The 72,089-nt window shown below is 44.0% G+C and overlaps 3 pseudogenes; 2 read left to right on the top strand and 1 right to left on the bottom strand.

Moving 5' to 3' along the window:
• Positions 1-10,586: 10,586 nt before the first annotated feature.
• Positions 10,587-12,205, top strand: LOC128071074 (zinc finger protein 280B-like; annotated as a pseudogene).
• Positions 12,206-22,396: 10,191 nt separating this feature from the next.
• LOC128070918 (testis-specific Y-encoded protein 1-like) lies at positions 22,397-24,617 on the bottom strand (annotated as a pseudogene).
• Positions 24,618-44,828: 20,211 nt separating this feature from the next.
• LOC128070917 (etoposide-induced protein 2.4 homolog) lies at positions 44,829-46,002 on the top strand (annotated as a pseudogene).
• The last annotated feature ends 26,087 nt before the right edge of the window (positions 46,003-72,089 follow it).

The following is a 72,089-nucleotide window of genomic DNA, read 5'->3' as shown; positions in this document are numbered from 1 at the left end:
TATTGGCAGGCAGGTACTTTACCACTAGCACCAACTGGGAAACCTATTAAATCTTTACTTTAATTAATTTAAAATTAAAAGATATGGCTAGAAGAACCAGATCTTCCTTACAAACAGAGTTTCAATTAACTTGTATACTCAGGAATTTGTGTATCTCTTAGATATTTTCCTCAAGATGAGACTCCATGCCTCTCCCTAAATGCAGGCTGCGTTTAGTGGCTTGTTTCCAAGAACGGAATATGTCAGTAGGAAGGAGACAACTTTATAGCAGACGAACTAGTGGTAAGTCCTATTGATCGTATGAATCCTTGATGGGAAATGATGAGAAAGATATTTTGCCTTGGAGGTATAGTTCTAAAATTATATAAACGCCAGGGCAATCAGGAGAAACATACCAAACCCATATAGAGAGACATTCTGCAAAATACCTGTCCCTGAAGGACTCCTGAAAACTGTCAAAAGTCATGAAAAACAAGGAAAGTTTAAGAAACTGCTATAGACCAGAGTAAGCTAAGGGAGGTATCTGTAGCTTTTTGCTATATATTCTCATGCAGTTCAGTATCCTATACGGGAATATGAAACTAGGAAAGAACATCTGTGGAAAAACTGGTAAAATTTGAGAAAACCCTGGAACTTAGTTAAAGGCACCCTACTGAAAGATGCTGGCATAATTGTGAAGCATAAAGGAAGTCATTTCACATATATACATTTCAGACATTGCAAGTGTTTTCTCTACACAACACCCACTTCATTTTGACTTCACTGAGATGGAAATCTGAAGTACGGTACACTTAACGGAAATCTTCAAATACAAAGGATCAATAATATTTAGACTGTGTCATCTGACTATAATGCAATAATGAGAAGTTGACCAAGAAACGTCTTTGAAAATGCCATTCACTTGGAAAATAGAAATAACTATATTAACACATACCATATATCTCTATGGAATTTTCATGCAAGAATCCTGGAGCAGCTTGCCATTATTTTCTCCAGGGGATGCTCCAGACCCGGGATCGAACCCAGGCCTCTTGTGTCTCCTGCATTCGCTGGAAAGTGATTTACCAGTTGAGTGACCAGGGAAGCCCATGCAATATATAGTCTTGTCTTTAGAAGAGAATATTAGGATATACTCGGACGTGAATGATAATGAACAGTCTATTCGCAAAAATTGTGGGACACAGTTAAAGTTGTACGGAGAAACAATGGAAAGAGTAACAGACTTATTTTCTTGGGGTCCAAAATGATTGTGGATGGTGAATGCAGCCATGAGCTTAAAAGATATGTGGCCCTTGGAAGAAAAGCTATGACAAACCTAGACAGCATATTAAAAAGCAGAGACTTTTCTTTGCTGACAAAGTCCATCTAGTCACAGCTATGGTTTTTCTGGCAGTCATGTATGGATGTGACAGCTGGACCGTAAAGAAGGTGGAGTGCCAAAGAATTGATGCTTTGGAACTGTGGTGTTGGAGAAGACTCTAGAGAGTCCCTTGGACAGCAAGATCCAACCAGTCAATCCTAAGGGAAATCAACTCTGAATATTCACTGGAAGGACTGATGCTGAATCTGATGATCCAACAGTTTCGCCACCTGATGTGAAAAGCCAACTCATTGGAAAAGACCTTGATGCTGGGAAAGACTGAGGGCAGGAGAAGAAGTGGGCGGCGAAGGATGAGATGTTTGAATGGTATCACAACTCAACGGACATGAGTTTGAGCAAACTCCAGGAGACAGTGAAGGACAGGAAAGCCTGGTGTGCTGCATGCAGTCCATGGCGTTGCAAAGAGTCCAACGTGACTGAGGGACTGAACAACAACAACAAATTAAGGTAAATTTATAGCATTAGATACAAGAGAAATGAGAGTTACAAATAGTTATCTCAAAAAGTTGTAAAGATGAGCAACAGAACAAACTTACAGCGATATGAAGGAATGAAATTAGTAAAGAATGAAAAATGAATATATAGAGAAGAAAATAATGTAACAAAACCAAAACTTTATTCTCCCATAGGAGATCTCAAGGGTCTACTAGGAGACTTCCAGCAGAACAGGGCATTTAAAAAAGACTCTGTGAAGGGCCAAAAAAGAAATATTTTAGGCTTTGCGAATATGATCATTGGCAATTAATTAAGTTTTCAGCCATAGACAATAACCAAAGAAACTGGCAAGTCCCTGGTCCAACTTTAAGGACTCTGAAAACTGAATTTCACACAATTTCCACGTCAGAAAATAAAATTCTTTTCGGTTTTCCTCAGCCATTAAAAGTGTAAAGCTCTAAAATTTAAAAAAAGAAGAAAAAGTAAAGCTCATTCTCAGCTCACAATAGACAGTGCAAAAACAGGGGCAGGCTGCCCTGCCTTGATTGAGAGGAGGGGCGTCAAGATCCACTGTACGGTCAAGTTCCTTAAGCAAAGAACTTGCCTAAGGGAGGTCACCCCTGAGGGCTGTGAGTGCTGGACACCATCACTGGACTTCCCTGGTAGACTCGGAGGCCGTTCTCAGCCCTGTGCCCTGGCGACTGTGCCATCTGTTTTTTCTTTCCTCGCGTTTAGTGAGCTGAGCAATCTTGACCCAAGACCCTTGAGATTCACATTCAGCCTGACCATGCCCACAGCCTGTGCCTTTACGGGGTGGGGGGGGTGGTGGGGTGTCCATCGCGCGCGCATGCGCCCAACTCGGCCTCACGGCCAATCAGATTGCAGGCGCCGACACCTGGCAGCCAATCATCGGAGGCTGCCCGAACTCCTGTAGGGAGAGCTGAGGCGGCGCCCCAGACCTGAGGAGACCTCATCCGCTCAGGCTCGCCTCCTCAGGCTTAATCCGGGAACTGCCTAGGGCAGGTGAGCCGCAGGCAGTTCTGTCTCCTCCGCCAACCGGGACTGGTAGGACTGGAGCGTGGTTCAGCCAAAGCGGTACCTGACGGCTAAAAGGAGGGTTTCTCGGGTCCCCACTCGCACGAGGCCTTCCTCGGCGGGGCGGCCGGTGAGGGCCCTTAGGCCCTCAGGAGGGAGCGTGCGGCAGGACCCACAGGCCTCAGGCTCCTTTCACCCTCTCCCTTCTCTAGTCTGGGCGGGCTCTGCTCTCCAGCAGCTTTCCTGCTCGGGGGGTGGGTGGCACAAGCCAGCTCGCGGAAAGGGCCTCTTAGGCCCCTGGCCCACGGCACCACCCCCAGCTCTCCTGTGGAACCTAATGTATTTAAACACACACACACACACACAAATCTTCACGGCCCAACCCGGTTCTGCACCCAGGCACAGTCAGGCGAGCGCAGCAAAAAAAAAAAAAAAAAAAAATATCGATCTAGTGGCCTCTTCACTGCCCTGGTGCTTTGGTCGTTTTCCTGTTTCCTCTGCCTCTGCTCGGATTCCAGGGCTGCCCCGTCCCTGGGGGCCCCGAGATTCAGGCCTTTGGTTCGGGAAGTTGGCAGATGAGGTATTTGTTTGTTTGTTACTGAGAGAAGGGAGGTGGGAGGAAGAAGCTCAGGGCAAAGGAGTTCAATCACTTGATCTGGTTGAGTGTGAGACGCCTGGTCAGCATCCGTAGGGTAGGACCAGGTAGAGCCTGGGGGGATAGAATGTTCCCGGAACAGGTGACACACCCTGAGCTTTTCCTCTGCTTGTCCCCAGGTTGTGACCATTTGGTGCCTGGGAGGTCTCAAGTGCTCAGATTTTCAGTGGGCCGCTGAGGTAAGGTGACAGACATCTTTACAATAAGGGACAAAGTTGTGGCTTTCTTACTTTCCGTTTTTCTCCTTTCATTCGTCAGCTGACACGTTGGTGTTGACAGAGAGTATTCCTGATTGGGGATTACCTGACCCTGATTGCGGGTGCTGACTTCAGGGCAATCATGGTTTCAGGTTTGCAGCTTTCTGGGTGGCAAGCTTAAAAACAGGCAGGGTGACTTGCTTTCTCCTGCCTTCTTGAAAGGAAAAAAGTAAGAGCACCATGGGTCTTAAGCTGTGTAGAGCTGACTCCTACCACTTGGTGAGGCTAAAATTGGGAATGCACATATCCTAAGGTTTTAGCTAGGAAAGCAAAGCAATGCAGGTGGGGGGGTTCCCTGGTGGCCTGGTGATTAGGAATCTGGGCTTTCACTGCAGTGGTCTGGATTCAATCTCTGGTCAGGGAACCGGGACCCCACAAGCCAAGCAGCATGGCGAAATGAATAAATGAATCAAGTGGTTCATTCAGAGAAGATGTGTTGTGATTTAACATGTTCACGTGAGATTACTTGCTCATTTCTGTACCCTTAAGGGCTTTATTTCATTAAGGAAGTGAACTCCACTGGATGGGGGCGAGGCACCATCTGAGTTCATTTCATGCGAGTAAACAAGATCATAGGTAGCTCTATGCCCAGCAACTTGTGCCTACAGCTGTGTTGTATACTTATCTTGCTGGTACAGCTTTGAACTTCACAGCATGTTTTGTTTTGGTCACAACATGTGGCTTCATAGGATATTCGTTCCCCAACCAGGGATCGAACACAGGATCCTGGCAGTGAGAGGACTGAGTCCTAATCAAACCACTGGACTGCCAGGCAACTCCTGTGTTTCGGTGCTTTGGATTGGTGTGTGTGTGTTTGTGTGTGTTTAATTTTTGCTATATTTATAGGAGAACTCTTCTGTGTGTAAGTATGATGTGAATGGTATTATAACTTGAAATGTTTGTGTTGTACATACGATCTCAAAATTGAATAGTTTGAAAGAACTTCACACTTGTTATCTCTTGGCCTAGGATCTCTCCTGAGGTAGTAGTCAAGCTTTTGTCTGGCTTGGCCACCTCTGAAGACTTAGCTTGTTGAATCTAAGCTCTCTCACTTGTCTGTACTCATGAAGCCTCAGTTCCTCCTTCTGTGGGCCTCTCCAAGGGGCTTCTCTTGTGGAGGCTGCTGTCTTTTCTCAGAATGAGTGATTCAGGAAAGCATTTGCACCCATGATAAAGTGCAGAGTCTTTTTTCAGATGTTACACGTCTTCACTTGTGTATTTGCTTAGTCTCACAGGTCAACCCTGTGATAGATTGAGAGAGAACTACACAGGGGTGGGAATATCAGGAGATTCGATTCACTTGAAGGCTGGTTACTGTACCCATTAATGCACCATGCCAGCCTTTTGTTTCATATGACCTCAGCTCTGTCAATGTGAGCAAATTATTTGGCTTGTGTACCCTTCTTGTGTGCCGCTACTGCTGCTAAGCCGCTTGAGTCGTGTCCGACTCTGCAGTCTCATGAACAGCAGCCCACAAGGCTCCCCCTTTTCTGGGATTCTCCAGGCAAGAGCGCTGGAGTGGGTTGCCATTTCCTTCTCCAAAGCATGAGAGTGAAGTCGCTCAGTCGTGTCCAACCCTTTGAAACCCCATGGACTGCGTCCTACCAGGCTCCTCCATCTGTGGGATTTTCCAGGCAAGAGTACTGGTGTGGGTTTCCATTGCCTTCTCCAGCTTGTGTGCTCTCTGGCTTGATCTACTCAATTCTTGATGTACTCAGTTCTAGACCTACTCATTTCTTGATATTCTAGCAAGTCTCCTCTTTGTTCTGGATTAAGTTTTCTGTTTCTCTGGATGGTTCCCATCAGCAAACAGACTGACTATAATGTGACCTGTCGTTAAAAATCCATCTTTGGGTGACACATCCTGCTTCTGCTGCTTTTTTTTCATGTTTGCTTATTATAGATCTCTGCAGAGTTGTTTCTAGACTTTGTTATCTCGAGTTCTCTCATATTCCTTTAAAGCCGCTCTTGTCAAGGCCACAGGTGAATTTCAAATGTTTAACTCCGTGGTCAATTTTTAGTTGTTATCTTATTTAATTTATTGGCATCCTTTATCAGACTAGCTCATTTCCTCCTCCCTGAAAAAAATGTTTCACTTGGATTACAGAGTGCTTCTCTTTCCTGCTTCTCTTACACCTACAGTTCTCCCACATACAAAGTGTGACCTTTGTGTCTGGCTTGATTCAGATGTCATATTTTCTTTTTCAATATTTATTTATTTAGCTCTGTGGCATGTGGGATCTTAGTTCCCAGCCCAGGGATGGCACCTGTGGAGAGTCTTAAACACTGGATCTCCAGGAAAGTCCCCTCGTTTGTGTACTTTCAAGATTCCTCCATTTCATGGCTGTATAGCAGTGAATGTTTTTGTTTTATTTTTATGGCTGAATATGGTAATGAATATGGTAAATGGCTTCCATGCCGTCCATTTTGAGCGTATACCACAGTTTGTTTATCCATTCGTCAATGAATGGATAATACGTGGATGGTGTACTCTTTGTGGCTATAGTGAGTAATGTTGCTGTGAACACTGATTTTGCATGGACTGAACATTTTCAGTGTTTGTGGATATATACAAAAGAGGGAGATTCCTTGATCATATGGCTACTCTATATTTAATTTTTGAAGTACTGACAAACCACTTTTGCAAGAGTGATTGTACCATTTACAGCAATTACCTCAACAATATCTGAAGATTCCTTTTCTCCACATCCTCTGCAGCACTTGTTATTATTCGTCATTTTGATTGGGTGTGAAGTAGTATGAGTGTGAAGTAGTATCTCAGTGAGACTGCTTTACATTTTGCTAGGGGCTTCCCTGGTGGCTCCGAAGGGAAAGTGTCTGCCTGCAATGTAGGAGACCCGGGATCAATTCCTGAGTCAGGAAGATCGCCTTGAGAAGGAAATGGTAATCCACTCCAGCACTGTTGCCTGGAAAATCCCATGAACGGAGGAGCCTGATAGGCTACAGTCCATGGGGTTGCAAAGAGTCGGAAATGTCTATTCAAATTCTTTTCCTGGTTGTTAAAAGCTTTTCTTTTTTTAATTGTTGTAGAAAACATCTAACTTAAATCTTTACCATTTTAGCCATTTTTGCATGCTAAGTATTTCACACACTTTCATCAGCCTTTTGGAGAAAGAAATGGCAAGCCACTGCAAATCCGATGGAGAAGGGAGCCTGGTGAGCTTTCGTCCATGGGGATGCAAAGTTGGGCACACCTGAGTGACTAACACATATACACACACATAGTCACAGTGTTGTTTTGTTGTCGTTGTCGTTGTTTTAGCTGTGCTATGCAGCTTGAATGACAGTTCCCTGGTTGAGGATCATACCCAGGCCCCTGATAGGAAACTGTGGAGTCCTAACCTCTGAACTACCAGGGACTTCCTTATCACATTGTTATGAAACAGATCTCTACACCTTTACATCTTGCAAAATCGAAACTCTGTACCCATCACCTGTCCCATTAAACAGCAACTGCTCTTTTCTTGGTTGTTGACCTAGACCATGGACTCCATCGTTCTTTTTTGTTTCCTTTCGATTACTTGACTATGTTAGCTATTTCATACAAGTAGAAACTTACAGTATTTGTCTTTTTGTATGACTGGCTTATTTCATTTGGCTTGATGTCTGAAATGATCATGCATGTTGTAGCATGTGAAAGAATTTTCTTTATATGGCTAAATAATATTTCATTGTATGTATCTATCACATTTGATGGACATTTCGATGGTTCCACCTCTTAGTTGTTGTGCTTCGTGCTGCTGTGAGCACGGCTGTGCAGATATCCCAAGACCCCATGTTAACTTCTTTTGAATTTATATCCTGAAGTGGAATTGCTGAATCATGTGCCAGCTCTAGTTTTTAGTTTCTCGAGGAGCCTTTAAACTGTTTTCTGTAGCAGTTGCACCATTTTAAAATCTATCTGTAACACACAAGAATCCAGTTTCTGTACGTGCTTGCCAACAGTTGTCCTTTCCTTTCCTTCATATGTAAACAACACATGCACACACAGTTTTTTCATACCCTTTTCCATTATTGTTTATCACAAATTACGAATATAGTTCCTTGTGCTATACAGTATGATCTTGTTTGTCTATTGTATATATTACAGTTTGCATCTGCTAATCACCAGCTCCCAATCAATGCCTGCCCCACCATTCCCCTCTTGGGAATCACATAGTCTGCTCTCTATGTCTGTGAGTCTGTTTCTGTTTCATAGATAAGTTGATTTGTGTCATATTTTAGAGTCCATGTAAGTGATACCATACAAGATTTGTCTTTCTCTTTTTTTTTTATTTTTATTTTTACTTTATTTTATTTTACAATACTGTATTGGTTTTGCCATACATTGACATGAGTCCGCCACGGGTGTACATGAGTTCCCAATCCTGACCCCCCCCTCCCACCTCACACCCCATATCATCTCTCTGGATCACCCCTGTGCACTAGCCCCAAGCATCCTGTATCCTGCCTGGAACATAGACTGGCGACTATCTTACATGATAGTGTACATGTTTCAGTGCCATTCTCCCAAATTATCCCACCCCACCCGCGCCCTCAGAGTGCAAAATTCCGTTCTAAGCATCTGTGTCTCTTCTGCTGTCTCTCATACAGGGTTATCATTACCATCTTTCTAAATTCCATATATATGTGTTGGTATACTGTATTGGTGTTTTTCTTTCTGGCTTACTTCACTGTGTATAATCGGCTCCAGTTTCAACCTTGTCATTAGAATTGATTCATATAAAGTCTGCCAGCAATAAATGCTGGAGAGGGTGTGGAGAAAAGGGAACCCTTTTACACTGTTGGTGGGAATGCAATCTAGTACAGCCACTATGGAGAACAGTGTGGAGATTCCTTTCAAAATTGGAAATAGAACTGCCGTATGAGCCAGCAATCCCACTGCTGGGCATACACACTGAGGAAACCAGAATTGAAAGAGACACATGGACCCCAGTGTTCATCGCAGCACTGTTTATAACAGCCAGGACATGGAACAACCTAGATGTCCATCAACAGATAAATGGATCAGAAAGCTGTGGTACATATACACAATGGAGTATTACTCAGCCATTCCAAAGAATATATTGTCTTTCTCTTTCTGACTTCCTAAGTATTCTTTTTAATGCTAGTGTAGATTCAGGTATTTACTTAACAACATTTGTTTCTACTGTATAAAATGTGATTGACTTTTAAAATATTTGTCTTCTATTCTGCAAGCTTTATATTAATTCTAATACTTGTGTTTTTTTCAAGATTTTCTATATACAAAAGTATGTTATCTCCAATATACTTTGACTTTTTCCTTTCCATTCTGAAGGCTGGTTGTTTTCTTTTTTTTTTTTTTTCGTTTTTGTTTTTTAAACAACAGCAACATTTCTCTTTTGTTACCTGATTGCTCTGGTTATAGAACTGCCAGTATAATGTTGAGCCAAAGTGTGTAATAGACTTCTTGTGTTTTCCCCAGTCTTAGAGGGAAAGCTTTCAGTTTTTCATTCTTAAGTATGATGTTAGCTGTGGGTCTTTTACAGGTGCCCTTTGATTGAGAAAGTTCTCTTCTGTTCTTAATTATTAAGTGTTCTTTTAAGCCCGGTTCTGAAAAGGTGCTAGATTCAGGGAAATGCTTTTTCTTCAGGCAGATGTGTTATTTGTTTCATTGTTTTAAAATGGCATAATGTTGAGTGACTTTCATATAATGAACCAACTTTGCATACCTCCCTAAATCCCATGTGATCATGGTATACAATCTCTTTTATATGTTGTTGGATTTTGTTTGCCAGTATTTTGTTGAAGATTCTTTCACCTGTATTCATAAGGGATATCGGGTGTGTGTGTGTGTGTGTGTCTGTGTGTGTGTGTGTGTATGTGTGTGTGTGTGTGTGATGTCTCTGTCTGATATTGGTTTGAGAGAAATACTGGCATCACTTTGCCTGCTATATGGGGAAGAGACCTGTGGCGTGAAGGATGAAGGATTGTTGGATTTAAGTTTAGCTAGGATTAGAGGGAGAAATTTAGGATATATCAGTGTGGAATTGGGGTGAGATTATCAAGACAGCTCATTCTCAATTTCCTAGGCCTGTGTTAAATGCTTGACATTGAATTATGCTGTTTGTTAACTAGGTATAGATAGATTATACTTTGAATTTGCTACCTATTTTCTTTGTTAACATTTATGAAATTAGAATTTGTGAATCAGGTGTAATGTGGATTTAAGATACATTTTCTTCAAATTTTACTACAAAACAAGATGCCATTGAGTAGCTGATGCCTTTTAAAAAGAGCTGGTAACCTTAAGTCTAAGAAATAAGCATGTTTGTCTTTAAGAGACAGAAACACCTTTAAAAGTTATAAATTTGCCCAAGAAGATGCAACTGGTGTGTGGTTAACTTAGAATTCCAACTTAATCTTCTTTGACTCCAAAGTCCATGTTTCTGAACGCTGTACAACAGTGCTTTTGTAAAAGTACTCGTCCTTTACATGTGATTTCACCTAATGATCAGTCGTGGTGGGTTTTTGGGTTTTTTGTCTTTATTTTTTTAAATAGAAGAGGTTAAAGTGAACATGGGACAAAGATATGATTCTAGAGCCATGTAGACTTGTAGTCATAGGTTTTTCAGCTGTCACTGAGTCTCGTTGACACTCAGTGTCTTTGTCTGTAAGATACGGGTGTTTATAACTACTCTAGAGTTTTGGAGATAATCAAATAGCCCATTTTTCTGTACTTAACTAATATGTAGTATGTTTATACCTAGGTGGCAGTTTGTATAAAGGAAGCCCTGGGACTTGTGGCCGCACCCTCTAAGAATAAAAAAGGATTCAAAATATGGAACTACCATGTATGTTACGTGAAGAAGAACAAGAGCCAGAAGTACGGAAAAGGGAGGGAGAAACCAAACAAGCAGATGATGATGATGATGAAGTGATCTTGGTCGGAGTGGAACATGTAAATGAAGATGCTGACGTGATCTTTGTTGGGATGAGCTCAGCTTCAAAACCTGTCGTTTCAAACGTACTGAACAGAGATACCCCAGGTTCTTGTTCAAGGAGAAAAAGGTATGGTCACTTCAGGAAAGGTAACGCTGACAAATTACAGCCTGTTAGTCATGTGACTGCTACATCAGAAGCAAAGGCTGTCTTGCCAGTTTCTGACTCTGAATCAAGATCAACAGATAGTCCTATTATTATTGAACCTCCATCTCAAGCTGATTATAAAAGTATTTCACCACAAAGAGTGCCGAATTGCTTTTCAAAGGAGTCATGTTCTTCTTTGATTACCTTCACAAGTTCATTGCAGCATCCAGTAGAAAGAGCGGTTTCTGCAGGAGATATGAATAAAAGTCCTCATGTCTCAAAGCGACTTTCCACTTGTGAAACAAATAGCAGAAATCCCAGAAGGCCTAAGCTCAGTGATGGCATTATAGGGGAACATTCTTTAGCTTTGTCCCTTTCAGGTATTTTTCATACAGTGACCACTCAGCAAAGCACACCAGACCGTGTCCATACCTCACTAAGCCATGTTCAGAATGGAGAACCTTGTCCAACACCTTTTCCAAAGGACAATGGTCATTGCAAGCCTGTAAGACCTTAGGGGAAAATGGACTGACAAAAACTGATTTTCCAAGTTTAGCAAGTCCAAACAAAATTGGTGATCCCACAGAAGGAAAGCTGATTGTGTTACTTGGTGACTTCTACTATGGAGAGCATATAGGAGTTGGGCAGCCAGAACCGAAGACCCACACAGCGTTTAAATGCCTCAGCTGCTTGAAAGTTCTAAAAAATGTCAAGTTTATGAATCACATGAAGCACCATTTGGAACTTGAGAGGCAGAGAGGTGACAGCTGGAAAACCCACACCACTTGCCGGCACTGCCTCCACCAGTTTCCTACTCCCTTCCAGATGCAGTGTCACATTGAAAGTGTCCACACTCCCCAGGGGCCCTCCGCAGTCTGTCGCATCTGTGAGTTGTCCTTTGAGACAGATCAGGTTCTCTTAGAGCACATGAAAGACAATCATAAGCCTGGTGAAATGCCCTATGTATGCCAGGTTTGCAGTTACAGATCATCATTTTTTGCAGATGTGGATGCACATTTCAGAGCATACCATGGTAACACTAAGAATTTACTTTGCCTGTTTTGTCTCAAAATTTTTAAAACTGCAACAGCCTACGGACGTCGTCATAGAGGGCACTGGGAAAAGAGTTTTCGCCAGTGTTCCAAATGTCGGCTGCAGTTTTTAACTTCCAAAGAGGAAAGGGAGCACAAGACCCAGTGTCATCAAATGTTTAAGAAGCCTAAGCAGCTAGAAGGATTGTCTCCTGAAACAAAAATTGTTATTCAGGTATCACTGGAACCCCTTCAACCAGGATTGGTGGAGGTAGCGTCCATTACCGTGAACACATCTGATTTTGAATCATCACCCCCCAAATCTAAAAGTAGGAGGTCAAAAAAAGAAGAAAAAAGTTAATTCTGCTTTCAGTAAGTCTGAAGCAAGTATTTCAGTCAAAGTTAAAAACCCCATTAAAACCCAAAAGATCAAATTATAGCATTATTCAATAATATCAAATATAGGGAAACCGATGGGTAATTTATGTGATTTTGTTTTAAATACAGGAAGTACAATTTCGTTTGATCTGCGTATTGAGATGTTATTTAAAAATCTATTATCTGTTTTTCATATAATTGTCTTAACATGTAAAAAGATTGTGTGCACGTGTGTGTGAGAGAGAGAGAATGAGAGAAGTGGAGAAAGGAAAAGTAAGAACCTATTTCGGTAGCTGATGTTACTTGTAAGTTTGAAAGCTCTAGTATACATATAATCTGTAGAGTGTTTTAGCAACGTAATTTTCAACTGTTTTCATGCCTTGAAGTTCTCAGTATCAGCTATATAGCCAGATTTGAATGTCACTCTCTGAAGTGCCTCTTGGGCTGATCGAAGATAACCTGGCTCTGAAAGTGTGCAGTGGTGAAGTTGATGGAGAAGCTATGATGTGAGTTTGGACCAGACACGGGATTTAATCAGTGAAGAGCTGTGGCTTCTTGTCCCAGCTGAGGAAGAGGCATACATTCACTCCAGGCATAGAGCCAAGGTAGAAGGAACACTGTCTCAGAGTGCGTTTACCTAGCCCAGGGACATCTCAAGGAAGCCAACGGTTAAAATGCCTGTGTTTGGTGAGAGACCCTTGCAAGCATCAAGCAGGCCCTGTGTATCACTGACTGCAGTTGGAGAAGCAGAGATAGTTAATAGAATGAGACCTGGTGCCTGTGGACCTCCTGTTGAGTGATCAAAAGGGGAATTTGATTCATTGCGTCCCCTTTGCCAGTTGGCTGGCCTGTAGTCCCAATGAGGTAGGCATATCTGTGTCAGACACAGTAGCAAAGCAAGTTAAAATTCCCAAAGGAAAGAGAGCCTTGACGTCCACTTTGATTTGTGCTGGACCCATAGTTTTAACTGCAAAGGATCAAACACAGGAAATCTGTTCAGCTTTTGAATTGGGCTAAATTGAGTTCTCTTACCCTTAAGCTACAATGGAGTTGTCCAAGAATAGTAAATATGGCGGATAAAAATAGTCCAGGGTGATTAAACCCTTTTTAGAACTCTTCCTTATATTTTCCAGTTACATGTGTCTTACCCTAGTTGAACATGTGAAGATTTCAGTTTTGTATCTTATCTTGCCTTGGACACAAATGTAGTAGCGTTAACAGCTAATTCTTGGCGTGTGTAATTTCCCATTGTATCAAACTAATTGAGTTTCAGTCTTTCTTGACACAGTCTGATGTGCAAGAATTGTCTCATGTATTTCAGTAATTATCAGGTCATAGAGTTATCCTTCCTCTAATCTCGCCAACCATCTAATCTGTGATTATACTCGTGGAAACCTTTTTTTCTTGCGGTCTCCAAGGGCTCTTTCACAGTCCTGTGGGGTACCCTCTAAGTATTGGTTCCTGAACATCAGCACACTTGGCTGCCTCTGTAGGTCCTTGGAGTTGAGTCTCCTCCTGGAGTTGAACGTCACCCCTTCTCCACTTCTGGCACAGATAGCTAGCGGTCTCTGTGCACCATTCAAGGAAGCTGGGATCCTGTCTGTAGACCTATGCCAGGAGCAATCTCTCCGTTTCCTCTTCCTTTCTCCTCCTGTTTGTCTCTCCCCACTCTCCCCACTCCTCAATTTATTTAAGTCCTCTAAGCTTTCCCAAAATGCTGGAAAGTGATAATCACCAAGGGGTTAGCATCCCTCTCAGAACTGAAGAGGAAGGACTACAGATGATTAAGCTGTAGTGAGTCTATTGTCTCCATTTTAGGTAATTTCCTGAGTGTAAATTCAAATTCAAATAAATTGTGTTTATTTACTTGAAGCTTGATTGGTTTATTTGCACTTTGAATATTTTACTAGGCCTTTCCAGTTAGTTTACTTGGGCCAAAGCACTTTGCTGAGTGTCAGCTTAAACCACTTTTAGTTGTATAAAGAGTGTGTGTGTATTCTGGTCTCAGGTGAAAACTCTGTGTATAAATAAATACGCAGACTATTGCATTCTTATCTCCTTTCTTCGATTTCTGTAGTAAAAAATACGAAATGTTTTAGTTATGTGTTTTTATTGTTGCTGAGTATTATCAACACTGTTACTGTTAGTTGCTGTGAAGTATGCTCCTAAGGAGGACAAGTTGTATTTATTGCCAAATTAAAAGGTTCCAGCAATATGGTCCCTGACTGCTTCCTCTCTTCCATTCTCTGTCCTTCTACTCTACTCTTTTCCCCACGAATGTACTCTTTTTGACAACACTGGCCTTGGTTTTCCTCCATCAAATTCCATTTCTTCCCGATCCAGAGACTGCAAGTGCTGTTCTTCGGGAAATGCTCTTCCTGTAGGCCTGCATGGCTTGCTACCTCCCTTGTTTGAGCTTCACCAATGCTGTTCAAATAACACAATCAAATCTCCAACCCCCTCTCTTTCCTCCTCCTCCTTCAAGGCACTTGAAGTCTCTATCCTCTTCTTCCCTCTCCAGCCTAAATTTCCTAAATTTTCACACACACACACACACACACAGACACACACACACACACACACACACACAAACGAAGAGATAATAACCTCAGGGCTTTGCTTCTTAGATTTAACTTGAGTCAGATTCTGTGCCTGCAAATAAAAGATAGTTAATAGTGAGTTGAGTTCTTTCAGGAGCTTCCTCTGTTTTTCTATTGATACCTCTATATTTTGTTCACACAATGACACTTTGTTTTCTTTACGAATATATTGAAGATCTGTCAACATTACTATTTTGTTACTGCCCTTTGTGAATTTCCTTGTCTGCTGTGCTTGTTCTTTTGGGAAAAATTTATTATTTTATTAATGTTGCCAAACATTGTAAGTAAAATTAGTATTTGTAGAAATAATTTTTAAAAAATTATTTCTGCTGTCTGTCTTTTTACAAATAACATGGCATATTTTTATTTTTTTAAATAATCATATTGGTGTTGGCCAGTTCTGAACTTCTAAATAGTGATGTGTAAATGGGCTTTCTTGTTCTGAGTACCATCAAAAGCAGTGAGTATCTGGCTTAATAAATTTCCGTTTCTGTTTTTAGATCTTGAAGAGAATTGTTTGATTGGATAGTTTACAACATCTGTTGAGACATTTACTTTTCTTTCGTTCTCCGTTCGTTCCTTTCTTTTTCTTGCTTTGTTCCCTTGTCTCTCTTCCTCTTTCTTTCCTTCCCTTTCTTTCTCCAGGTTTTTCCTTGACTGGACCTTTCCTGAAACAAATGTAATTCCACTCAGAGTTGAATATTATCCTCTCAGAATCCCATAATTAACCTCCTTGTCCCCTTATTAGATTTGCCACCGTTGTATCAATGTTTCTGATTTTCTTTTTCCAAGAAGCAGCTCTTGCTTTATTATCCCAACAAGGTTCATTTTTGTTGTTTTCTATTTTTGTTTCAATTCATATATACTTTCTACATTCTTTAGGATTTTTTCCTTTGTAACTTTGTATTTTAGAAGCTTTCTTTACAATTTTTTTCTCTGTTAATGTATTAAATTTACAGTCTTGAATTTCAGATGTATATCAGAGTGATTTAGTTATGCAGATACGTATCTATTCTTTGGTAGGTTCTTTTCCGTTATAGGTTATTACATGATACTGAGGATTTCTTTTTTTTTTTTTTTTTCTCATAGATGGTTTAGGGATTGACCTATCTTTATTTAGCAATTTTGTCTGAATCCCAAATATTTTTATGTATACATGGTTTTTAATTAAAATTTCATTGTCTAAGATTTTTGGCAAGTTGATTCCAAAGATTTCACTATTTTCAGGCTGAATGTTTTAATTTATCGTTTGCTGAGAATTAAGTTTTCCTTGGAGCTCTGAGGGTATGTGTGTGTATACACTGACATGTCTATACACACATCCTTTTCAGATTCCTACATGTTTTAAGATATGTAAATGTAGTTTCAAAGATATTTTCTGTTTGTATGGTGAAAACATAAAATGTTTTAATTTTAGATATTTGTTCCCCCACATGAATATAGTATAGAGAGTAAGGTATAAAACTATATTCCTTTGAGAATTATCCTTACTAACAGAACTTGGCAATGTTAAAAAATTATTCATAACACTTCCGAAAGGTGGTAAGGAAAACTTGATTCAAGGTAAGAGTACTACAGTGGGGGTATTATAACATGGGAGAGAGATTGAGCTTATGTCTGACTCCAGCAGGGATGCAGCTGGGATTTATAGCTAAGGAACAGGGTGGGTCCATGGGATTACAAACAGAGATGGGAGACTGAAAAGCAATGGACAACAATAACAGAATGGGTGTCAGTGGATGGAAACTTATTAAGAGGACTATAAGGGTGAGGGTGGATTCTGGCTCAACTGAGAGGATCATTGCTGAGGCTAGGCAAGGCTGATAAGATATTCAGGTGAGTGAAATGATATTTGATCTGATACTGAGGGTGGTCAAATCAAGGGTGGGCTGTGTTTTCTAAAGTGAAGTAGCAGATTCTGGATTAGATTGGACTAGATGGACAGGCAGCCCTGAATAAAGGCATTGCCCAAAGTTGGCAGTGCATTAATGAACGAGTGCTGCATAACCAATTAGCCAAAACTAGCAGCTTGAAACAATATAGTTTCATACTGCTGGTGAAAGTTGGGAATCCAGGAGTAATTCAGCTGAGTGTTGTGGCTCAGTGTCTCATGAGATTGCCATCCTCTGAAGCCTTGCCATGCGCCGGTGGATTTCCTTCCAAGATGGCTTACTCACATAGCTGTTGAAACCAGTTTGCTTGCTGGCTGTTGGGAGAAAGCCTCGGTTCTTTCACATGGGCCTCTCTACAGGGCTACCTGAGTGTTCCCAAGATATGACTAAGCTGGCTTCTAGAGTGAGTGATCCAAGAGGATGAGCAAGGAGGCTGCAGTGCCTTTTATGACCTAGTCTCAGACGCTTCATTGTTCGTTTCTACAATATTCTAACATGAGAAGTGAGCCACTAAGTCCACCACACATGTGAAGGGGAGAAGGAAGGAACCGTGGACATAGTTTAAAACCGCGTGGTACACAGATGGCCGGAAACTGTTTACATGCTTGTATGTCCAAAATGCATTTTCCTGCCAATGCTTTCAAACGATTTATCTGTTATAGCATTAACTTGAAGTTCAGGACCTTGTCGTCTAAGTCAGGTCCAGCTATGGATCAGGGTCCACGTGTACAGTATCTCAAGTGTTCTGTTGCTCAGTTGTGTCGTATTCTTTGCGACCCCATGGACTGCAGCCCTGCAGGCTCCCCTGTCCGTCAACTCCAGGAGCTTGCTCAGACTCAAGTCCATTGAGTCGATGATGCTATCCAACAATCCCATCCTCTGCTGTCCCCTTCTCCTACCTTCATTTTTTTCCGCATCACGGTCTCTTCCAAAGAGTCAGTTATTCGCATCAGGTAGCCCAAGTGTTGGAGCTTCAGCTTCAGCATCAGTCCTTCGAATGAATATGCAGGAGAGATCTACTTTAGGATTGACTGGTTTGATCTCCTTGCAGTCCAAGAGCCTCTCAAGTCTCCAACACATCAGTTCAAATTATACAAGTGTAGTTCCTCTAGACCGGAGGATGTGTGAGCAAAAGAGATGAGTAAATCTGCTCCCTTTCACAGCCGACATACAGTGGTGGTATGTTGGGGCATAGATAACCTTCATAGACACTCCTGTTCCAGAAAGGGGAGGGGAGATGGGAGTCAATAGTAGCAGTTGTGAAATCCCATGGGTTCTTGTGGGCAGTCCTTTGATTAGTATTTAAGGCCTGGAAACTTCCTCGGCTTCAGTCTCTGAATTTTTAACTCTACCCCCTGACGTGATGCCGTTGCGAGAAAGGTGGCTAGTATATGGTTACATGAAACAGTCTCCCTAGCCTGCTTCCTGCTTGTAGAAGGTAGAAGTCCAGAGCTCCTATTTTGTACTATTGCTGGTCCTTGCAGTCCGAGCTGAACTTAAATATGTTATCTTAAAACCTTGGTGTGTCTCCTGATACTCTTACTGGTGTTCATGGCAAAGCACCCCACTCCAAAGCCACAATCACACATGTCTTCATAATAAGGCTTACTCTGTCTTGGTTTTCTGCTGAGATAGCTGAGGGATAACACCCTGAACCTTGGTAGAAGTCTTACTGTGTGACTGAAAGGATCTCGGAGTGACACCCCTAAACTCTTTGGAGGGTATTGGCCTGACTAAATAATGCCATGAGGCATCCCCTTCCAGCTTTCTGAGGCTTACCAAACAATTTTACAGTCACACTCACCTTTAGAACACCTTTGTTTATAAAAAATAATACGAAGAAGAACTGGCCTGTTGGTGGTGTAAAATGTTATATTTAGACCACCTAATCTCAATGCCCTGGATATGATCTTGCTTGAGAGTCATTAACTTTAACATCTTCTGTCGTCTTAAAAGACTGAAAAATTGCCAAATTTTTAGAAAAATTCCCTTCATGTTTTACTACAGGCAGCAAGAAGAGACCAGGAAGCACTTTTGGCTGTTTGGATGGAAATCCTCTTAGATAAGTCAATTAATTAAGTACAGTTTGTCCTCCCAGCACATTAGGTACATTTTCTAGTTTTCATAAACTGCAGGTGTAGTGGACTTTCCTCTTCACACTCCCCAGGCTCTTTCCTCCTGCCTCTCCTTTCTGCCAGGCATTCTAGCTGCACGACTGTGATTCCACTTAGAGCGTGTTTGCTCAGTGAGATAACGGGGAGCGATTCCCTGGCTTCAGTGCTTCTGCTGGCCAGAGACTATGTACCTTTCCCTAAGAACTTCATGTTTTTGCTGTCCAACTTCTATCACCTGGCTAGGTCAGTTGCAATAGCTCATACCCTCAAGCGAACTGGCAGGGATTTCTGCCTGCAAATGTGCAGAAACATACATGTGTACACAGTAACATCGCTGAGAGGAAACTTGTCCATATGCAGAAGTACAAGCTTTCTTTTCCAGGAACATGAATTTTGATAAGCACTCAAATTTCTACGCACACATGTGCACAAACATACACGTGTACACAGTAACATCCCTGAGAGGAAACTTGTCCATATGCAGAAGTACAAGTTTTCTTCTCCAGGAACATGAATTTTGGCAAGCACTCAAATGTCCGCACGCACATGTGCACAAATGTATGGGTGAACACAGTAACATCACTGAGAGGAAACCTGTCCATATGCAGAAGTACAGTTTTCTTTTCCAGGAACATGAATTTTGGTAAGCACTCAAATTTCTGCGCGCACATGTGCACAAACATATGTGTGTACACAGTAACATCGCTGAGAGGAAACCTGTCCATATGCCGAAGTACAAGCTTTCTTTTTCAGGAACGTGAATTTTGGTAAGCACCCACATTTCTTTGTCCTTGTTTTCTCACTTGCTCATCGATCATGTCATGTTACACTTCTACCTCTGTGCCTTATCCTCAAAGGTTCCAAAACCTTGGCATTTGCTATTGACAGGGACTGGCCTGCAGAGCAGCGGGCAGGGTTGGAAGTTCTTGGCATGAACAGCTGTATAACATGTGCCTGCCTTCTGCATTCTCCCATCACCTTGGACAGCTTCACAGTACCAGTCACGTTGGCCTGATCCATTGCCTGTGCATTCCTTCAGGGGACCAGAAAGCAAGGACCTCTGAGCTCAGCTGACTTGAAGAACTGCTTTCTCGGTGTGCCCCTATCTAGGTCATTCCTTGTCAATGTTGTGCCCCTCTTGCTAGCCTACCACCCGTTACAGCCCCCAGCATTCTGAATGAGGCCCCCTGTTCTTCCTATCTGTGTAGCGTTCTGTGTGCACCATCTGCCTGTGCCCCCACGTGCTATCTCCACGTAGCAGGAAAAGGCCAGAAACGCCTGAGCCTCCAAAAGCCCCCAGAGACTGTGACAGGCCTGGGTCTGATGCAAGGTTGTGAAGAAGGTGCACATGGATACAGGGTCTCTTCCGATACCAAGAATGGACCTGGAGGCCATAAAAGTAAGGTGGCATCCCTACACATCTTCCTTTGTGTTTAACACTACCCATGCACATGGAGTCCCCCAACGGATGATGCCCTGGGAAACCTGCAGTTTCTGGGCCCAGAGCTAATGCCTCCGTTGGACAGAAAGCAGTGTTACTATCTCAAATGGACCAAGAGGGCTTGAACCACCCATGCCTCAGTGATTTGCTAAATGCCAAGGCTCTCTTTCAGCTGCTCTCATTAGGCCCAGGTCGGACTCCCTACAGTCATGCATCCCTGCTTCCCTACACAGCACCTGTTGCCAAGGCAGCCAGTGCCCGGTTGGGCCCAGGGACATCCAAGACGGTCACCTGGAAGGCAGCATCCCTCTGAGTGTCACCTGGGTGCAGATCCCCTACAACACAATCAGAGACTCTGCTTGAGCAAGACTACCAGAATCCTCCTTCAGGTGCAGACGTGCACCTTTGCCCTTCAGGCCCCCAAAGCCAGGGGCAAGACCCCAAAGAAAAGAAGGAATTCATGTCAGAACTTTCAGCATGGACCATGGGGTATCTTTGGCAGGACCGCTACTGCCTAGAGTCTGGACCCTGAAAACCAGCAGGCCCTGAACTGTGCCAGGGGCTTCTCTGTCTCCCTCTCCTGGGGTCCCTTGGGACATGCAGTTTACCCACCGCCCTTGTCTTTTCTCTGTTCCCTCCCTCACAGGCATATCCCGGCATAGGGTCACACAGGTAAGCCCACTTGCGCTTTCCTCGCCTTTGGGCACTGCCAGGGAGGCAGGCTGGAAGTGCCTGGAGGCATGCCACGCTCACAGCATGTCTCTCCTAGGATGCCTGTGGTTTTGCAGATACAGCATACTTTAGCACATCTCATGTTTTGTGTCATACCGTGCCAGTGTGTGCCACCCTCAGGGAGGGCGTGTGCTGGCTGCTGGGCTGATCTGGGGCAGCACTGGCCCAGGACCTTCCCAGTTCTCCTTGTCACATGTGTGTGGAACAAGTCTCCAGTGCAGCAGGCAATCTGTGACTCTTTCTCCTTCAGCTCTCTGCCCATCTCGGCAGGACCTTAGCCTCACCATCCCGGGTCTTGCCATAGGCACGTCCATCATTTCCAGAGGCCAGCCCGTGGCCCCACACACTGAGGGCTCCACAGGCAGTGGTTTCAAAGCCCCACCCCACGTGATTTGCTCTGTGTGAATCCTTAGACCGTGAAACCCTTTTCCTGATCCAAACACACACAACAACACGGTAGAACTGATGAGCATGTTTTGTATCTGGTCTAATTGCAGATATCTGGAGCCACAGTCTGGAGTTATCACTGGCCATCCTTTCCTCGTTCCCATCCTGGGCAGGGTCAATGCAGAGATACGGCGACTGACCACCTTCAGCCTGGTCGCCTCATGATTCCTCTTCTGGTTGCTCAGCACCTCCTCTCCTGCCGCCTTCATCTCTGGCTCTGCCCTGGGCTGGACACACACACACACACACAGGCAGCACAAATAAGCACGTGTGTATACACACACACGCTCAGCACGGGGACACAAATGCAAATAACGAACATAGGTGTTTCAGGAGGTGAAGGCGACCGAGGCCAGCAATGGCGGAGATGGCGACAGTAGGCACCATGTCCTGCCCTTGGGGCTCCCTGTTCACCTTCTCCACGAATTCTTCCGTATTTTCCCAAGGCAGCCTGAAGCCGCTTCCAGCGCAGCATGTGTGGTGGTGCTGAGCCACCAAGTGGTGGATGTGGAATTTCACAGAAGATCCCAAAGTCAGCACACAGGTGCACTGGGACCCCGGAGAGGACGCCCTTGCAATTTTAGGCCTTCCCAGGGTAAGGGGCGGGAGTGTAAGGCACAGGCAATCTCAAACTCAGTGAGCAACAGGAGGCCAGGAGATGGAAGGACCCATGGAAGGATGATTCTGACAAAGGAACTTAATTCACCCTGCCTCTAATAGTATCACCTAGCACTCTCAACTCTGCAACCACAACTGATTTGAGGGGACTTGCTTCACTCACAGACACACTGAATCCCCAAGCCCCCAGTCTCAGCAGGCCACTTGCTACATGCGTGGCCCAAATTCAGACTCCGCAGCCAGCGTGCATGAGACTGAGCAAGCCCATTTGGGAAAGGACAGTGTCCCGGCTAGCACAAGGCTGTCCCTTCATGGCCCACCTCCAGACCCCTTCACCACATGTGTTTCTGTCATGGAAGAATCTTCTCTCCTGGGGTAGTCCTTCAGGAGATCATCCCACTGATCTTCGCTGATAATCTGCTGGCAACACTTTGCTGCTGAGCAAGCTTATCCCTGGGCTGACCAGGATCTGAACCCTCACACGAGCAGCCAAGAACTCCAACAACAATCATCAACTGTATGCAGGACCAAAACAATACCACCTCAGCAATCCTGTTTGATTCTGGGCAGTTGTGGCCTGACAACCAGTTGAGAAAGTTAAGGCTCCTGGTGTCCAGCCTGCAGCTGGTGCTCCCTGTTCAAAGTCCCAGAACCAACGGACTGGAGTGGAACGATGTCCCCTATACCCTGCAGGAAGAGAGGGGAGATGGGTGTGGATCCCAGAGGTGGATCATCCACACCCCTGCACACCCACAATCATCATTCCCGGACTCACGTGTTACCAGTGATGTCAAGGTAATACTCCTTTATGATCACTCTTTTCAAGAAATAGGGGTGGTCTCGAAAGGAAAAGATCAGCTTGCTGCATGACCGTGGACGGCTCGCACCTGTACCTGCTAGGACAGGGAGGAGGGAAAAGGTGCAAGCTTCTAGGGTCCTCAGCTTGCCTCCCAGGCAGGCATTAACAGCTTCCACGAAGCCTCTCCAAACTCTCACAGTGTAGGACATGGATAACATGGTCCTCCCACACCCCACCAAGTCCCATGCCCACCTGTCCTCAGTCTCCCTCACTGACATTCAAGTCGATCATGTAGCTGAGAAAGTCTTTATCTTGGTCGCTGATCATGACAGGAACTTGAGGGTGGTTCATAATCTGCTTGAGGTCAAGGAGCCATTTATGCCACATGCTGGGCCCAGAAGAGCCAGGCGCATCAGCCCTAGTCTGGGGTGGAAGAAGGACACGGGAAGAGGCATCTTCAAGGATGCTGGGCACTTCTGCTTACCCAGCCACTACTGATGAGCTCAGGCCCTGCCATACCATCAGACAAGCTCATGGCTCTGTGTTCCTGGTGGTGTTCTGTATCTGAGGTGGTCTGCATTCCCCAGGCAGGGGCTGTTTCTGATAGCTATTATTTCCCAGACCTGTGTATGCTGGGTAGTGGCATGTCACTGCCTACATGGTAGGACTAACAATCGTTGTGACAAACCATGTCTGAAAGCAAAGGGGTTGGGGTTGGCTAGTGTATGTCTACATATGTTCTGTGGGTTTGTGTGTGTGTGTGTGTGTGCGTGTGTGTGTGTGACTCCCATATCTCAGTTATTTAAGGAATCATTCACCTTGACAACAATAACTGTCAGCTAAGGCGGCTCTGGTGTACTGTCTCTGGTCATTTCTGACTTAGAGGCTGTTCCTCCTCAGATGCAGGCCTGAAGTAGACACACAGGGTCATGGCTGCGACACTTACAGGTGTGGCCCTGCCCGGACTCTACTCAGCTGTGCCTTTGGAGCCTGCCAATTGCCCAGTACCACACTTCCTTCAGGGTCCACCATCCTGCCCCCTCGCCTCCACCCCTCCTCCTGCTCCTGCCTCTGCACCTCCCCCTCCTCCTGAGCAGCGGACCACAAGGAGTAGCAGGAAGGATACCACGTTGGCCCAGAAGCCAGGGATGCCCTGGATGATGGCACTCTTCTGAGCCAAGTCCCGCTTCCTCCTCTCATGGCTCTTGCACATGAACCAAACGTAGGCCCTGTAGGTTTTCTCAGGCTCAGAGCTCAGTTCCACTTGCAGGGTCGCCAGTGCCTGCATCACATCTAGTGCCGGGGGCTCACTCGGGCCTCCAGGCCTTTCCTGGCACTGCTCCTCCACCGTCTTCTCCTCCAGCTCCAGGGAGGACCCCTGTCGCTGTTACTCATGCGGCACAACCTCCACATCCTCAGTGATGTCCTCTGGAAGCAGCTGGAAACCCCGTCTGATCCCTGCCACGACTCCGTCCACCTGGGCCTCGCCGTCCTCTCCTGCCTCCACTCTGAAGAGGGTGGCATCTTTGCCTGGCGTGGCCACTGGTGGCTGCAACGTCCCAGCCATGCGCAGCATCACCAGGACAGGCCACGGGGCCCCATCCCCCTGAGCACCTAAGGAGCTCACAGCTAAGGAGGTCTGGGGTCCCAGGACGCTCCCGCATTCCTCTCACGCTCCTCTTGGCTCTGCCCATGACCCCAGCCTGGGTCAGACGCTAAGGGACAGGACATAATAGCACCACAGCAAGTGGTGAGCAATGGCGGCCCAGGGTGCAGTAATCCTGTGGGGCCCACTAGCGTTTTTGCTGTGGGGAGTGTGGGGCATGGTTCAGAGGCTATGGCTCGCGTGTGGGGGGGGGGGTGGGAGGGTTGGTCTGAACTATAGAAACGGACGGTGGCAGCCCAGGACAGGGTGAACGGGCCCTGGGACATCAGCCATACAGGCGGGGCCCTAGGCTGTGAGCCACGCACAGGCAGCTGACCCAAATCTAGATCAGTGGCCGAGAGGGTGGTGGACAGCACACGATGGACACGCCCCTAGACCGGATGGCATCTTCCGTGGTTCCTGGGATCCAGCTCCACTACGTGGCCAGACTCTGATCCAGAGAGCTAGCAGGTTTTGCATCTGCCGCTACCTCAGGCACTGTCATTGATCTGGTTCTGGAAATTCCAGCCACGGTTTCCTGATCCACAATCCAAACAGCACACTCCTGTGTCCCACAGGACCTTCAATATCTGGGAGCTCTCCCTGAGTATCCAGAGGATACACAGGGGTGCCAAGTGGCTGGATACTTTTCTCCATGGGACAGACAGACTGTTGCTGGCCGGATGCTAGGGGAGTAGGGAGAAACCCCACCGTTTGCCACGTTGATCTCCATTGTTCAGGGACACCAGGACCCTAGGGTATAGAGCTCTCTCTTTGTCTCTTTGTCTCTGCTTTGGCATAGCACTGTTTGGAGCAATCCTTCCTTGTGTGTTCCAGGGCTGGTGTCTGTGTGTCTCCTTCTCTTTAAGTGGTGCTGTTGCCATTTGCCACTCTATGGACACCAGCGCTTATAGGAGAAGCTTATCCTTGGAGTGAAGGCAAGCCCTTCTCCTCCTGAGTGAGTTGCACCGACGGGAGATCAGTTATTTTTTCCACAGGTTTCGAGAGTGCTTTCTCCATCTTGAAAGCCAACAGTGGGCAGTCCCTGCTGAACCGCAGAAGGGGTCGGGTAACCCTCCCTCCCTCACTGGACAGACATGAACCTGCACAGGCCTGAGGTGGCTTGGCCACACTTTTCACAGAGGGAGAAATGGGGCATGCTCTGCTGGCATGAGGAAGCTCCCTGAACCTTGTTCAAATTCCTGCCAGTGAGTCGCTAAGGACAACTCCCTGTTAAGTTCCGTGACTCACTGGTGCGGGAGACATGTACGTCTGCCCATTTACCCTATCGAGGCCCTTTCAGGTGGTTCTGTTCTCCATCTGAGAACACGTACCAGCCTGCCCAGTTCCCCAATCCTGTGGGGCTGGGAGCAGCAACAGGAACAATCTAAGCCATCCATCGTATAGTCCTGACCCCCTATATATGCTTTCTGCAAAGAGTACAAAGAGTGATGTTTCAGACTGGAAGACTATGCAGGTAGCAAGTGCCTATGCTGCGGTGCTGGTCCATTTCTGAAACCTCACATAAACGGCAAGTGTTGCTCATGCTCACGGTACGGTCAGGGGAAGAATTCCCAGTGTTCGAGAAGGATGGAAAGGGCTTTGTAGCTGCATGTCCAAAGGGCTGTGGGGTCACCCGCTGTGGCTTCTGTGTCTGGCATTGCAGCCTGTTCTGTGTCTTGGCTCCTCTGCACTCTCCCTGGTGGCCCCCAGTCAATTTCTTCCTGCCTCTCCTTTCTGCCAGGCTTCCTGGGTGCACCACTGTGATTCCACTTAGAAACTGCTCACTCAGTGAGATAACAGGCATTGGTACCCTGGCTCCAGTGCTTCTCATGGCCTGAGTATGTACCTTTCCCTATGGCTTTCATGTTTTCGCTATCCAACTTCCATCACCTGGCTGGGTCAGTTCCGACACTTCATATTCACAAGCGTACTGTCAGGCAATTTTGTGCGCACACATGCACACACATGCGTGTGTACACACTAATATCCCTGACAGGAAACTTGCAGATATGCAGAAGTACAAGCTTTCTTCTCCAGGAACATGAGTTTTGGTAACCACCCGAGTTTCTCTGTCCTGGTTATTTTCTTTCACATGCTCATCGATCATGTCAGGTTGCACTTCTAACTCTGTGATTTAGCCTCAAAGGCTACAAAATTTTGGCATTTTTCTCCTGACAGGGACCGATCTGCAGAGAATTGGGCAGGTTGGAAACGCTCGCCCTGGACAGCTGAGTGACAGGCACCTGCGTTCTGCATTCTCCCATCACCTTGGACAGCTTCCCAGTACCAGTCAGGCTATTCTGATCCATTGTCTGTGCAATCCTTCAGGGCACCAGAAAACAAGGACGTCTGGGCTCAGCTGACTTGGAGAACTGTCTTCTTGGTGTGCACCTATCTAGGTCATTCCTGGTCAAATCCGTGTCCCTTTTGCTAGCCTACCACCCCTTAGGGCCCACAACATTCTGAGTGAGGCCCCCTGTTCTTTCTATCTGTGTAGCTTTCGATGTGCACCTGTCTACCTGTGCTTCCAAGTGCTATCTCCCTTTAGCAGGAAGAGGCCAAAGAGATGTCCGAGCCTCCAAGGGCCCCCAGGGACTGTGATGGGCCTGTGTGTGATCCAGTGCTGTGAGGATCCGTGTGTATGTTTGGCAAAACCAATACAAATATTGTAAAGTAAAATAAATAAAAAATATAAGAATTAAAAAGAAAAAACCAAATTCTTCCCTTAGATGAAGATTGTTTACAACCCAGTGTGTGTCCATTGGCTGGACATGGTCCTTGGAATTTCGCTGATGGGTTTGGACCCTAAACTTCAAAATGATGGCAGAAGGTAGAAAGACATTTAGACGTTGTTCTGCGAAAGCAAGGAGAAAGGCACTACTGCCAAAAAGATGACTAAGAGGGAACAATAATAGTCTTCTATCATTGGAAAAATATAATGGTCCCAGGGAGAGTATTTAGATAATATAAAAAGGATCCTTGGGAAGGAAAATTCAGACTCTCAGGAACATTTTCTACGTCAGGACTTGTGAAATAGTGTTCCAAAAAAAGAGGCAGAGACTGTCTTCACTGAAACATGGAAAGTCAACTGAAAATTGAACATGATAAGAACTCCAGCTGGGCATCGCCAATCTACTTCTTAAAGATGAGTTTGCCAAGATGTAGATTTAAGAAAGATCTTGAACTGTAGGCCAAGAACGAACAAGCTATTGCTGCAGGGGAAACATAGATACGTCTCATTAAGTATAATGTTAAGTAATGTAAGCTAGACACAGGGATGCATACTGTATGATTCCGTTCATGTAAAGGTCCAAAAGAGACCAAACTAATCTATGCGTTGAAAGTCAGATATCCTAGTTATCTTTGGAGTGCGGTGATTGGGAGAGACACAAGAGAGTTTTCAGGGTTGCCGGTGATGTTCTGTTTCTTGATTTGGATGCTAATTACGTGGGTGTGTTTAGTTGGTGAGTATCCATGGAACTGTACACTCCTGACTTATGTATTTTTCCATATGTATATTGATAACAAAAAGTTATAAAGCTTTTAAAAATATAAATACATAACCATGTATTGAGGAAGGAGCACATAGATAAAGGGCCACTTCTGGTACAAGGCGTGCAACCTGAGGCCATAAAGATAAGGTGGCATTTCCACACGTAGTCCCTTGTGTTTATGACTACCCTGACCCACGGAATCCCCCAACAGATGATGACCTGGGAAACCTGCCCTTACTGGGCCCACAGATCAAGCCTCCCTTGGGCAGATAGCAGTTTTTCTATCTCAAAAACAACAAGAGGGCTTGATTCCACCCACCCTCACTGATTTGCTAAATGTGAATACTCTCTTTCAGTTGGTCTCATTAGGCCCAGGTAGGACTCCTTACAGTCAGGCATCCCTGCTTACCTACAGAGCCCATGTGCCTAGGAAGCCAGTCCTCGGTTGGGCACAGGGATATCGAAGACGGTCAGCCAGGACGCAGCTTCCCTCTGAGTTTCCGATGGTGCAAATCCCCTCTGAAAACACCAGACAGCCTGCTCCAGCAAGACTGCTAGAATCCTCTCTCAGGTGCAGACACACACCTTTGCCCCTCAGGCCCCAAAAGCCACAGGCAAGGCCCAGATGACAGAAGGAATTTACGTCAGGGCTTCCAGCATGAGCCATGGGGTATCTTGGGCAGGACTTCCCCTAGACCCTGAAAACCAGCAGGCCCTGAACTGCCCCCAGGGGCTTCCCTGTCTCCCGCTCTCCTGAGGTCCCTTGGGACATGCAATGAGCCCACCATCCTTGCTTCCTCCCTGTTCCCTCCCTCATAGGCACACCCCGGCAGAGGAACACACGCGTACACCAACACCTGCACTTTCTTCGCCTTTCTGCACTACCAGGAGACTGGAAGTGCCTGGAGGCATGCCACGCTCACACCTTGTCTCTCTTAGGATGCCTGTGGTTTTGCACGGACAACCTACCTTATTAGCATGTCTTGCATTTTCTGTCGCATCGTGCCAGTGTGTGCCACCCTCATGGAGAGAGCGTGCTGGCTGATGGGCTGATCCTGGGCAGCCCTGGTCCAGGACTTTCCCGGGTCTCCTTTTTATGTGTGTGGAACAAGTCTCCAGTGCAGCAGGCAATCTGTGTCTCTTTCTCCTTCAGGTCTCTTCCTTCTCAGCAAGACCTTAGCCTCCTCAACCATCCCAGGTCCTCTGTATCCGCATCCACCATTTCCGCATGCCGGCTCATGTCCGCACAGACTGTGGGCTCCACAGGCGGTGGTTTGAAATCCCCACACCACTTGATTTGCCCTGGGTGAATCCAGAGACCATGCACCCGCTCTTCCTGGTCCAAACACATACTACAACACGGGAGAAATGGTGAGCGTGTTTCTGTATTTCCTCTAATTCCAGATGTCTGGAGCCAAGTTCCTGTGTTACTACTGGCCATCCTTTCCTCATTCCCATCCTGGACAGGGTCACTGCGGAGATACAGTGAGCAACCACCCTCAGACTTGTGATGCCTTGTGTCTCCTCTTCTGGTTGCTTGGCATCTCCTCTCTTGTTGCCTTCATCTCTGCTTTTTCCCTGGACCAGACACACACACACACACATACACACATAAGCACAGGCAACACAAGCATACACGTGTATACAATTACAGGCTTGATACAGAGACACAAACGTGTACAGGGAACACAGGTGTTTCAGGAGCTGAAGGCACCATGTCCAGCACTGTTGGAGATGGCGTCAGTAGGCACCATGTCCTGCCCTTGGAGCTCCCTGTCCACCTCCTCCCTGAGCACTTCCGTATTTTCCGAAGTCAGCCTGAAGCAGCTTCCAGCGCAGCATGTGTGGCTGTGGAGAGACGCCGATTGGTGGATGTGTAAATTCACAGAAGATCCCAAGGTCAGCACACAGGTGCCCTGGGACACCGGACAGGACGCCCTTTCAATGATAGGCTTTCCCAGGGTAAGGGGTGGGAGTGTAAGGCACAGGCATTCTTAAACTCATTGACTAACAGGAGGCTGGGGGATGGCTTGACACATGGAAAGAAGATTCTGACAAAGATACTTAATTCATCCTGTTTCTAGTAGTATCACCTGGACTACCGCACTGAGGAAGACTTGCTTCACTTGGACACACCGAGTTCCAAAGCCCCCAGTCTCAGCAGGTCATGTGCTACATGCAGGACCCAAAGCCTGGCTCTGCAGCCAGCTTGCATGAGCCTGAGCATCCCCATTTGGAAAAGGACAGTGTCCTGGCCACGACACAGCTGTCCCTTCAGGGCCCGCCTCCAGACACCCTCCCCGCATGTGTCTCTGTCAGTTACCGCTCGGAGCAGAACTTTCCTTCCTCGGGTAATACGTCACAGGACTGTCCCACATGTCTTGACCAATGATCTGCTGGCAACACAAGCAAGGTCAGCCCAGGGCTGACCAGGCCCAAACACTCTCGTGAGCATCCAAGAACTCCAACATCAGTCATCAACTGTATGCAGGCCCAAAGCAACTCCACCTCAGCAATCCTGTTCGATCCTGGGCAGTTGTGGCCTGACAACCAGTTGAGAAATTTAAGACTCCTGATATACAGCCTGCAGCTGGGTGCTCCTCATTCAAAGTCCAAGAACCAGTGGAGTGGCGTGGAATAACGCGCCCTATACCCTGCAGAAAGACAGGGAACACAGGGGTGGATTCCGCAGGTGGATCATCCATCCCCTAACACACCTACACCTCCATGAAGCCATGTCTTACCAGTGATGTCAAGGTAATACTCCTTAATGATCACCATGTTCCAGAAGTAGGCATTGTCCCCAAAGGAAATGATCACCTTGCCGTTGGACCTTGGATGGCTCTGCACCTGCACCTTCTAGGACAGGGATGAGGGTAAAGGTACAAGCTTCTAGGTGCCTCAGCTTGCCTCCCAGGCAGGCATTAACAGTTTCCACAAAACCTCTGCACATTCTCACATCACATGAACATAGATAACATGATCCCCCCAACTCCCCACCAAGTCCCGTACACGCATGCCCTCATTCTCCCTCACTGACCTTCAAGTCAATCTTGTAGTTAAGAAAGTCTTTATCTTGGTCGCTGATCATGACAGAAACGTGAGCGTGGTTCATAATCTGCTTGAGGTCAAGGAGCCATGCAGGCCACATGCTGGGCCAGAAGAGCCAATAGCAACAGCCCTAGTCTTGAGTGGAAGAAGCACACTGGAATAGGAATTTCCAAGGATGCTGGGTACTTCCACTTGCCCAGCCACCACTCATATCCTCAGGCCCTGCCGTGCCATCAGACCCACTCCTGGCTCTGGGTTCCTTGTGGTGTTCTGCATCTGAGGTGGTCTGCATCCCCCAAGCAGGGGTTGTTTCTGACTGCTACGCTCCTCCTCCTGACTTGTGTGTGCTGGGTAGTGTAATGTCACTGCTTATCGTGTCAGGATTTGCAGTCCCTGTTGCACACTGTGTCTTCAGGCAAGGGGGTGGTGTGCATGTGTATGTGTGAGTGTGTGTGTGTGTGTATGTGTGTGTGTGTCTTCAGCAAGAAGGCCCTCGGTCTCTGACCTGCTCCCTGTCTTCACAGCAGATGGCAGGCGTGTGTCTGAATCCGTCTGGCACTCAGAGCAGATGAGAATAGCAGCCCCTTCCAGCTCCTCTTTGCTTGTGGACCACCTCGTGCCTTTGCATTGCACTAGTGACAGCAACTCCAGGGGCTCTGACTGACGGGCATGGGTCTTGGACTCCCGCTCTCTCAGCTCTTTCCCGGGATCATCCACATTTACAACAATAACTGTCTCTGGTGGCTGCTCTGGTGTACTGTCTCTCGTCATTCCTGACCTAGAGGCCTCAGGTGCTGATCCTCCTCAGATGCAGGCCTGAGGGAGACACCCAAAGTCATGGCTGTGACACTTACAGCTGTGGCCCTAAGGGACTCTTCTCAGCTGTGCCTTTGGAGCCTGCCTCTGCCTCGGACCACACTTCATTCAGGGGTCTCCCACGCCTCCCCTGTTCCCTTGCCCTGTGGCCTCACCTGTTTTAGCAGGATCTTCAGCACAATCATCTTGAAGGTGCCTTTGCCATTCTTTAATTTGGCTATAAAGCTCACAACTTTTAGCGGCACAGTAACGCAATTTTTCTAACGTGCACTGTTAGAGTTTGATGAGCTCTTGTTGAGTTTCTTGGTTTCAGTTAGAAAGCCCTGCATTACTCTTAGGGCTCTAGAAGCTTCTGAAACAAAGGCAAGACTACAAGTATTCCAGACTAATTGGATGATGATATAGATTTCTAAATACTTAACAGATTCTGCTTCCCCACCACCTAAAAATTTGCCCCCAACTCCTGAAGAGCTTCATGATTTTATTGCGGGAATCTGGTAGAATTGAGATTTCTCAGTGCTTCGTAATTTCATCAGTAAGCTTTTCTGAGGTGAAAAACACATTGGAGTTAGTTTTTAAGTTAGCCCTAGACATAGAAGGAATACAGATTGGAAGAAAAGAAAAAAAAATACTGTTAGAAGATGCCATGACCCTCTACACAGAGAACAATAAGGATGTCAGCAGAAAATTACTTGAGCTAGTCAATGAATAGAGTATAGCTGCAGGAGACAAAATTAATACTCAGGAATCCCTTGAGTCCCTTTCATTCTGATACACTAGCAATGAAAAGCAAGAAAGAGAACTTAAGGAAAGTATCTCATTCACCATCCAGGGAAGAGAATCAAATATTTAGGAATATGGTCACTTGAAGAAAGCAAGGACCTGGTACAGAAAACCATAAAACCATGGTGAAAGACATCAAAGATCACACAAATAGAAGAAGACGTGTACCATGTTCTTGGATCAGAAGAATCAGTATAGTGACCACGAGTGTGCAACTCAAGGCAATCGATCAGTACGTTCATTCACATTGATATTCTCATATTCAACTGTGAAATCCCTATCAAAACACCAACGGTGTGTTTCACTGACCTAGAACAAATAATTTCACAATCTGTGTGGAAACACAAAAGACCTCCAAAGAGGAAATCACTCTTGAGAAACAATGGAAACGGAGGAATCAGACTTCCTGACTTCAGACTATACTACAAAGCTACTCATCAAGAGTATAAGGTCCTGGGCCAAAGACAGATATACAGACCCATGGAACAAAATAGGGAGTCCAGAGACGAAGCCACACACCCACGGCCTCCTTGTCTTTGACAGAGGAGGCATCAATATGCAACGGAGCAAAGACAACCTCTTGAACAAGCGGGTCTGGGAAAACAGTCAACCACATTAAAAGAATGAAATGTTTGCTAATGGCACACACACAAACACATGCAAAATGGATTAAAGACCTAAGTGGAAGACCGGAAACTATAATGTTCTTAGAGAAAAACACAGGCAGAACACTCTCTGACAGAAATCACAGCAAGATCTTCTCCTCAGTGACCCACCTCCCAGAGTAATGGAAATAAACACAGAAGGAAACAACAGTGACCAATTTAAATTTCTAAGCTTCTGCACAGTGAAGCAAACTATAAGCAAGGTGAAAAGACAGCCTTCAGAACTGGAGCAAATTACAACAAAGCACACAGCTGCCCAAGAGTTAATCTCCCACATATACAAGCAGCTCATGCAACTCAATACCAGAAAAATAAACAACCCGACCAAAAAGTGGGCAAAAGAACTAAATAGACATTTCTCTAGAGAACATATACTGATGGCTAACGAACACAGGACACATGCTCAACATCACTCATTATCAGAGTGATGAGAGTCAATACCGCAATGAGATGTCATCTCACACTGGTCCCAAGGACCATCACCCAAAGTCTCAAGCAAGAAACCCTGGAGAGGGAGTGAAAAGGTAACCAACTTACACTGTTGCTAGGAATGAAAACTGGTATAGCCACAATAAACCATATGATTTCTTCAAAACCTGGAAATGGAACTGTCCTATGACCAGCAATCACCCAAGCATACACCCCAAGGAAAGCAAAACTGAAAGAGACACATGTACGCCGCTATTCATCCCACGATTGCTGGGGTCCAGCACAGGCAGGATCCAGGCAAACCCTCAGGAGAAACGGCGAATGATTTAGAGAGAGATAAGGAAAGAATGTTGTAGATAAGAAAATAGAGGGGAGAAAGAGGCTGTTATTCCTTGGCCAGGCAAGAGGGAGCTTCTGTGTTCCAAGGGATCAGCCTGAAAAAGAGAGGGAGGGAGAGGGAGAGAGAAAGAAAGAAAGAGGAAAAAAATAAAAATGCGGGATGACCAAGCTTCTTCAGTGAGCAAGGCCCATTATTTTACTTTCAAAGGGACTTTTATACCTTCAGTTGTACGTAGAGGGAAGTGAAAGATGCAAAGTCATACAGAGTCAGGCCAAACATTACATCTGTTTTGTCTCTGTCAAATCCACGATTTTTTTTCTGCATACCTTTCCGAGAAACAATACTGTGTACGTTATCTTCTGGCCTTGGAGGCCTGTGAACATTTTATGACCCTCTTTAGATAAAGCCTCTTTAACCAGAAAACTTATTTTCCCTTGAAATGTGTTTTCTCTCTATTTCTAACCTATGTCAGCCTCAGAAAGTATTAAACAAGTTACATTTCTCACGGAGGAAAGGTGCAGTGAGTTACAAGAAAGAAAGAACCAATTAGCTCAAAGGTCTGATGTGGTTAATTTCAAGGCTACACTTCTTCTTACATTACAACTATGTTAACGAATGCACTCTCAGGTGTCCGATGGATAAGAGATATGGGAACTCAGCGACAAGCTTCGGCCCAATAATGAAATCCTACGCCAGCACTACTCTAATAACTTTTAATTCTTTGGAAGGCTCTATGTTTCAGGCTTCCCATGCGTCTCACAGTTGGGAGGCTGTGAACAATCATATGTGTAGCTGCAAGAGTCTGGATAAACCTGTCAAGCAAGCTAGAATGCTAACAGTGGGGGTTTGATTTGAAATATTCCTCTCATGTCCAGGAGACTTATTAGCTAGATAGAGCCCTAAGCTGATTTACTCCAGAGAAAGGTGGTTGTGGATAGCCCCCTGTATGTCAGGAGAGTTGGTGAAAGGCACAAAATAGTGAGACAGACAGATTCTGGTTTGGGGGTAGATGCTCGAGCAGGTCTAGGGAGACCCTCGAGTCCTGAAGCCTTGCTTTAACAGTTCATTTCCACATGACCTTGTCATGGGTGGGATCTCCCGTGCTGGCTCCCGGCACACGACTGTTTACGATAGCTAGGGCATGGAAGCAATCTAGATATCCACTGCAGGTGAATGGATAAGAAAGTGGTGGTATATATACATGGTGGACTATTACTCAGCTGTGGAAAGGAATGCATTTGAGTCAATTCTAGAGAGGTGGGTGAAACAGGAGCCTCCTCTACAGAATGAAGTAAAGTCAAAAAGAGGAATCCAGGTCCTGTGTAGGAATGCATATGTATGAAATTTGGAGAGATGGTCCTGATGATCCAACATGCAGGGCAGCAAAGGAGACAGACATGGAAAGAACAGACTGTGGAGAGGGCAATGGTGGGGTGATTTGAGCGAAGAGCACTGAAACATATACGTTACCATACATAAACAGATGACTGGTGCAAGTTCAGTGCATGAGGCAGGGCACCCAAAACCAGTGCTCTGGGACAACAAAGAGCAATAGTCTGGGGAGTGAGGTGGGAGGAAGGTTCTGGATGCAGGAACACATGTGTACTGGTGACCTACTCTTGTTGATGTAAGGCAAAAACTAACCCAATATGTAAATTTAATGTCTTCCCATTAAAATAATTTGAAAAAAATGAAAAGATTGCTTTCTGAAATTTCAGTGTTGGGAGCACAATGGTCCAGCCTCTCTTCTGATCCTATGTAACAATGTCTGGTTTGAATGAGGGTAGTGGAGCCATCCCATGTTGAAAGTCAGGAAGGGCAGTGGGAGGAGATACCCCTCATCCAAGGTAAGGAGCAGCGGCTGAGCTTCGCGGCAACAGCCGTGAAGAGATACCTCACGTCCAAGGTAAGAGAAACCCAAGTAAGACGGTAGGTGTTGCAAGAAGGCATCAGAGGGCAGACACACTAAAACCATACTCACAGAAAACTAGTCATTTTAATCACACTAGGACCACAGCCTCTTCAAACTCAATGAAACCAAGCCATGCCCACGGGGCAACCCAAGGCAGGCGGGTCATGGTGGAGAGGTCGGACAGAATGTGGTCCACTGGAGAAGGGAATGGCAAACCACTTCAGTATTCTTGCCTTGAGAACCCCATGAACAGTATGAAAAGGCAAATGGTAGGATACTGAAAGAGGTACTCCCCAGGCCAGTAGGTGCCCAATATGCTACTGGAGGTCAGTGGAGAAATAACTCTAGAAAGAATGAAGGGACGGAGCCAAAGCGAAAACAATACCCAGCAATGGATGTGACTGGTGATAGAAGCAAGGTCCAATGCTTTAAAGGAAAAAAAGGAGAATTACACACCAGAACATTCGGCACACCTAAACCACACAACTAACAGCCAAAAGCCAACAGAAAACAACCAAATTACACGCCAGAGCAGCATTCTGCATGACTCAGCCCCGCCAACTAGCAGCCCCAAGAAAAGGGAGAAAAGCCGCTTGACATACCAAAGCAATATAATAGCACACAAGCAGCCCCAATGCAACGGGGGGGAAAAAATGCTGAATTAAACATCAAAACAACATTCAACCCTACTAATAGCTTCAAATGGAGGGAAAAAAGCCACTTTATACACAAAAGCATCATTCCGCACTACCAGCAGCCCACAAGACGAATTACACACCAGAACAACATTCTTCATGATTAAGCCACCCCAAATAGCAGCCCCAAGCCCATGGAGAAAACCAGAGGTACACACCAGACCAACATTCTACGCGACTCAGCCCCCGCAACTAGCAGCCTCAAACAAAGGGATAAAAGCCGCTTTACACACCAAAGCAATAGAACGGAGCACAAGCAGCCCAAAGGCAACAGGGAAAAATAATTTAAAAAGCCGAATTATACACCAAAGCAACATTCAGCCCGACTAGCAACCCCAAGTGGAGGGAGAAAAGCCGCGTTACCCAGCAAAGGAACACTCCGCACAACTAGCAGCCCCAAGCCCACAGAGAAAAGCCGAATTACTCGTCAGAGCAACATTCTGCACTATTAAGCCCTCGCAACCTGCAGTCCCAAGCAAAGAGAGAACAGCCTTACACACCAAAGCAATAGTACAACACACTAGCAGCCCCAAAGCAACGGAAAAGAAATAAAACTGAATTAAACACCAAAACAAAATTCAGCCGGACTAGAACACGCAAGTGGAGGGAGAAAACCCGTGTTACCCATCAAACCAGCATCCCACACAACTGGCAGCCCCAAGCCAATGGAAAAAAGCCGAATTACGCACCAGAGCTACATATTTCACGTCTAAGCCCCCGCAACTATCAGCCACAAGCCAACAAATTACACACCAGAGCAACATTCTCCCTGACTCAGCCCCGCAACTAGCCGCCCCAAGCCAACGGAAAAAAAAAAAAAAAAAAAAAACACCCGAATTACAAACTAGAGCAACATTCTGGACCACTCAGCCCCAAGCCAAAGGAGAAAAGCCCCTTTACACACAAAAGGAATAGCACGGCGCACAAGCAGCCCCAATGGATCGGGAAAAAATGTAAAAAGCGGAATTACACAGCAAAGCAACATTCAGCCCGACTAGCAACCCCAACTGGAGGGCGTAAAGACGCGTTACCCCCCAAAGCAGCATTCCACACAACTAGCAGCCCCAAGCCAATTGGAAAAGGCGAATTACACACCACAGGAATATCCTGCGCGATTAAGCCCCCGCCACCTGCAGCCCCAAGCCAAAGGAGAAAAGCCTGTTTACACACCAAAGCAACTGTCCAGAGCACTAGCAGCCCCAAGGCAACAGGACAAAAAAAAAAAAAAAAAAGAAGAAGAAAGAATTAAACACCACAACAACATTCAGCCAGACTAGAACATCCAAGTGGAGGGAGATAGGCCTTGTTACCCACCAAACCAGCATCCCACACCACTACCAGCCCCAAGCCAAGGAACAAAAGCCGGTTTACACACCAAAACAATACTCCGGTGCACTAGCAGCCCCAAGCCAATGGAAATAAAGCCAAATTACACACCACAGCAACATTCTGCACAACTAAGGCCCCACAACTAGCAGCCCCAAGCCAACGGATAAAAGCTGAATTACACACCACAACAACATTCTGCAGGACCAAGCCCCCACAACTAGCAGCCCCAAGACAAAGAAAAAAACCCAAATTACACACCAGAGCAACATTCTGGACGACTAAGCCCCCGCAACTAGCAGCCTCAAGACAAGGGAGAAAAGCCAGTTTACACACCAAAGCAATAGTACGCGCACTAGCAGCCCCAAGCAAATGGGAAAAAAAGCCAAGTTACACACCACAGCAACATTCTGCACAACTAAGCCCCAGCAACTAGCAGCCCCAAGTGGAGGGAGAAAAGCTGGTTTACACACCAAAGCTATTGTCTGGCGCTCCAGCAGCCCAAGTCATCGGAAACAAACAAACAAACAAAAAGCCTATTTACCCACCAGACCAACATTCAGCCCCACTAGCACCCACAAATGGAGGAAGAAAAGCCACGTTACCCACCAAAGCAGCACTCAGCACAACTAGCAGCCCCAAGCCAATGGAAAAAAGGCAAATTACACACCAGAGCAACATTCTGCACGACTAAGCCCCACAACTAGCAGCCCCAAGTCATAGGAGAAAAACCGTTTTACACACAAAAGCAATAATATGCCCCACTAGCGACTCCAATGCCAAAGGTTAAAAAAAAAAAAAATACGAATTACACACCAGAGCAACATTCAGCCTGACTTAGCAGCTCCTTGAGGAGAGAGAAAAGCCGCGATACCCACCAGAGCATCATTCCGCACAACTAGAAGCCCCAAACCAACGGAAAAAGCCAACTTACACACCAGAGCAACATTCTCCACGACCAAGCCCCCACAACTAGCAGCCCCAAGTCAAGGGAGAAATGCCCGTCTACATGCCAAAACAATAGTTCTGCACACTAGCAGCCCCAAAGCAAGCGAAAGAGAAAAACAACTGAATTACACACCAGAGCAACATTCAGCCTGACTAGCAGCTTCTTGTGGAGGGAGACAAGACGTGAAAAGCCAACTTACACACCAGAGCATCATTCCACACAACTAGAAGCCCAAAACCAACGGAAAGAAACCCGAATTACACACCAGAGCAACATTCTGACGACTAAGCCCCCCCAACTGACAGCCCCAAGCCAATGGAAAACAGCCGAATTTCATACCAGAGCAACATTCTGTACGACTAAGCCCCCGCAACAAGCAGCCCCAAGCCAACGGAAAAAAGAAGCCGGTTTACATGCCATAGCAGTAGTAAAGCGCACCAGCAGCCCCAAGGAAACGGGGGTGGGAGAGTCGAAATAAACAGCAAAACAACCTTCAGCCCTACTAGCAGCCCCAAGCGGAGGGAGAAAAGCCGCGTTACACAACAAAGCAGCATTCCACACAACTAGCAGCCCCAAACCTACGGAAACAATCCAAATTACACACCACAGCAACATTCTACGTGACTAAGGCCCCGCAACTAGCAGCCCCAAGCCAACGGAACAAAGCCGAATTACACACTAGAGCAACATTCTACACGACCAAGCCCTTGCAACAAGCAGCCCCAAGCCAACAGAGAAAAGCTGACTTTCACACCAGAGCAACATGCTGCATGACTAAGCCCTCACAACTAGCAACCGTAAGCCAACGGAAAAAAAGCCGAATTTCACACCAGAGTAACATTCTGCACGACTAAACCCCGCAACAAGCCGCCCCAAGCCAATGGAAAAAAAAAAAAAAAAGCCAGTTTACATGCCACAGCAGTAGTAAGGCGCACTAGCAGCCCCAAGGAAACGGAGTCGGTGGGCAGGGGGGAGGCGTTGGCGGAAAAGTCGAAATAGCAAAACAACCTTCAGCCCGACTAGCAGCCCCAAACCTACGGAAAAAATCCAAATTACACACCACAGCAACATGCTGCATGACTAAGGCCCTGCAACTAACAGCCCCAAGCCAATGGAAAAGAAGCCGAATTACACACCAGAGCAAAACAACATTCGGCCGGACTAGCAACCCCAAGTGGAGGAGGAAAAGACGTCTTACCCACCAAAGTAGCATTCCGCACAACTAGCAGCCCCAAGCCAAGGGAGAAAAGCCAGTTTACACAGCAAAGAAATAGTCTGGCGCACTAGCAGCCCCAAGGCAACGGAAAGAAAAAAAAAAAAATTCGAATTACACACCAAAACAACATTCAGCCCAACTAGCACCCCCAAGTGGAGGAAGAAAAGTCGTGTTACCCGCCAAAACAGCATTCCACACAACTAGCAGCCCCAAGCCAACGGAAAAAAACCCGAATTACACATCAGAGCAACATTCTGCACGACTAAGCCTCCGCAACTAGCAGCCCCAAGCCAAAGGAGAAACACAAGTTTACACACCAAAGTAATAGCCCAGCGCACTAGCAGCCCCAAGGCAACGGCAAGAAAAAAACAAAAAGTCTAGTTACACACCTAAGCAACATTCAGCCAACTAGCAGCCCCACTCCAGTACTCTTGCCTGGAAAATCCCATGGACAGAGGAGTCTGGTAGGCTGTGGTCCATGGGGTCGGGAAGAGTCGGACACGACTGAGTGACTTCCCTTTCACTTTTCACTTTCATGCTTTGGAGAAAGAAATGGCAACCCACTCCAGTGTTCTTACCTGGAGAATCCCAGGGACAGGGGAGCCTGGTGGGCTGCCGTCTACGGGGGTCACACGGAGTAGGACACGACTGAAGTGACTTAGCAGCAGCAGCAGCCCCAAGTGGAGGGAGAAAAGCTGCTTTACTGACCAAAGCAGCATTCCTCACAACAAACAGCCCCAAGCCAACGGAAAAAAAACCAACCCCGAATTACACACCACAGCAACATTCTGCAAGACTAAGCCCCCGAACTTGCAGCCCCTAGCCTAAGGAGAAAATCCAGGTTACACACCAAAGCAGTAGTCCGGCGCACTAGCAGCCCCAAGGTGGGGTGGGGGTGGGGGGGGGGAGGCCGAATTCCACACCAAAGCAACATTCAGCCTGACTAGCAGCCCCTAGAGGAGGGAAAAAAGCCGTGTTACCCACCAAAGCAGCATTCCACACAACTAGCAGCCCTAAGCCAAAGGAAAAAAGGCGAATTACACACCAGAGCAACATTCTGCATAACTAAGACCCGGCAACTAGCAGCCCCAAGCCAAGGGAAAAAAAACAAACTACACACCAGAGCAACATTCTGCACGACTAAGACCCCGCAACCAGCAGCCCCAAGCCAAGGGAGAAAAGCCAGTTTACACACCAAAGCAATAGTCTGGCGCACTAGCAGCTCCAAAGCAATGGGAAAAAAAAAAAAAAAAAAAAAAGCCGAACTAAACACCAAAGCAACATTCTGCCTGTGCAGCAGCCCCAAGTAGAGGGAGAATAGCCGCGTTACCCACCAAAGCTGCATTCCACACAACTAGCAGCCCCAAGCCAACGGAAAAAAGCTGGTTTACACAGTAAAGCAATAGTCTGGCGCACTAGCAGACCCACGGCAACGGGGAAAAAAAAAAAAAGCCAGTTTACACACCGGAGGAACATTCAGCCGGACTAGCAGAGCTTATCGGAGGGAAAAAAAAAACCAAACCAAAACCGTATTACAGACCAAAGAAGCATTCCGCACCTGAAACAGGCCCCAGCCAACGGGGAAAAAAAGCCTCATTACACACCAAAGCAACATTCTGCACAACTAGCGGCCCCTATTGGAGAAGGAAATGGCAACCCACTCCAGCCTTCCTGACTAGAGAATCTCCGCGACAGGCTAGACTGGTGGGCTGCTGTCAAGGGGTTAGGGTTAGACACGACTGAAGGGACTCAGCAGCAGCGGCCCCAGGTGAAGAGAAAAAAGCCACATTACACACCACAGCAACATTTTGCGAGAAACTAACGCATCATTCCACATGACTAGCAGCCCCAAACCAACGGAAAAAAAAGCCGATTTGCACACCAAAGCAACACTAGGCGAGAAACGAAAGCAACATTCCATGCGCCTAGCAGCCCCAAACCAATGGGAAAAAGCCGAACTGCATACCAATGCAACATTCCACACGACTAGCAGCCCCAAACCAATGGGAAAAAAGAAAAAAAAAAAAACGAATTACACACCGAATGCAACCAACATTCCGCCCTAGTAGCCATAAGCTTGTGGAGAAAAGTCCAGCCTTATATACCAAAGAAAAGTTACAATGGAAAAACAGCTTTCTCAGTCCCAGGGTAGGAGTATATGTCCAGTATATCCTCCCACAGCCAACATCCAGACATTTCAAACCCCCTTCTTTGCCCCACCCCCACTCCCACCCAGCCCTCCATTCAGACAAAAGAACCCTCGAACTTCACCGGCTTTCCATTGCTACTTCAGGCACTGATTCTCCAAGGAATAAAAATTAAAGATACTTTTCAAGAAATAAACTAATAAGACTTTTAAGGGTAATGTACACACACACACGTATATACATACACTCAGCTACTAGCTCTTATGGGGAAAAGCCTGACAGGAAAATTCAGTCTGAGTTACCATTTTTCTCCAGTAAAATACTGATGCTATACCTATAAACATGTTCTTGTAAGGTGTAAATCCGGTTTTCCATCTTAAAATGCCTTTCTTTTGTTACCTTTCTTTTGTCTCGTTCTTCCGAACACGCAACACCAAACCTCCTCAGTCGACCACTAGCTAAACTAATGTTAAACGCAGCCCTGCCTCTTCCATCAAGAGCATAAGGAACCGGATGTATGGGGTGAGGAGACAAGCGTAAGGGACCTTTATGTATCGCGAGATGAACCGCAGAGACAGTACGGCGGGAAGAAAATACAGAGGCAGAGGAGGGGTAAATGGAGACCTTTGAGGGACAGTCTAAAAAAAATAAAAATAAAAAGAGCAAAATATTCTACTAGATTTACCAATCGCGTTAACTTAATCACTACAAAATACAGAAGAGAACTTTTACCATTACCTGTTTTTCATAATTTATTGCCGTCTCAAACGTCACCAATATCATCACTCTTGCATGGCATATTGTTTAATTGTGTGTGATTTTCCTTTTCCGTAATACAAAAGAAAAGTAAAAATAAGAAAAAATAATGAAAATATTTAAAATATTTAGGAGTTGAAAGCCTTAGTGTCTTTGCAGTAAACATATTTGGAACTTTGTCATTAAGCAAATACAGGTAATGTTTTACACTAAAAATCCCAAAAGTAACAAAATGAGGAGATCCACTACGGACAATTTCTGCAATTTCTGTCACCTCAGTTTCTGTATAATAAACACAATTTTCAGCTAATACATGTCTATACCTGAAAAAACTCTGCTGACAGACTATTTTTCCCTAATATAAAATTCTTCCTTCTAGGAGTTAACATGAAAAATCATATCTAACAGAAGAAAATGGACTTAATGAAGGACAGGACTAACACTTATTTTCCAAGGGTTTCTCTAGAATTTATCTATGTAGTTTATATAGCCATTTAATATATATACATAAATATTTATACATGTATATATATATTTATGCTTATGTAAGATTTCATATATACATATATATGTAAGTATATTAAATTTTACTATTCTTAAAAAGCAATACTATAGCTCCTTTTTCAGCGCTTATGTCTTATTTTAATACTGATGTCTACTAATCTTTATATTTCCCCAATCACAGAAATACTTAGAATTTCTTAGTAAGCTGTTATAAATAAGTAATATAGTGTGACTGGTTCTTCTAAAGTAGTGATTGATCTTTTTAATAATCTTCTTTAGTTGAATCCCTGGAGAAGGAAATGACAACCCATTTTGGTATTCTTGCCTGGAGAAGCCCATGGATAGAAGAGCACTGGGGCACTGGTAAGCTCCAATCCATGCAGTCTCAAAGAATGGGACAGAACTGAGCAAACATACTGTAGGTAAATGGGGCTTCTTTGATGACTCAGTGGAAAAGAATCTTCCTCCAGTACAGAAGACCTGAGTTTGATCCCTGGCTCAGAACAATCCCCTGGAGAAGGAAATGGCCACCCTCTCCAGTATTTTTGCCCAGAGAGTTTCACGGACAAGGAGCCTGGCAGGTTATAGGCCATGGAGTCGCAAAGAGCCAGAGACAACTAAGCAGTCAAGAACACGTAGGTAACAACTCAGTAGTGAAATCAGGCACCAAGGGTAAACACACCTTAATATATTTATATAAGGTATAGTTTAGAAAATAATTTTTAGAGTAATGCTTACCAGTCTATTAGTATTAATGTCTTACTACAGAACCATTCTAATAGTATATGTCTATATTACTACATTCTTACTTGAAAGTTTTCCTATGGCTCTATTAGTATTAGTGATTTCCTTTTTTCATTTCAACAGGTAAAATGGGCCCTTTGTTTTAATTTAATATCTCTTTTGGAAAGTAAATGTCATTGCTTAATTTTACTGATATTGCAGTAACTAATGTCACAAAACTTAAAACATGTAAGCAATTACAGTCAACTAATAATCAGATGATAATTAGTTCAAATAAAGAATTATGACATTAACCAATGAGAGTACACATTGGAAAAGCATTCCTGGAAATAAAGCATTATGATAGCTGCCATAAAAGGCATAAGAACATGCTCCAATGATTTAAAAAATGATTAATACACATGATTGTTATTTGTCACTTTCTGTATACTTATCAGAATAAATCAGCCATTTATTGTGATACAAAGATGTACACTGCAGTGCAGACACAGTGTCCCCTGCCCTGGGAATGCCTGGGTAGGAACTGGCGGCCAGGAGTGGAGCAGCTCAAAGGGGCCGGAGGCCAGTGGTGGGTAAGGGTTGCAGCTGGAGCCAGAGCCAAGATAGAGAAGCTACTGAGTCCTTCATGATGAAATATTGGGAAACGCCTCTTTCTCTACTTTGTGTAGTTGATAGTTTGGATAGTGAAGCGATGGCTGAATGTCAAAACCTTTCGGCAGGACCTTGCAAGGGGAATCAGACTCTGTCTGGGGAATCTGTACTGTCTCAAAGTTGGATGCTTGAATTCAACAAAAGAGGGAGGAGCAGCATCAAAAAGGGGCAGGCAGTAACCTGGCTCCGAGAGAAGACCAGAGCACAGAGAGGAAGCAGGAAAGTGAGCCACATGTTGTTGGGAGAACTTTTCACTGCTGCACTTGTGATGATGGAGTTTTCTGATTCAGTCTCCTCTTGTTTTATGAACTTTTTAATCCTGTGTTTCAGTCAGTAGTGGCCCATATTATTGGTAATCCATCTCTACATGGAAATTTTTGGTCATGGCTGAAGTTCTTCTTCAGGGCAATTATCTGATCGCTCTCTGTGCTCCCCCTCTTCATTCTTAGCAATCTTGTCAACATAATTTGGTTCCAGGATTTAGCTGACCTGGCATTTGAGGTGTCAAGGAGGGAACCTCACCCATTCTCTAACAGCAGAATTACTGCTGATGTGCTCTTTAGCCTTTCACCGTAATCGCTCTTCCTCCTCCAGGATATGTTTGTCAGCCTTTTTACCATTCATTTTGGCCAGTTGCTTAGTCTCCTGCATACATCTCTTCTCTGTTCACTTCTGTACCCATTATATTGCTTTGAAAATTGTTGGTTCAGTAAAGGAATTGGAATGCACCAGCGATATCAGCATAGAAAGAAACTGGCCTTACTACTTTGGATTTGGTTTACCCCTGGGTTTCCAATGTAAGATGGCAATGCGCTCTCCTGCATTGTGGCTGCCTCTTCTCTATCCTTTTTCCTTTATTCATTATCAGTGCCAGTGAAACAAAGACACCTGGCAAAGCACATCTTTTCAATTGAATGTCTTCTTCTTGGTGGTTTTCTTAAACAGCAGAGTTTTCCATTAGATGCTCTACCTGTGGGCTCTCCTGAGTAGCTTTATTTCTGCAAAGAAGTTCCCTCACCACACCCATCTAACGCCAGACTGAAACTGCTGCCAGCCACTAAGTTATCTGCCATCTGGAGGGGGTGGATGGCAACAGAAAGACTTCATGGGAACTCTTTTCCTCGTTCACCACTTCCCCCTCGACCCGCTGCCCCCAAAGAAAGTGGAGCATACCCTTTGAGGGCTCTGCCCATGTTTCCCTTATCTCTGAAGAATCTGAGGAATCCAGATTTTTATGTTAGGTGCATGTAAGGCAGAATCTTCCTGACACCACCATGGACTTTAAACACTTGAGAGTCTGAAAGGACCACTGATTTTTCTCAACCCTTTTCTAGTATTTGCCAGCCCCAGACCAGCACTGATCTGAATCCTCTTTCTCCCTGTGTCATTCCCCACTCCCACTTCCCCTTCCTCTTCCTACATTTCACCACTCTTGGATGAATAGATATTTGTGATGCTAGCTGTTTTATTTTGTTATTGCTGTTTTCCTGTGAATCACATACACAAGCATACATATTGCCAACAAATTTTGAAAACTCAGCATTGGCCACAGGATTGAAAAAGGTCAGTTTTCATTCCAATCCAAAGAAAGACCCACTAGTAAAGTAATGCTCAAAATTCTCCAAGCCAGGCTTCAATAGTACATGAACCATGAATTTACAGATGTTCAAGCTGGATTTAGAAAAGGCAGTAGAACCAACCACAGGTCTAATTGCCAAAATCTGTTGGATCATAGAAAAAGCAAGCGAGTTCCAGAAAAACACCTATTTTTGCTTTATTGACTATGCCAAAGCCTTGAACAGTGTGGATGACAACAAACTCTGGAAAATTCTAAAAGAGATGGGAATGCCAGACCACCTGACCTGCCTCTGGAGAAATCTGTATGCAGGTCAGGAAGCAGCACTTAGAACTGGACATGGAACAACAGACTGGTTCCAAACAGAGAAAGGAGCACATCAAGGCTGTATATTGTCCCCATGCTTATTTAAATTATATGCAGAATACATCATGAGAAACTCTGGACTGGATGAAGCACAAGCTGGAATCAAGGAGATTAGCAGGGAGAAATACCAACCACCACAGGTAAAGAGATGACACCATCCTTATGGAAGAAAGTGAAAATGAACTAAAGAGCTTCTTGATGAAAGTGAAAGAGGAGAGTGAAAAAGTTGGCTTAAAACTCAATAATTAGAAAACTAAGATCATGGCATCTGGTCCCATCATTTCATGGCAAATAGATGAGGAAACAGTGGAAACAGCAACAGACTTTATTTTGGGGAGCTCCAAAACAAATGCAGATGGTGACTGCAACCATGAAGTTAAAAGGCACTTGCATCTTGGAAGAAAAGTTATGGCCAACCTAGACAGAATATTAAAAACCAGAGACATTAAAGGTCTGTCTAGTCAAGTTATGTTTTTGTTTTTGTTTTTTCAGTGCTCATGTATGGATGTGAGGCTTGGACTACAAAGAAAGCTGAGCCCTGAAGATTTTGATGCTTTTGAACTGTGGTGTTGGAGAATACTCTTGAGAGTCCCTTGGACTGCAAGGAGATCCAACCAGTCCATCCTGAAGGAAATCAGTCCTGAATATTCATTGGAAGGACTGATGTTGAAGCTGAAACTCCAATACTTTGGCCACCTGATGCGAGGAGCTGACTCACTGAAAAAGACCCTAATGCTGGGAATGATTGAAGGCAGGAGAAGAAGGGGATGACAGAGAATGAGATGGTTGGATGGTATCACCGTTTCAGTGGACATGAGACTAAGTAAACTCCAGGAGTTGGTGATGGACAGAAAAGCCTGGCGTGCTGGAGACCATGGGGTCGCAGACTCAGACATGACTGAGCAACTAAACAGCAAAAAATCTGGGATCAGACCCAGGTCTCCCACATTGCAGGCAGATTCATTACAAGCTGAGCCACAAGCAAAGCCCAAGAATACTGGAGTGGGTAGCATATCCCTTCTGCAGTGGATCTTTCCCACCCAGGAATCGAACTGGAGTGTCCTGTATTGCAGGCTGATTCTTACCAACTGAGCTGTGAGGGAAGCACCACCCCCCCCCTTTTTTTAATAAGTCAAAAGCATGAAACTTTTTCCAAAATTATATTTTTTGGATATTTTGCATAAAGTAAATCACCAATGTATATTCATTAACAATATGCATAAAAAGGAATTGGGAACACATGATAAAGCACAAACAATTATACTGTACATTAATAATAGAAATAAATGAAAAAAATAATTGTAAGAAATCTTTAGTACACTATTATAATAGTAATTTGGAAAATGAAATGGCAAGTCATTTAAAAGAAGGTGCTTACCAATAATTATTCAAGATGAAGTAGAAACTACAAACATACTTGATAATGAATTCTAGGGATTGTCTGAAAATTTTGCTGCAAAGCCGCTATCTCGATGGTAAATCTAAATATATAAATAAATGCTATTTTCATATTATTTATGCTTTCATAAAACTCAGACAACGAAAGTTGTCTGACAATGCTGTTTACAGATATAGCCTTTGACGAATGCTAATGAATTAGAAACAGGCAATAATCCCTAAAAGTAATAAACGCTACACACCAACCAGCCAAAAAAAAAAAAAAAAAAGAAGATACTAATAAATACTTATGTTTCACTAGCAACTTTATCGAGAAGGCAATGGCATCCCACTCCAGTACTCTTGCCTGGAAACTCCCATGGACGGAGAAGCCTGGTGGGCTGCAGTCCATGGGGTCGCTGGGAGTCCGACACGACTGAGCGACTTCCCTTTCACTTTTCACTTTCATGCATTGGAGAAGGAAATGGCAACCCACTCCAATGTTCTTGCCTGGAGAATCCCAGCGATGGCAGAGCCCAATGGGCTGCCATCTATGGGGTCGCACAGAGTCGGACACGACTGAAGCGACTTAGCAGCAGCAACAGCAGCAGCAACTTTATATAGTGTTTCATCTACTTATGAATTTAATTGTTTCATTTCATTATTGCCACAATTTCACAGTTACATTAAGTGACTTATTCTCATCCTTATTATAAAGAATAAAAATAGTTTTTCTTGTCCATTACTTAACTACTGACTTTGACCAGACTTTAGTCAAGTTTTTCTCCTCACAGTGCCCTAAATTTTGACCTGTGCTCAACTTTTGGCAAGCAGTACCATACTAAGGTCAGAACATCCTCCCTAGCAGCTTATACTGAGAATAAGCTGGCAGAAAGAGATATTTTCTATTAGAAAGACCATATTTTACTCCCTGCTCACCCGTTTGCTTGTGCCCTTCTAAGCTTCTTACTAGTTTCTCCTATTGCTCATTCCATATCTTTAAAAAAACCTTACTTTAAGAGTTCCTTTTGACTTTAAAATATTTAGAGTTCCTTTTGATTTTAAAATATTTGCAGATTCTGAGATGGAAATGTTCTTCTATTGAATTCTTTTTTCCCCCCACAATTACCTATGTTTAAATTTTAGTACTATTTTTCATCATGTGATATTTTTGTACCAATTTTGATATCTGTTAAATACTGCATTTAAGAAGTTTTGTGTTGATTACTGATTTTTTTTTTTTTTGATCCAACAATAACATTTTGCACAGGAGGGAATACCACCCCCTAAAGCAAGCCTGCTGTTGCCGCTGCTAAGTCACTTCAGTCGTGTCTGACTCTGTGCAACATCATAGACAGCAGCCCACCAGGCTCCTCCGTCCCTGGGATTCTGCAGGCAAGAACACTAGAATGGGCTGCCATTTCCTTCTCCTCAATTCTCTTTTTAAATAAACTCCTTACTGATGTCTGTTTGTTTTCCAGTTTTCAAGTGCTATGACACAAATGAGTTTTGACATCCTTTATCCTCCTAATAATAGTGAGAAAAAATAGGGGTTCTAACCCAGGATACCTATCTCTCAATTCAAAGGATATAAACATTATTCTTGAGTACAACTACTTCACCCTATTTGGGCAGACAGGACTATGAGATAGATAGTTCTTTATAGGTTGTTCCTGTTTCCTGGAACTTGGGCCTGAGCAGATGACATCAGGAGAGATGGTCAGCTTCTACCCAAGATATCAGAACAAGACCCTCAATCTGAGAAATTCCCTGTCTTTTTATCCTTGCCATTTTAATTGTCTTTCTTTGCTGATTTTTCATCTCTAGCCACTCCACCACCACTTTTGCTGTTCTTAAAACTTTTCCCATTACAACAGTAGCTGTCAATTGCAAGCTTTACGTTATATTAGCTGTTTTAAAACTAATTTTTATCAAAGTATATTTGATAACAATGTTATGTTAACTTCAGGTGTACAGCAATATGAATCATTTACACATATACATCTATCTGCTCTTCTTCAGATCATTTTCCCATAGCCATGACAGGATATTGAACAGAGCTCCTTGTGATATACACTAGTAAGTCATTATGAGTTATATACATATAGTAGTGTTTATATGTCAGCCCAGTCTCTTAATTTATCCCTTTTCCTTTCTTTCCCTCTTGATATGTTACCTCTTTATCTACCTCTGCACATGAACCATTTCTTCTGTAAGAATTCCTCTGTCCCTCCAATGTACTTGACTCCTTCATTTGATTTTTCTATCCACTTTCCTTCGGAAAACCACAGTTTCTCGAAATTCCTATGCTGAATAAAGGGCATCATTTGTCTTGAAAGTTAGTATGGTGTAGATTTAGATTTCCTCTGTGGATTTCAAAAGGAACGTGTATGAACCTCAATAATTTTTAGAATGAGTAATGTATACTTCCACTGTAACATAATCAAAAGGTGTTTCAGGGATCTTGCTGTTTTTGATTATACTACTTTGCCACAAAGCACATGTTCCTTGTCTTGTGTGAATATAGTATACTGAGATGGTCCTAAATATTTATTGTAAACTTTACTTGGAACTTTTTATTGTCTTGCAATTAAAAACCTGGGAACTTTCATCCTCCAAAATGGATAGCATACTACTTCCATCAAAACAGGTCATATGAACTCTAAAATATGAATCCTTTGGAGAACCATTTTAATGAACCCTAGGTAACTCCTAATGAGAAATATTTATGACAACCATGTGTACATTTCACTTTAAGCTCACTTGTTGGTTTTATATTACTTTTTGACCTTAAGTAATTGTCCTTTTAATTACATTCCTAAGAAGACTTTTCATCAACAATTATTAGTCCAGAATATGCTCTACTGATGATACACCTAATATTTTGAGGATGACAGTATGAAGATAATTCACATTTTCCTAAAGTGAGTCTGGGAATCTCAGGTTAAATCTGGGTTAGCTGAAGTGGGCTAATGACTTCTTAATTAGGGCTTTCCTAATAGCTCAGCTAGTAAAGAATACACTTGCAATTCAGGAAACCCTGGCTCAATTCCTGGGTTGGCAAGATCCCTTGGAGAAGGGATAGAATGGCTTCCCTTGTAGCACATATTGTAAAGAATCCACATGCAATGTGGGAGACCTGGGTTTGATTCCTGTGTTGGGAAGATCTCCTGGAAGAGAGCATGGCAACACACTCCAGTATTGCTGCCTGGAAAATCTCCATGGACAGGGGAGTCTGGTGGGCTACAGTCCATAGGGTTGTGAAGAGTCAAACACAACTGAGCAACTAAGCACATAGGGCTGAATTGAAGTGAGTTTCAACTAAAGTCAGTTCAGAGTTAAAGGGCTCCACCCACGGCTTCGCAGGTAAAGACTTTGCTTAAAATAAAGGATACATGGGGTACAGGTTTGATCCTTGGGCTGGGAAGATCCCCTTGGGGCAGGAAGTGGAAACCCACCCCAGTATTCTTTCCTGGGAAATTCCAAGGACAGAGAAACCTGATGGGCTACTGTTCATGGTGTCACAAAGAGTCGAACATATCTGAGAAACTAAGCACAAAGCACAGGGTTCCTAAATTGGGATGATATCTTCGGAAGTTAAATAGGATTCTAGAGCCAGTAGAGTGTCTAGTGTACCATGAGTTAAGTTTGAGGTTACTAGAACAGTGTTTGATTCCCCTGAAGTGGATTTATGCTCCTCTGAAGTGGTTCTGGAAAATTGTAAATTGCTTCTGGAATCTTCTCACCTGAGTCTGGCCCACTGAGGATCTGAGATCCCTGATGTGTGACTCAATATGTCTGGAAATAAGCTGGTTCCCTAACACAACTTTCTTGTGCTTAACAGTAGCCCTGTGGATCCTGGGTGTGGGCCTAGAATCCCCTGAAGCAGAACTTGGGTCTCCTATGAGGCTCGGTCTTCTAAGTGTGGTCACAGATCTTCTGAGCTGAGTCTGGATACCATAATGTTTTGGAGTTTAAGGAGGTGGTCTTGAATGCTATGAGGTGAACAGAGATTCCTAGGTGTGATTTGAGGCACCATGGAAAGGAATAGGCCTCCAATTGTCTGGTCTTATGATGTTTGATTGTGTCTGAATACCCATACATGGATCTTGCATTTGGAAACTTAGTCTTGCTGATATACGAGTTCCTGAGTTAGACGGAAATGTCTGGAGATCTAGGTCTCCTGATAGGTATGACCTAATGAAATAGGCCTGAGTCCCTATGTCCTGAATTTTAGTCCACTGTATTGGGTTTGAGGCCTCCTGGTGTATTGTGTAGTGGGCTTGAGCTTTATTTTCATCTCTTGATTAGATATGTCATCCCTAGAGTGTTGTCAGGAAGTGCTGAATCTGTGTGCCCTGACATTGGTTTGGGAACTTAATCAGGGTGCTTTGAATTTTGTACTGGGCCTCCCTGGGTATCGTTTGTGGATACCTGCAGTGTTAGAAACCTAAGATGGGCCTGATGTTTCTCTTCTGATCAGAGTCTGGGTGTGCTGCAGTCTTTTAAGATGGTCTGGGATACCATGAAATGAATCCCGTTATCTTGAGTTGAGAGCTGGTCTGCTGAGATGGCTTGGTAGCTTTGGAGTTCTGGATGTGGAACTGAGCATCCTGAGGTGGATATCTCATTTTTAGCCTTTGATCTTGGACTCTGGGCCCTAAAGTATGTCCAAGAACCTCTGAATATAGTATGTGTCTTCTGCTGTGGTTCTGGGATTCAGTGAGTTAGTTAAGAAATCCCTTTAAAATATTCCAGGGTTCCCTATCCTTAGTCATTGTTTAATATATGTCTCTTGACCCAGTTTGAAGCTACATCCTCTAGTATGAACGAGTGGTCCACCAGTGTGCATTTGAGGCACTCTGAGGTGGGTCTGGTACCTCTTGATGTGCCTTATTGTCTTCAGTAATGCTGGTGCTCCTCTTAGAAGGCTCTAATATCTTCTGAGGTGGGCCTCTCATCTTCTAATTACACCAAACTGGAACTCAGGTCCAGAATGTCACATTCATAAACCTAATGGGGAGCTAGGATTCCATGGAGTATTGTCTGGGGAGTCCTGGATTCATGTTAGACTCTTTATGAGGCCTTTTAGCACTAGATTTGGCTATGGTATAAACTTGAGAGATAGGTCTGTGGCTTCCTAAATTGAATCTGGGTTTTCCTGAGCTGAGCCGATTTTCCGTAGGTAAGTTACCGCTTTTCCAAAATGGCTCTGACATCTCTTAAAGTGATTTTATGATCTCCAGAGCTTAGTAGTCCCCAAGATGGCAGTCTAGGGTCCTAGTATACTTGTAGGGCATTGAGGGTGCCTGGTACTCATAGAAATTGAGGCTTTCTGGACTGGGGCTAGATACCATGGTATAATTTTGGGGTTCCATGATTTGAGACTGGGGCTCCCAAATTGTTCCTTGGGCCCACTGTTACATTATGAAAGATATCCGAGCTGAAATCTGGTTCCCAAGGTGACTCTGGGGTCCACAGAGATAATTCTGTGGTCTGAGATGACCCTGGATTTCCTTGGAAAGTCTGGGGTCTCTTGAGCTGAATGTGTATCATGGATCTTCTTCTTCCTGTTTAGTCACTACGCTGGCTCTGACTACTCTTCGTGAGCCCGTGGACTGTAGCCTGCCATGCTCCTCTGTCCATGGGATTTCCTAGGCAAGAATAGTGGGGAGGGTTGTCATTTCCTCTTCCAGGGGATCACTCTAACTCACGGTTCAAACCCCTATCTCCCGTGTCTTCTTCATTGGCAGGTGGATTCTTCCCCTACCAAGTAAAGAATCCAAGGTGAATATTAGATCTTCACAAATTTTACATGCTTATTTCAGAGAAGATTATGGGTACCCTGAACTAAGTTAGACATCTTTTGAGATTGGATGTGATCCAGGCGGCCTGGATATCTCAAACAGAATTGGGGTTCCTAGGTGGCTTTGGATTGCCAGATTTTATTTTAAGTCACCCTAATATGAATGTAGGAGCCCTTGAAATTAATAAAAACTGCTTTAGGTGTGTCTAGGATTCCTCAGGCTTAGGTGGGCTTAGGGTTTCCACAGAAAGGAGGTAGATTCAGTTGAATCTTAGTCCCATAAAGTTGACTAATTTTCCCAGAAGAGTGTATGGACTCCTTAGGACAATGTGACATTCGCTAAGATGTGTTTTGGATAGATCTGGGATTTTTAAACTGAATATTGTTTTCCACAGCTGAATATCAATTCTCTTGTGGTTCGTTAGAGTCACCTATGCAGGCTGTTGATCATCAGAGGTGTTTATGGAAGTTCTGAGCATGTTGTACGTGCTCCTTGAGCTAGATGTGAATCCTGAAAAGTTTGTCATTGGGTTAGTAGGTAGATCTGATGTCTTCTGAGCAAGTTCACTTAAGTTGTGAGAGACTGACTTATCTTTTGGACTAGGGGATCATTAGGTATTGTATGTGAATCTGGGGTATTGTCTAGGAATGCCTAAGTGTAGCTCTCTTTAGTAAGTTTTAAACATTCTGAGAGCTCAGCAACCAAGGATAGGTATCGGTCCATTGTCTTGGATCTGGAACTCTTAAGTTTGAGATGTTATCTTGGGGATGCCTGATCTGTGTCTCTCCCTGAGATGACTGTCAGTCTCCTGAACTCAGTCTCTGTATCACAAGATGGATATGGGGTTCCTAGACTTGGATATAGTGGCCTGAATTTTGGTCTGAATCGCACTGGGTTGTTGTATTAAAAAGTCCTGAGTTGTATACCTGAGAAAATCTTAGGTCTCTTGAGATGAGTGTATTTGCTTCAAGGTCAGTCTAAGGTCTCTGGATGTGACTAGATCTTATGTTAATAGTATTGCATGAGTTCTTCTGAACTCAGTTTGTCTCACTTGAATTGGACTTGGGTCTACTAAGTGGGACTAGAATACCCTTGGATGTGTCTGGGGTTTCATAATATATAATTTTTATTTTATGGTGAGCTTGTCCCAAGTAAGATTAGTGTGAACCAGAACCCTTCAAAATGGATCTGGGGCACGGAGGTGAATTCGGGGTACAGTGAAATAGATTATCTGTAAATGTCTAAGCCTACTTGGGACTACGTACGGTAGGTCAACGGTGGTAAAACTGGGTTCTTCAGAGTATGGGTCCTTGTGGAGGAACTCGTATTTTCTCCACCAGGAATGTTTGGAGTGTTTTCAGGGTATTTCTAAGCAGCATCTGATACTAGGAGTTCAGTTTGAAGTCTGCTAAACTGAGCCAGATTACTTGGCAAGGTCTAATTTGTGCCTGGGAATGTTTGATCCCTGCTGAAAATATTGGTTTATGAAGTGGCTTATCAGAATCCTTTGATTGTTTCTAGAATTGAGTGAATTTGGTCTAATTCCTATGTTGTCAATCTGGGGTTTACTGGGAATGATTAAGTCACTGAGGAAGGTCTAGTCTCTTTGAGTTGAATTTGATTCCTTGAACTGAGTGTGGATATTTTGCCTTAGTATTAGGAGCCCAAAGAGTGTTTAGGGGTCAACCTAGATATTTTCTGGGGATTCCTAAGCATTTCTGTGATTCATATGAGTAAAGAATCTCCAGAAGTTTGTCTGATTTCTGTAGGAAAAGACTCAGTCTTTTATCTAGAAGTTGACTAAAAGTCAACAGAAGTTGACTGTGCTGTATGCTTAGTTGCTCAGCTGGGTCCAACTCTTTGCAATCCCAAGGACTGTAGCCTGCAAGGCTCCTCTGTTCGTGGGATTCTCCAGGCAAGAATACGGGAGTGAGCTGGCAAGAATACTCACTGATGCTGACTACATATTCCAAAATATAAGGAGCTCTTTGCTCCTGGGATAATAAGAGATCTCATACATTGTTTTCTTGGGATGAATGTGTTAAATCTTAGTCCGCTACTGTGAGTCTTGATTTTTAATGGAGGATTTGTCTTCCTTTGATGAGTCTGGTTTCCCTGACCAATCTCTGTTCATGCATTGACTCTCTGTTCTTGTACTGAATCTGATACCCTGAGAGGGATATGGGTCCCTGAGTGATATTTTGCATTCAAAATATGTTATCTGGTAATAATGGAGTAATCTGAGTCAACATTTCTGAATTACCTGATGTTGGCCAGTAGCCCTCTCAAGTGTTTCATCAGAGACCTGAGCTGACTGTTTAAGTCCTGATCAGGTCTAGAGTCCCTGAATGTTACTAGATCCTTTGACATATGTGTGGAGGTCATTAAGACACCTTTGCAGTCCTTTGAAGTAGATTTCTACTCTTGAATTACTATGTGAACATGATTTATGTTAGTATTTAAACCCCAAATTGTGCTCTTTTCTGTGTGTTTTTATTTAGGTATGTCTGAAAGTAAAATGAAAGTGTGAGTTGTTCAGTGACGTCTGACTCTTTTTGACCCCGTGTTCTGGGGCCTACCAGGCTCCCCTGCCCATGGGATTTTCCAAGCAATAAATCTTCTGTATAACAGGATTTCCCACTGGAGTGGGTTGCCATTTCCTCCTCCAGGGAATCTTGCCAACTTAGGGACTGAACCTTCAGGTCTCCTGCATTACAGTTGGATTCTTGACCATCTGCTACCAGGGATCAGAGTTAGGTGGGTGTTCAGTTCACTTCAGTCGCTCAGTCATGTCCGACTCTTTGCGACCCCATGAGTCGCAGCACACCAGACCTCCCTGTCCATCACCAACTCCCGGATTTCACTCAGGCTCACGTCCGTTGAGTCAGTGATGCCATCCAGCCATCTCATCCTCTGTCGTCCCCTTCTCCTCCTGCCCCCAATACCTCCTAGCACCACAGTCTTTTCCAATGAGTCAACACTTCGCATGAGGCGGCCAAAGTACTAGAGTTTCAGCTTTAGCATCACTCCTTCCAAAGAAATGCCAGGGCTGACCTTCTTCAGAATGGACTGGTTGGATCTCCCTGCAGTCCAAGGGACACTCTCAAGAGTTTTCTCCGACACCACAGTTCAAAAGCTCAATTCTTTGGCACTCAGATTTCTTCACAGTCCAATGCTCACATCCATACATGACCACTGGAAAAACCAGAGCCTTGACTAGATGGACCTTTGTTGGCAAAGTAATGTCTCTGCTTTTCAATATGCTATCTATGTTGGCCATAACTTTTCTTCCAAGGAGTAAGCATCTTTTAATTTCACGGCTGCAGTCACCATCTGCAGTGATTTTGGAGCCCCCCAAAATAAAATCTGACGCTGTTTCCACTGTTTCTCTATCTACAGGTGGGTGTATATCTGTAGAATTAAGTCTAGTTTTCTTATATAGATCTCTGTTCCTTTGATTACTTCAAATTTGTCTTTCTTATATCTTTCTATCACATGGCTCTGGAATGAGAATTCTTGATCCCTTCTAAGGAAGGGCTCATGCTAAAGCTGAAACTCCAATACTTGGACCACCTGATGCAAAGAACTGACTCACTGGAAAAGACCCTGATGCTGAGAAAGATTGAAGGCAGGAGGAGAAGGGGATGACAGGAGATGAGTTGGTTGGATGGCATCACTGACTCAATGGAGATGAGCTTGGGTAAACTCCAGGAGTTGGTGATGGACAGGGAGGCCTGGCACACTGCAGTCCATGCAGTCACAAAGAGTCAGACACGACTGAGTGACTTGAATTGAACTGAACTATGCATAAATGTTTATAATGGCTATATAATCTGTTAAACTTCTCCCTTGATCATTATGTAGTGTCCTTCCATTTCTCTTTTAATGGTTTATATTTTCAACTCTATTTTGTTTAATGTGAGCATTTCTACTCCTGCTTTCTTTGGATTTCCATTTTCATGGAATAACTTTTTCATATGGAAAAGCCCCTCACTTTCAGACTGAATGTATCCCTTTGTCTGAGGTGGCTTTATTGGAGAGTATGTATGTTTGTTTGTTTGTTTGTATGTTGTTGTTTTTAATCCATTCAGCCAGTCATGTCTTTTGGTAGGAGCATTTAATCCATTTACATTTAATGTAATTATAGGCATATGTGAACCTATTGCCATTTTCTTTATAGTTGTGGGTTTATTTTTTGTAAATCTTTTATTTACCTTGTGTTTCCTGATAGAGAAGATCCTTTAGCATTGTTGAAGTGCTTGTTTGCTGGTAGTGAATTCATTCAGCTCTTGCTTGTCTGAGAAGCTTTTGATTTCTCCTTCTAATCTGAATGAAATCTTTGTTGGGTAGGGTAACCTTGGTAATAGGTTTTTCCTTTTCATCATTTTAAGTATGTCCTGTCATTCCCTTCTTGCCTGCAGAGTTTATGTTGAAAGATCAGCTGATATCCTTATGGGGATCCACTTCTTTGTTATTTGTAACTTTTCTCTTGCTGATTTTAATATTTGCTTTTTTGTGTTTAAGTTTTGCTAGCTTGATTAATACATATCTTAGAATGTTTCTCCTTTGGTTTATCCTGCATGGGACTCTCTGGGCTTCCTGGACTTGGATGACTATTTCCTTTCCCAAGTTAGGGAAGTTTTTGACTACAGTAGCTGTCTCAACTATTGTCTTATAGATTTTCTTTTTCTCATCTTCTTCTGGTACCCCTACAATTTGGATGTTGGTGTGCTTAATATTGTCCCAGGTTTGAGATTTTCCTCATTAGTTTTTATTCATTTTTTAAAAAGAGAGATAAGGTTTATTCAGGGAAGAAACACACTCCTTAGACAGAGTATGAGAGATCTCAAAAGGCAAGAGAGGCACCAGGATTTGGGGTTGTAAGTTTTTATAGGGGTGGGAAATTTATTCTGCTTTGCTTTGGTTATTTCCATCACACTATTCCAACTTATTTATCCATCCTTGTACCTCAGTTATTCTGCTATTGATTCCTTCCAAAGTATTTTTAATTTTACTTTTTATGACTATTATATCTGGTTAATTTTAATTCTGCTAGATGACCTACACCTATGTATGGAAATAGCAAAAACAGTGCTAAGAGGGAAGTTTACAGCAATTCAACCTTACTACAAGAAACAAGTGAAATATCAAATGAACAATCCAAACTACACCTGAAGCAACTACAGAAAGAACAAGAAAACTCAAAGTCAGTAGAAGAAAAGGAATCATAGAAGAGAGAGCAGAGGTAAATGAGCAAGAAATGAAGAATGTGGTAGAAAACATCAGTAAAAGTAAAAGTTGGTTCTTTGAGGAGATGAACAAAATTGATAATCACTTAGCCAAACTTCGCAAGATAAAGGGGTAGAGATTTCAGACTAATAAAATTCAAATTGGAAAAGTAGAAATCACAACAGTGTATAAATACAGATAATCATAAAAAGCTATTACAAGTAATCATATAATGATACAATAGACAACAAAGAAGAAATAGACAGATTCAAAGAAAAGTACGTGACTGAAGAAACATTTTAGAAAGGGAAAAGAGATTCATGACAAGTGATGATTTCAGCTGTAAGTAAAAATCTCCCAAAGCACAAAAGCTCAGGTTGCGAGAGCTTCATTAGCAAATTCTATCAAATTTTCAGAGAAAAACTAACACCTATTTTTCTAAGACTTTTCCAGTCATGGAGGGAAGAACATTTTCATATCTATTCTACAAGGCCACCATCACCCTGATATCAAAACCAGACAAAGATCACAAAATAGGAAATTATATCAATACAATTCATAAATATAGATGTAAAAATTCTCAACAATTCTAGCAAACAAACTCCTACAACACATTAAAAGGGTCATACGCAGTATGATACTGGCACAAAGACAGAAATATAGATGAATGGAACACAATGGCAAGTCCAGAGATAAATCCACGCACCCATGGACACCTTATTTTTGACAAAGAAGGCAAGAATATATAATGGAGAAAAGACAGTCTCTTTAACAAGTGGTGCTGGGAAAACTGGTCAACCACTTGTAAAAGAATGAAACTAGAACACTATAAGACCAGAAACTATAAAACTCCTAAGGAGAACATAGTCAAAACACTCTCCAACATAAATTACAGCAGAATCCTCTATGACCCACCTCCCAGAATATTGTAAATAAAAACAAAAATAAACAAATAGGGCCTAATTAAAATGAAAAGTTTCTGCACAACAAAGGAAACTATAAGCAAGGTAAAGACAGCCTTCAGAATGGGAGAAAATAATAGCAAATGAAGCAACTGACAGACTTATTAATCTCAAAAATTATACAAGTAACTCTTTCAGCTCGACTTCAGAAAAATAAGTGACCCAGCCAAAAAATGGGCCAAAGAACTAGACAGACATTTCTCCAAAGAAGACATACAGATGGCTAACAAACACATGAAAAGATGCTCAACATCACTCTTTATCAGAGAAATACAAATCAAAACCACAATGAGGTACCATTTCATGCCAGTCAGAATAGCTGCTATCCAAAAGTCTACAAGCAACAAATGCTGAAGAGGGTGGGCAGAAAAGGGAACCCTCTTACACTGCTGGTGGGAATGCAAACTAGTACAGCCACTATGGAGAACAGTGTGGAGATTCCTTAAAAATTGGACATAGAACTGCCTTATGACCCAGCAATCCCAATGCTGGGCATACACACCAAGAAAACCAGAATTGAAAGAGACATGTGTGTCCCAGTGTTCATTGCAGCACTGTTTATAATAGCCAGGACATGGAAGCAACCTAGATGTCCATCAGCAGACGAATGGATAAGAAAGCTGTGGTACATATACATTCAGCCATTAAAAAGAATACATTTGAATCAGTCCTAATAAGGTGGATGAAACTGGACCCTATTATACAGAGTGAAGTAAGCCAGAAAGAAAAAACACCAATACAGTATGCTAACACACATATATATGGAATTTAGAAAGATGATAACGATAACCCTATACGTGAGACAGCAAAAGAGACACAGATGTATAGAACAGCCTTTTGGACTCTGTGGGAGAGGGAGAGGGTGGGATGCTTTGGGAGAATGGCATTGAAACATGTATAATATCATATGTGAAATGAATCCCCAGTCCAGGTTCAATGCATGATACAGGATGCTCAGGGCTGGTGCACTCACTGGGATGACCCAGAGGGATAGTATGGGGAGGGAGGTGGGAGTGGGGTTCAGGATGGGGAACCCCTGTACTCCCGTGGTGGATTCACGTATGGCAAAACCAATACAATATTGTAATTAGCCTCCAATTACAATAGATAAATTTATATTAAAAATAAATAACTGTCATCACCCACACAAAAGGTAAAAATATAAATAAATAAATAAAAGGATCATATATTATGATCAAGTGGGGTTTATTCCAGGGATACAAGGATTTTTCAACATATGCATATCAAATAATGTGATATAATATACCGTATTAACAAATTGAAATGTAAAAGTCATATGATCTGCTCAGTAGATACAGAGAAAACTTTCAGTGAAATTCAACATCCAGTTTTGATAATAATTCTCAAAGAGGGAACCAAATTCAACATTTGTTGTTGTTCTGTTACTAAGTCTTATTCAATTCTTTGCAGCTCCAGGGAGTGCAGCACACCAGGATTCCCTGTCCTTCACTATCTCACAGAAACTTGCACAAACTCCTGTCCATTGAGTCAGAGATACCATCCAGCCATCTCATCCTCTGTCACCCACTTCTCTTCCTGCCCTTGATCTTTCCCAGCATCAGGGTCTTTCCAAAGGTATCATTTCTTTATTTAAGGTAGCCAAAGTATTGGAGCTTCAGTTTTAGCATCAGTCCTTCCAATGAATATTTACGGTTTATTTCCTTTAGGATTGACTGGTTTGATATCCTTGATGTCCACAGGACTCTCAAGAGTCTTCTTTAGCTTCACAGTGCAGAATTATCAATTCTTTAGTGCTCAGCAGTTTTATGGCCCAGTTCTTACATCACTGCATGACTTGAAAAAACTATCTCTGACTATATGAACCTAAAGCGATGTCTCTACTTTTTATACACTGTCTAGGTTTCTCATAACTTTTCTTCCAAGGAGAAAACATCTTTTAATTTCATGGCTTCAGTCACCATACACAGTGGTTTTGAAGCACAAGAAAATAAAATCTGTCACTGTTGCCACTGTTTTCTCCACCTACTTGCCATGAACTGATAGGACTTACATGGTCTTGAATGTTGAATTTAAGCCAGCGTTTTCTCTCTCTTCTTTCATCCTCATCAAGAGGTTCTTTAGTTCCTCTCAACTTTCTGGCATTAGAAACCTATAATCTGTGCATCTTAGGTTCTTTATATTTTCCCCAATAATCTTGATTCCAGCTTGTGCTTCATCTTGCCCCGTATTTCACATGATGTTTTCTGCATATAAGTTAAATAAGCAAGGTGACAATATACAGCCTTGATGTATCATTTTCCGATTTTGAAACAGTCTGCGGTTCCCTGTCTGGTTCTAACTGCTGCTTCTTGACCTCCACCCACATTTCTCAGGAGACAGGTAAAGTGGTCTGGTATTCCCATCTCTTTAAGAACGTTCTACATTTTGTTGTGATACAGTCAAAGGCTTTGACATAGTTAATGAAGCAGAAGTAGATTTTTTTCTGAAATTTCTTTGCTTTCTAAATGATCCAGTGAATGCTGGCAATTCAATCTCTGATTCCTCTGCTTTTTCTAAACCCAGTTTGTATGTCTGGAAGTTCTCAGTTCATATTCTGCTGAGGCCTAGCTTGAAGGATTCCAAGCATAAACTTACCAGTGTGTCAAATGAGCACAAGTGCACTGTAGTTCAAACATTCTTTGGCATTGCCTTTCTTTGGAATTAGACAATTGACATTTTCCAGTTCTGTGGCTACTTCTGAGTTTTCCCAATTTGATGGCATATTGAGTGCAACACTCTAACAGCATCATCTTTTAGGATTTGTAATAGCTCAGTTGGAATTCCATAAACTTGAGTATATATTGTTCTTTGTAATGCTTCCTAAGATACACCTGACTTAGCACTCCAGGATGTCTGGCTATAGATGAGTGACCACACCATCATGGTTATCCCCATCATTAGGATAGAACTCTTTTGTATAGTTCTTCCTTGTATTCTTGCCAGCTCTTCTAAATTTCTTCTGCTTCTGTTATGTCCTTATCATTTCAGCCCTTTATCATGCCCATCCTTGATGAATGTTCCCTTGATATTGCTAAGTTTCTTAAAGGGATCTCTAGCCTTTCCCATTCTATTGTTTTCCTCAATTTCTTTGCACTGTTCACTTAAGGAGATTTTCTCATTTCTCCGTGCTTTTCTCTGGAACTCTGCATTCAGTTGGCTGTATCGTTCCCTTTCTCCCCAAACGTTCATTTCTCTTCTCCCCTAAGCTATTTGTAAAGTATTCTGAGACAACCATTTTGCCTTCTTGTGTTTCTTTTTCTTAGGGATGGTTTTGGGTCACTGCTTCCTATACAACGTCGTGAAATTCTTTACATGGTCCCTCTGGCACTCTGTTTACCATTTCTAATTACTTGATTAATCACCTCCACTGTGTAGTCGAAAGGTATTTGAGCATCTTACCTGCATGGCCTAGCGGTTTTCCCTACTTTCTTCAATTTAAGCCTTAAATTTTCCAATAACATGGTCATGACCTGAACCACAATCAGTTCCAGATTTTCTTCTGTTAACTGTATAGAGCTTCTCCATCTTAGGCAGCAAATAATGTAGGCAATCTAATTTTGGTTTTGACCATGTGGTGATATAAATGTGTAGAGTCATCTCTTGTGTTCTTGTTTGTTGAGGGTGGTTCTATGACCAGTGTGTTCTCTTGGAAAAAAATTTGTTAGCTTTTGTCCTGCTTCATTTTGTACTCCAAGGCCAAAATTCCCTGCTTACTTCAAGTTTTTCTTGACTTTTACTTTTGCATCCCAATCCCCTATGATGAAAAGAATGTCTCTTTTTGGGGGAGGGGCAGGGTATTAGTCCTAGAATGTCTCATAGGTCTTTATAGGACCATTGGCATTAGTAGTTGGGGAATACACTTGGATTACTATGATACTGAATTTTTTATCTTGTAATTAAACTGAGATCATTTTATCACTTATGAAATTGCAGCCAAATACTGCATTTCAGACTGTTTTGTTAACTCTGAGGCCTACTTAAAGGCTGTTTATAACAAACCTACTGCTAACATGGTGAAAAATTGAAACACTTCATCTGAAATCAGGAACAAGACAAGGGAGTCAACTCTCACCACTCTTATTCCTCATAGTTGTGGAAGTTGTGGTTCTAGCCACAGCAATCAGAAAAGAGAAAGAAACAGAATCCTGATAGTAAAAGAAGTAAAACCCTCTGTTTGCAGATGACATTTTTTCCCTTTTCGCCGCAAACCTAAATGGTGCCACCAGAAAATTAGTAGCACTAATCAATGAATACACTAAAGCAGCAGAATACAAGCGTAATAACACACAAATCAATGCACTGATATACATTCAGAAATCTAAGATCATGGCATCCAGTCCCATCATTTCATGGCAAACAGATGGGGGAAACAGTGGAACTAGTGACTGATTTTATTTTTCTGGGCTCCAAAATCACTGCAGATGGTGATTGCAGCCATGAAATTAAAAGATGCTTACTCCTTGGAGGTAAAGTTATGACCAAGCTAGACAGCATATTAAAAAGCAGAGACATTACTTTGTCCACAAAGGTCCATCTAGTCAAGGCTCTGGTTTTTCCAGTGGTCATGTATGGATGTGAGAGTTGGACTGTGAAGAAGGCTGAGCGCCAAATAATTGATGCTTTAGAACTGTGGTGTTGGAGAAGACTCTTGAGAGTCCCTTGCACTGCAAGGAGATCCAACCAGTCCAACCTAAAGAAAATCAGTCCTCGGTGTTCATTGGAAGGACTGACGCTAAAGCTGAAACTCCAACACTTTGGCTACCTCATGTGAAGAGTTGACTGATTTGAAAACCCCTGATGCTGGGAATGATTGAAGGCAGGAGGAGAAGGGGACGACAGAGGATGAGAAGGTTGGATGGCACCACCAACTCAATGGATATTGGTTTGGGTGAACTCCGGGAGTCGGTGATGACCAGGGAGGCCAGGCATGCTGCAGTTCATGGGGTCGCAAAGAGTCAGATACGACTGAGCGACTGAACTGAACTGAACCTCCTGACTAGTGAGCCACAGAAGCCAATGAGTAAGTTCACTGGGGGTGTCTGGGAATGATTTTCCTCCATGATTAGAGAGGAGTACCTTGAGACCTCTTTCCTCCTTACTTTCCCTTTTCATTTGAATGCTGGCATGTTAGTATGTGGTGTATGGAGCTGTGGGAACTGTTTGAAATCATGAGGCAATGTAGCAGAAGTGAAAAGCCAAAGATGTATAGAAAAGTAGAGCAAAATGATGGAAAGTGATACTTGGTGAATTTTTGGACCAACTGAAACAATCTAAGGTACACCTACTTCTAATCTTGTTAGGTGAGCGACTGTTTAAGTCTTCATTACAGCTAAAAGATACTGAGCCTCCTCAAGACAGTCACTGGCCTTCAATTATTAACTGAGTGAACAGAGGGTGCTTGATGAATATATATGAATGCCTCCACTTGGGGGGCATTCCGTGGTATATCTGCTGCCCTGTGAGGTTCTGTGTCTACAGGGTAGAAACTATACAAGTGTCCTTTTGGTTCCAGGAGCACAAAAAACCCTTTCCTGCCTCTGGGGGCTCTATACTTTTGATAGCTGGGTCAGGGCAGGCCTCTCTGGAGGGGTGATATTTAAGTAAGCCCCAGAGAATGGGAAGGCAGGGGCCATGCAAATGTGGGGGGAGGTAGTCAAGGGTGAAGGCACAGAAAGTGCAAAGGCCCTGAGGAGTGTTTGAGCTTGGAAAGTCATGTTCACTGCTGCCTAGTATGCCTCTTGGCCCACAGTGTGCACTTAATATTTGTGGAATGAATGAAAAAAGGAAGGGAGGGAGAAAAAGAGGGAAGGTGAGTTTCTCAAAGCAGTCCTCGGAGGACACAGCTTTTTCTCTTTTGCCCAAACGAAGCAGAAAATTACCCATCATGGGCAACAGATGCTGTCTCTTTCATGCCTTTCAGCTCCCCCACTCTCCGCCCCTCAGCCTGGCTGAGCCTTTCATTCTCTGCAAGGATGGATGTTGGTGGCTGCCTGGCCAATCCAGTCCCTGTTTAAACAACGTAATTTATTTTTCTGGGAGGAAATGAGCAAAGGAGAAAAAACTGTCTCAGCAGCTTCCCTCCCAGGCCTGGTGGTTACAGTGCCCAGGTGGATTTATCAATGGTGGGGAGGTGGAGACAAATAACCTGCTAAAATGGAAATATTAACAACACTGTCAGCTGGAACAGCCAAAGCACCCTGTCCTGTCGTGGCATTTCACACTGCTCAGGTGTCCACAGCCTGGGCTAATGAGGCCCACCCATCAGGCCAGGGGAGATGCTGGAGCCCAGAATTTCTCATTAATGGGCTGAGGCTGCTGCTTCAGACACTGGTAGGAGTTTTCAGGGGAGCTTGCCATATGAGGGTGGTGTATCCTAGTTTTCTTTGGTGGACTCCACTCTCTGCTTATCAGCTCAGGGGTGTGGAACAGCAGTGTTTGAAATTCCTAAGTCCACCTCCTTCCTACCAGGTGTTTGCAGCAAAACACATAGCAGTTTGCATGTACCAGCTGTGTGACTTTAAGTAAATTAACCTCTCTGAGTCTCAAACATGTCCTCTATAAAATGAGAGGGGATAGTACCCACTTTGTGGGGGGAGGGGTTAGAGGATTAAATAAAATGATGACATCAGTAATCAAGAGTAGTGGGTAAGGCCTGGGATTAGGTAGGGTGGCAGTTACAGCCCCACCACCTGCCTGCTGGCTGTGATGGAGACTGCTGGCTGGCTCCCTGCATTTTTTCTTCCCTTCTCTCTCATAAAATGCTCCCATATTTGTTTCTTTCCTTGCTAGGCAGGAGTGGCTGAGAATAAAGTCTACATCTTCCAGCTCCCTTTGTGGCAAGGTGTGATTTTCTGACTCAACAATCTGGCCAAATGGATTTGAGCAGCAGTCATGCTGACCCGTGTCAGCTGTGCTCTTAAAGGGAAGAGGAGTCAGTCCCTCTTCCCTCCCCCTTAACTTTCCTGGTGCAGGGGCAGTGCAGAGGTTGAGGGGGTGAGAGGGCAGCTTAGACTGTGTGGTAAGAGCAGTACTTGGATTGGAAGAGCAACAAAGACAGAAGCGGCCTGGGTCCCTGGTGCTGTCCCAGCTCTATGGGCAGCGAATGAGACAGAGACAGCTCTCGATTGTTTAAGCTGCTGGTCGGCATCCCGGGCAACACAAACCCCATTGCACAAAACCTGGCCTCGCTGGGGACTACCTCATCCACTCCCATAGCCTGGATTCAGTGATACACTGCTCCTGTGGACTTTGCCGAAACAAGACATTGAGGTGAGTTTTCATTATGTGGGCACTCCCCACCCCCCCCTTATTTAAGGTATTTTATTAGGTTCTTGCAAATTTAGCTCAAATGAATACTTTTATACTTCTGAATTTTTAGTAATGATTTTCACCTTAAAATCCATTTCCTTGATATTAATACAGCTGCATCTGCTTTCATTGTTAGTATACACACAAATACTTTTTCTGTATTTTTCAACTGTTCTATGTATTATGAATCTTTCACATTCAGCCAGCTTAAAAAAAATCAAAGGTCAGAAAATCACTGACTTTGAAATTTTCCTTCATTCCCATATATTGTGATGAAACTTGGTTTTATTTTTATATCAGATTACTTTGTGTTTTCTATTTGTCATACTTCTCCTGTTTTCTTTTATAACTTCTCTGCCATATTAAAAAAAAATGTATTTATCTTTGGTTGTGTTGGTCTTCATTGCCATGAGGCTTTTCTCTACTTGAAGGTGGCAGGGGCTACTCTTTAGTTGTAGTGTTCAGGCTTCTCGTTGCAGTGACTTCCTTTTTTGTTAATATAAATTCATTTATTTTAATTGGAGGCAAATTACTTTACAATATTGTAGTGGTTTTGCCATACATTGGCATGAATCAGCCACGGGTATACATCTCTCCCAATCCTCATCCCCGCTCCTACCTCCTTCCCCATCCCATCCCTCTGGGTCATCCCAGTGCACCAGCCCAGAGCACCCAGTTTCAGGCATCGAACCTGGACTGGTGATCTGTTTGACACATGGTAATATACATGTTTCAATGCTAGTCTCCCAAACCATCCCACCCTCGCCTTCTCCCACAGAGTCCAAAATACTGTTCTATACGTCCATGTCTCTTTTGCTGTATCGCATGCAGGGTTATCGTGCAGTCGCTTCTATTGTTGTCCAGCACGGACTCAGGCCAAGTGGACACAGAGGTTAAGCCTCCGGTGTTCTAGAACACAGGCTCCGTAGTTGTGATGCATGGGCTCAGCTGCTCCATGGTATGTGGGATCCTCCTGGATCAGGGATCGAACCAGTGTCTCCGGCATCAGCAGGTGAATTCTTTACCACTGAGCCACCAGGGAAATCCCCTCTTCTTTGCTTTATTTTTAATTGGATTCTTTGTTTATTCAGACTTTCCCCTTTGTTCTGTGCAGATTCAGACTCCTGTGTTCTTTCTCTGCTGGCTTCCCTGGAAAGAGACCCTCCTCTAAGTTTCTGAAGATGGGTTTAGCTTTCTCCCTCACTCCCGCATCCCCCACAGTCACAGGGAGTATTAACCACGCCGGCTTTGGGTTACTGAGGGCAAACTCTGCACAGTTCTTCTGCTGCCCTTCTTGGTATCTGTTCTCTGAAGGTGTGACAGTTAAAAGGCAGCTCAGAGAGGGCTGACACTGGCTGAAGGCCACACAGCCAACAATGGCAGAGCAGGGATTTACGGCAAAATGTGCTCTCCTGGTCACCTGTTTCTGTGAGAGCCAGGTGGCTGTAGGGTGAGCTGAGGGAGGCACCCGAAACATAAAATTGAAAGAGGCACCTCCGGGACTTCCCTGCAGGCACAGTGGTTAAGACTCTGTGCCTCCACTGCAGGGGGCATGGGTTCAATCTCTGGTTGGAGAACTAAGATATCAATAAAAAAAGAACTCTTGTATTCAGCTTTCCTCATAACTCAGTAGATAAAGAATCCACCTGCAATGCAGGAGACGCCAGTTCCTGGGTTGGGAAGATTCCTGGGTTGGAAGATCCCCTGGAGAAGGGATAGGCTACCCACGTCAGGATTCTTGGGCTTCTCTGGTGGCTCAGCCGGTAAAGAATCTGCCTGCAATGCTGGAGACCTTGGTTTGAACCCTGGGTTGGGAAGATCCCCTGGAAAGGGAAATGCCACCCCCTCCAGTATTCTGGCCTGGAGAATTCCACGCACTGTATAATCTATGGGATCACAAAGAGTCGGACACAACTGAGAGACTCCACTTCACTTCACTTTAGTTTATAAAGAGGCATCTCTGTCAGCTCTACCTCCTCCTGGCTCACTAAGGGAGGGCGACCCTAGACTAGGCGACCCTAGTTCTTGAAGAATGAGTGACTGTGAAAAATTTAGGGGTGTGATTTTTGACTGTTGTCATGATATGGGGGGGCACTACACATGGGGGCAGATGCTTGCTTCATCGCATGCCTTAGGCTTGAATGATTTTCAAATGTTCTGCCAGATAGTTAAATAAGTACAAACCCATTCATAATAACCTGGGTTGTTCATAAAAACCTTTATCTGCACTTTGTCACCTATATTTAATAAAAGTTTTCCAGGGCTGCAATTATTGTATAGACTGGAGAAGTCTATACTTTTTCTTATTCAGAGCCTAACCATGGGCTGCTCTGCAGTTTGTGGCAATCACATGATGGCCACAGTATATCGATGGCTTTGCGAATGGCTGCGGCTGCACACTTGCGTCCTCCTGCATTTGCCAGGCTGAATCCTCAGTGATGGCACATTTGGGTGCAAGGCTGTGTGCTCGTACATTTACCTACTGGAACACATGCTATTGTGAGTATAAATACATGTGTTCTCAGTCGTGTCCAGCTTTTTGTGATCCTATAGACCCCAGGCTCCTCTGTCCACAGGATTCTCCAGGCAGGAATACCAGAGTGGGTTGCCATGGCCTCCTTCAAGGGAGCTTCCTGACCCAGGGATCAAACCTGTGTCTCTTATGTCTCCTGCGTTAGCAGGTGGATTCTTTAGCACTACCGCCACCTGAGGAACCCTTGAGCATAAATGACTTTCTCTTATTTCTTAAAAAAAATTATTTTAATGTGGATCATTTTTTTTTCTCCCTGTTATTTTCATTGTCTTACTCTTATTTTTGCAACATAGTTTTATTTTTTTATAAATGTATTCATTTTATTTGGGGGCTAATTACTTTACAAGATTGTTGTGGTTTTGCCATACATTGACATGAATCAGCCACGGGTGTACATGTGTTCCCCATCCTGAACACCCTTCCCACATCCCTCCCCATCCCATCCCTTTGTGTCATCCCAGTGCACCAGCCCTGAGCACCCTGTCTCATGCATCAAACCTGGACTGGCAATCTATTTCACATATGACAACATATATGTTTCAATGCTATTCTCTGAAATCATCCCACCCTCACCTTTTCCCACAGAGTCCTAAAGACACACACACGTGTGTGTGTGTGTTTAAAGTGTTTGAACCAACCACTTGTTTTGGTTTTCTAATGTGTGATACCTGTTACTTAGATTCCTAAGGTCAGTCTCTCAGTTGTCTCTGAGTCTTGGCAACCCCACAGATTGTGTAGCTCTCCAGGCTCCTCTGTCCATGGGATTTTCCAGGCAGGAATACTAGAGTGGGTTGCTGTTTCTTTCTCCATGTTACTTAGATTACTAAGCCCTTCCAAACTAGATAATCATTCTGCACACCTGTCACTTAAAAGGAACCCAGGAATGCAGAATGCAAAAGTGAGAGTCTACACTGGGGGCTCCCCTCCACCCTTCAGTGTCGAAATCTGACCAGATATCTGCTTGCCCCCACCAGCACACAGACCCCTAGGCCTCATCTCGCTTCTCCCACCATCAGATCTCATGGCTTGTGCTCTGAAAAAAATCAGAGTGTCTTCTTTTCAGACCCTTACATATGTTCCTCGAATTCAGAACAAGCTTCTGAAGATATGGAAGGATGTCCCACCTCACTCCCACAGACAGAAATGTCTATTTCAAACAACAAAAGCATCTGTCACCTATTCCATCCACAAAGGAAGCAAAAACAAACTTCATGAGGCATGTACATTCTGACTCAAAACCTCCCAGGCAAGGAATGGAGCATGATGAGCTACACACATACACAACACACACACACACACACACACACACACACACACACACACGCACGCGCGAACTTGGGTACAAAGGTGTCATAGTGCAGCACTGTCTGCTACACAAATCCTCTAGAAGCACCATAAAAACATCCATGCACAAAGGATCTGTTACATACCCAGTAGACCATCCAGACCACCACAGAGCATCATGGAGTCGCTAAGACAAGTCGTGAGTCAGACCTCAGGGCACTCAACGTGGAACAAATTCCACTTTCATGTTTAAACACACAAGCACCCATCTGTTTCTAAAAGGATACCTAAGAGTATAGTACTGACACAGCCAAGCGAGGGGATGCAGAGAGAGTGGGAGAAAGATTGACGGATTTCATGCAATGAAAATGAATATTGGGACTTGCCTTGTGGCTCAGTGGCTAGGAATCTGTGCTCTGAACGCAAGGCGCTTGGGGATCCATCCCTAGTCGGGGAACTGGATCCCAGGTGCTGCAACTCAGACCCAGCACACCCAAATAAATAAAAATAAGAAATACTTAACAACGACAAGAAAAGTGAATGTTTTCCCATGTCCACATGTCAGTCTCAGTACTGAGAAATGTGGAATAAAAAGACACCTTGGGATAAAACTG

This window comes from Budorcas taxicolor, chromosome Y (assembly GCF_023091745.1).
Source record: "Budorcas taxicolor isolate Tak-1 chromosome Y, Takin1.1, whole genome shotgun sequence".
NCBI classification, from domain to species: Eukaryota; Metazoa; Chordata; class Mammalia; order Artiodactyla; family Bovidae; genus Budorcas; species Budorcas taxicolor.
Note: the sequence above shows the minus strand (reverse complement) of the source record. Positions and strands in the feature narration are given on the sequence as shown.